Source organism: Salminus brasiliensis, chromosome 22 (genome assembly GCF_030463535.1).
Source record: "Salminus brasiliensis chromosome 22, fSalBra1.hap2, whole genome shotgun sequence".
NCBI classification, from domain to species: domain Eukaryota; kingdom Metazoa; phylum Chordata; class Actinopteri; order Characiformes; family Bryconidae; genus Salminus; species Salminus brasiliensis.
Window position 1 is genome coordinate 1,867,309 of NC_132899.1, and position 57,500 is coordinate 1,924,808.

Here is a 57,500-nt window from a genome sequence, read left to right on the forward strand (position 1 = left end):
CAGTTCACTCAGAGGTGAAGGAAACTGGCTGCAGGGTGAACACACCTAGTGACTTTACCTGCTCAGGTACTGATAGAGATCTGACAGATAGGTATGAGAATGACAGGTCTTTAGTTCTTTAGTTAAGGAATGCTTTGTGAAGCACACCCACAATCTACTTACATGATGTAATTACTTAAAGGGCCCATATCCAACATCATTGTTTTCCACCCAACAGGGCGGTGGTGGCTTGGTGCTTAGAGTGCTATTGATCACAGGACTGTGAGTTCAATACCAAGGGCCACTAAGCTGCCATTGTTTGAGCCCTCTGTACTCCAGGGGGCACTGTAGCATGGCTGACCCTGGATTTCTATGCAGGGATATGCAGAGTTGTGTCGAACCGTAAAATGACAGAATAAAATTCCCATAGAATTAAACAGGCTGATTTTGTTACTGTGCCTTTAAGACTGGTACATGTAAATCAGCTCTGTTCTGATTCAAAAAGCATTCCAGACTGTATCAATATTCAGTTTTCCATGATATTGGTCCTTCAGGGCTTTGAGGCTATTCAGTTCTTCATGATTTTTTTTTTACTTTAAGACTTTAAGACTATTCTGTTTTCCATAATTTCTTAAAATTTTAAAACTATTTTCCATAACTTCTTAAGATTTTAGGACTATTCCGCTTTCCATAACTTTTTAAGACTTAAAGACTATTCAGTTTTTCATGATTTCTTAAGATTTTAAGACAATTCAGTTGTCCATGATATTGGCCCTTTAGATTACTTGATGGTGTATGTATTTGGCTTACCTTACACTCTTTAAAAAGACTGCCAGGCAGGAATTCTTTACTAAATCAGTTTTCTCAAACCCTCCAGGTGTTGTAACGCAGCTGATTCACATGTGGAGACTAGTTTGTTTGACTGTGTGATAAAGTATAAAAAAAAAGTAGCTACACAACAGTAAGGCAAGGTGCAAATTTCAATAGCATAGTGGGCTTATTCAGTATACCCTGAAGACATTACCTCATCCATCCATCCAGCGGTTTATCTGTTTATGTTGGCCTATATACTGTAATGTACTGTAATATCGTATCGTATCTGTAATAATGTATTATTCTTTATATTATCATTATAATGTATTAACTGTAGACTTCTACATGTGCCAGAAATCACAACATGAAGCACTTACTCGTTTATGTTTCACACTACACTAAATAATGCACTGTATTCTTTAATTATGTTGAAAAAGCAAGTATATGACTCTTATATTCTTTCTAATTCAGGACACTAATCCTAAAGCAGACTAATACCTGCAGAAATCTCTACCTGATTCTTCACGTAAGCCTTTGGTTCTTGCCCTGTTTACACATTTAAAAACTTGGTCAGTCTTTGTCTTAAGCTGTATTTTGTGTTGTTTGGAAGAACAACGTTCTTAAGACTTTCCCTTTTAGGGTCTTGGGTTCTGTTTTGTTTGATTTTCCTCAATTATTGCCAAAACTGGGACTGGGGTGAATAATTCTTGTTTTGGAGAGTGAGATGTTTACTTCAACCAAGTGTGTTCTATTACTAGTATGTTGTTTTAATTCTGGAAGGTTTTTTGTTCATCTTTGCACCACTGTATTTTGTTTTTTTTGTATTTTTAATTTTAATATTCATATGAAATATTAGTATAAAATCTGTGCTCTCATGTGCTGATTGATTAAGCTGAGCAGAAAGACACTCACTGTGAAGCGGTAGTGATTTACGGGTAATGGGATAGAGGCGTGTTTCTGAGCGATTTAGAAATTAGTTTTGAGGCCTATACACGGTGCACTGTAATCATATTATGGTTTATGATGGTTAGGGAAGCTTTAAAAGGAACCCGATCACCAACACGAAATACTGCATGTCCAATAATATTAACTTATGTTGTGTAAACAAAGTTAAATTATACTTTTAATGGTCAAAACTAGACATGATTCCTGTCTTAGTTGTCCACCTCTGTTGATGAGGAACCTCATGGTGGCTTTCTGTAGCTCTCTCATGTCATTCAGCCTTTCCAGCTTCAGCTAGAACAGGACATCACCCCTGAGAACCACTTTACTTACAGGCTAATTTCTCTAGGATCAGTGTGACCACAGTACACCATCCCAGGACGACATTCTGCCTATTTGCTCCATCTACATAGGATTTGTACATCATGTGTTAATAGTATTGGACATGTACACTGATTTAAGGCATACAGGTCCTTACAGTCAGGGTTCCTTTTAAATGAATGAAGTACCTTGAAGTACAGATGTGTTTTTCTCTGTGCCATTATAACACTGTAATAAAAAATAATCATAACTGAAAGAGTGGCCTAAACCTGTGTTATTATGTTTTATTCATATTGTGTGTTTTCAGTTGCAGTGCTTTAATATCCATTCAGGTCCTGAATATGCTGCAGATATGTGTAGTAAATAGTAGGGCTGCACCGATACCACTTTTTCTTTTCCGATACCAAGACAGATACAAGATTTTCAAGTATCTGCTGATACTGATACCAACTCAGACTTCAATACTCAATAGATAGATAGATCAGTAGATCTAATAGACCTAAAAGACCTAAAAGAATAGTGTTTACTGATTGAGGAACTGCACATTTAAAAAGTTTCACAGCTAAAATAATAAAAATGTCCAAAATGCAGAAACACGAGCAGGTAGGGGAGCAGAATCTCGCTAAGCTCGACCAATCAGCTTTGAACTGATGTTTAAATTCATATTTAAGAGCTTTTAAAAAACACCATTTTAGAAACAAACAGTGCAGTAATTTCACATTCAGGCAGTCGACTCTATGTAAAAAGATACTGTGGTCTTTAAACAAGCTGCTGAAACTCAACTTTTGGCTTCAGATTAATTTTTTTATTATTTATTTTATTATATAATACATTTATTTATTTTATCTTTTTTTAACCGATATATCAGTGCTCTTTATTGCTGATACCAATACTGTGTGTAAATGCCAGTATCAGTGCTGATACTAGTAAATATTTGCCTTTGTTCTAAGGGCTCGAGTGAATTTGACTTTATTAGGGATAGGCCTAATAAATTCTACAGTGTTGATCAGACACAGGTCTGGAGGTCTGCAATTTAATTAAACTGATCATTTTCCTTTATGATTTCTAAGAAATGTTGGCTTTTGTTGAGGAAGGCATTGTGAAAGAATACTATAAAATATAAAGAAATACTATACTACTACACTAACTTACTGGAGGCTATTAAAAGTCTTGTGTTTATGTAGGTGATCACATATGGAGGTGAACACTAACAAGGTATTTTGGGGGATTTACATTCATGGCACAAAAGAGCTTCACTGTTTACTGAAGAAGAACCTCAGCTAGTTTAAATAGACTAATAATTTAAAGCTCCTCTAATCTTAGACTCGACTAAACACAAGTCAGTATGGAGACCATAATACTCTTCTCTTCACCTGAGCACTCTCAGAAGAGGAGGGTCTTCAGTCTGGGTTTGAGGACAGTGAGTGTTGGACTCTGCTGTTCGGACACCCAGGGGAAGTTCACTCCACCACTTCGGTGCAGGACAGTAAAAAGTCTGGACGCTCGTCTTCCGTGGATCTTAAAGGATGGCGGGTCGAGCCGAGCCGTACTTGAAGCTGGAAGGGCTCTTGGTGCAGATCGGCTTTTGATCATTGCTTTTGACCAAGAATTAAATTAATAATCAATGTTGTTATCGATTAATATTGTCATTTATGTCATAAATACAATATTTTTTCATCATAATTGCTTCTGACAAGATTTTAGTGAATCAAGGCGTAGGCATGATCTCTACTGAATGTATGGAGTAGGGTACAGGTACAGGGTATCACAGGTGAACTGAATGTAGGGATGTGTAGGGCTTAGGGCGTAGGGCTTAGGGTGTAGGGCGTAGGGTGTAGGGCTTAGGGTGTAGGGCTTAGGGTGTAGGGCTTAGGGCGTAGGGTGTAGGGCTTAGGGTGTAGGGCGTAGGGTGTAGGGCGTAGGGCTTAGGGTGTAGGGCTTAGGGCGTAGGGTGTAGGGCTTAGGGTGTAGGGCGTAGGGTGTAGGGCTTAGGGTGTAGGGCCTAGGGTGTAGGGCGTAGGGTGTAGGGCGTAGGGTGTAGGGCTTAGGGCGTAGGGTGTAGGGCTTAGGGTGTAGGGCTTAGGGTGTAGGGCTTAGAGTGTAGGGCCTAGGGTGTAGGGCGTAGGGTGTAGGGCGTAGGGCTTAGGGTGTAGGGCGTAGGGCTTAGGGTGTAGGGCTTAGGGCGTAGGGTGTAGGGCTTAGGGTGTAGGGCGTAGGGTGTAGGGCTTAGGGTGTAGGGCTTAGGGCGTAGGGTGTAGGGCGTAGGGTGTAGGGCTTAGGGTGTAGGGCGTAGGGCCTAGGGTGTAGGGCTTAGGGTGTAGGGTGTAGGGCGTAGGGTGTAGGGCGTAGGGTGTAGGGCTTAGGGTGTAGGGCGTAGGGCTTAGGGTGTAGGGCGTAGGGTGTAGGGCTTAGGGTGTAGGGCTTAGGGCGTAGGGTGTAGGGCTTAGGGTGTAGGGCGTAGGGTGTAGGGTGTAGGGTGTAGGGCGTAGGCACCATCACTACAGAATGAAGTGTAGGGAGTAAGGCATAGGCACCGTAATGACTGAATAAACAGTACCAAGTAGAGTAAAGGTAATGTTGCTCGTATGGAGAATAAAGAGTGTGTAGGGTGTAGGGTGTAGGGCTTAGGGCGTAGGGTGTAGGCACGACCGCGCCTGAATGGAGCGCCCCCACGTCCTGCACAGACGGCCATGCGAAACCGAAAGTCCCAGAAGAGGTGGAAGGAGTTCATCTCACCTACGGCAGAAAGGAGCATTTAGGCGAATTTGTGTAAGTCTATGGCCTCTTCGGTCCTCCTGGGTCGTTACAGAGGTGCTTCAGCAGACAGCGCCGTCATGGCTGAGAGGTTTGAGGCGGCCAGGCTGAGACTCACTGAGGGAGCTGTTTTGGCGGGAAAGCGAGAAACAATGCGGGCGCGCGCTGTTTGAAAAGGCTATGTTAGCTAGCCTGTTTAGCATTGATCATTTATCGAAACGAGCTGAGGGGAATTATTCAATATTATACTAATATTTATAGCCAGACTTTTTTGTATTGTGCTTAATAATCGCTGAGTGGGCTGTTTTAGCCTGGGCGTATTCGCTAGTTTGGGAGGTCGGTTTATTTGTTGTCAGAAGCAAACATCCTGAGGTAAATTAGCTAGCTAGCTAATGCTAACAGGTAATGTAGCTTAGATAAGTCCACAGGTAAAGGTAATGGATACTTATCCGGCTGACATTATCATTTAAAAACATGGAGAATGCATATTTTAGGGTTTTGTTGATGGAGACATGGCGAAAACAACACCCTAATAAATTGCCTAAATACTCTAAAAGGGTTTAAGTGGATTAAAAGCCTAAAATACTTAGTATAAGTTATGATAGGTTGCTCATTTTCTGCTGTATATTACTATATATTATATATTATAGCTACATACATTATATATATATATGTAGCCAAATATATTACCATACATTTAATAAAATTGTATTGGTAGATATTATTGTTTATCATACTGAAAACCATTGCTTCTGAGTAGAATGCAGTGTGCTAGCTACTAATGCAATTTTATTACATTTTATTAAATAAAATTAATTTTATTATTAAACCAAACACATTATCTTCAGGGGCATTATTTCCCGACAGGAACCACTGCTTTAAGTTATATATTTTGTTTTGTGTTTTCCATTAATATACATATGAAACTTTAATGTATGCTAAATATACTAAAAGGTATTGTAAGTCAATACTTTTCAATAAATACTATTCACTTGTTTAACTCTTCTTCTTCTAAAAATGAGTGTAAGTGGAGAAGAGGTAGGATTGCTGTCTCCGGAATAGTATTGGCCGAAGAGCAATACTGATAAATACAGATAAATAAAAAATAAAAATCATTGTACTCAGTACTGGAGAGTATCTGAATAGTATTTTTTTAAGAATCTGTCATTACTGATATTATATTACGCAGCCCTAGTGTGAACCGTGGCATCCAGCAATCCTAGACTACGTCCAAGTGAACCCTAGTTCAGTTTTGCTATGTTCACACATCAGGTAAAAATGGCCCAAATGTCAGATATATGCCACATTAGGCCCAAATGTCAGATATATGCCACATATTATACATCTAATATATTCAACTCCTTGACAGGTGCCATTGCAACCAGATAATCAATGTTGGTGACTTCACCTGGCAGGGTTTTCTTTATGTAAGACTCTACTGGACAAACTTCTCTCCATCATGGATGATGATGGTCACCCACTACACATCATAATTATGGACCAAAGGAGATCCTTTGTTTTGAAAGCCATCAATATACCAGAGGCATACATCTGGATTTTATACAGTAACAGGCCAGTGGAGTTTTAATACATTAGTTTTTGCTACCAGTAATAAAAACAGAGCACTTTTCTGGTGAGGGTTAGCCAGTTTAGATGTGAAAACAGCCTAAACTATCTAAAAACACAAGTTATCACCAGGCTGTTATTCTGTAAAGAGCGAGCTCCTATTTCATTGCATGTAATAACAAACATTTTGCTATTTTCTTTTAGGCAACTCCTGTAGATATGTCTATAAAATGAGTGTCACCAGAGGGTTTGAAGAAAGGCTATAAGAACCTCAAAAATGAGACACAGTGAGAAGAATAAAGTGGGTGCTGCTGCTAACTGCTCGGAGATCCAGAGAGCAACATCTCCAGTTCCTAGCTGTGTGTCTATGAAGAGTGACCACTCCATGTTTGAACCTCCTGCTTTCAGTGATGGATCTAAACACCCGAGGTAAGATGTTACATGATAGTACGTGTTACACGGTTAAGATATTTATGTATATTATAATATTGCATATGTTTACAATCTTTACAGAGATATGAGATAAAGAGATTTCTGTTTACGTTAGGTTGGAGAAGCATAAAGCAGCATCTTTGGTTTCTAGCTGTGTTTCTATGAAAAGTGACCACTCCATGTTTGAACCTCCTGCTTTCAGTGATGGATCTAAACATTTAAAGTAAGATGTTATATGGTTCTAGAGACGTTTATGCTATGGACATAGTAATTAAGAGTATTGTCACTCATGTTGCTTTGTGTATTTGCCAGGTTAAAGGCCCAAAGAACAGCATCTCCGGTTCCTAGCTGTGTTTCTATGAAGAGTGACCACTCCATGTTTGAGCCTCCTGCGTTCAGTGATGGAGTAAAACGCCCTAGGTAAGATATTAGATGATTCAGGAGACCTTTGTTCTATGCACATATAGACATAGATAGACATAGAATTCTCACCTGTTTTTCAGGTTGGAGACTCAAGGATCGCCATCTTCGGTTCCTAGCTGTGTGTCTATGAAGAGTAATCATTCCATGTTTGAGCCTCCTGCTTTCAGGGATGGATCTAAACACCCGAGGTAAGATGTTAAAGAAGGCCAAGAGATTAGTTACATGATGTGTATTACAAGCCAAAAATGTTAATAACATTTACAAAATATAGAGTTTAATGATTAAATAGATTATTTATATTAGCTATCTATATTACTATATCTACATTATATCTAAATTTTTGTTCAAATTTGAGATATTACTTCTTCTTCTTGTGCTTAGAAGCTTGTCTGAGTATCTGATGAGTCAGACGTCTTTAAAACACCCCAGGTAAATGTTAGCTGGTTCAAAAGATCGAACATGAAAACGTTTGCAATGTTGGGTGGGTTTCTTTTGTATGTTTTGGCAGGTTTGACAGCCAGAGAACAGCATCCTCAGAGCTCACCTGTGTATCTATGAAGAGTGACCACTCCATGTTTGAGCCTCCTGCTTTAGGTGGTGGACAAAAACATTCCAGGTGAGACATTAAGTTTTGGGACACACCATTGAATACAGTCCTATTGCCAATGCTGTATAAAATCAAGCCTCTAGCGATGCAGTCTGCTTTTCCACACATTAGTGAAAGAATGGGTGGTTTTAACAGAGCTCACCGAATTCCAGTGTGGTTCTGTAATAAGAGTGTTTGACCCAGCTAGCGGAGAATGTTATAGGAAGGTTCAGCAATGTTTTTAGAGGTTCCAGGAACGTTAGCTTGTAATGTTAAAAAATGTTTCAGGAATGTTCTGAAAATGTGCAAAGTAATAATGGTTTGCATCACAATGTTATCAGAACATTTCTTACACAACTTTCGCAGTTAGACAAAAATACTTGGAAATATCTGAATTGACCTTCCCAAAACTAGAAATACAATATAAATTAATTAATAAATAAAATACAATACAATACAAAACAATTGATGAAACTGATGCATAAGCACATTGAAATCACACGGATACATAATGCTTAATGGATGTGTCATAAAATGGTTTACAGATTTAAGAACTGGAGCATTTATGAAACATACATTTAGAAATTTGTAGAGATTTTATTTTCAAAATTCTGAACCCTAATAATAAAAAGTTTAAATGATGAACTTGCATTACAAAATGTATAAAGTCTGTATTTAACTGTGGGAATAAACAAATACATGTAAAAACAAAAAGAGAAAAAACGTTTTAGGAACTTCCAGAACCCTTAACAGATTGACTGTTCTAAGAAACAGAACCATATTTCTCTGGATGTTCTTATAATGTTCTACTAACCAAACATTTCTAGCTGGGAAGAAGTATGGATTATGAGGTCAGTGAGGATAGACAATGATATTTTTTAAATTAATAATACTGTTACTTGGAATCTTCTAAAGAGTCGCTGCACTTGACACTAAAAAGTCTCAGTCAAACTGTTGTTTGATAACATTCTGAGCACCATGTTAATATCACTGATGTCTCTGTCTTCAGGTGTGGAGTGTGCAGTCAGATTCTAAAAGATCCAGCCGCTAGCAGTTGTGGGTGCTCATTCGGCAGTCAGTCTCGTTCATCTGGAGCATTTGTCTATTCTCAGCACAAAACCAAATCTACACCAGAGTCTACCTCAAAACAACCAAGAAGCACTGAGGAGTGCATGCAGGATAAACAGCCGGTTGAAGACATTCTGCAGAAAGTCTTGATGACTCATAAAGCCAGTATGAAGAGGAAGTATGAGTGCTTATTTGAGGGAATCCAAACACACCAAAACAAAACCCTCCTGAACAGCATTTATACTCAGCTCTACCTCATAGAGGGAGAGAATCAAGGGGTAAATGAAGAACATGAAGTTTTGCAGGTTCAGAAATCATTAACGGGATGCACCCAGGGCATCCCAGTCAACTGCAATGATATCTTCAGACCCTTACCGGAAGAAGAAATGACAGAAGAGCACGAAAGGAGAGGACTAGGAGAGAGAACGTTCAAAACAGTGCTAACTAAAGGAATTGCTGGGATTGGAAAAACAGTCTCAGTGCAGAAGTTTATTCTGGACTGGGCCGAGGGAAAAGCCAATCAAGACGTAGATTTCATGTTTCTGCTTCCATTCAGGGAGCTGAACTTGATTAAAGAAGATCAGTACAGTCTTCATGGTCTTCTGTGTGTCTTCCATCCTGAGCTTAAAGAACTGGATCCGGAGATATATGACAGGTGCAAAGTTATGTTCATCTTTGATGGTCTGGATGAAAGCAGAATTTCACTCAGCATGACATTGTCTTCAAAAAATAAGAACATTTCTGGTGTGACCATGAAATCATCAGTGGGTGCGTTGATGACAAACATCATCAAAGGAGAGCTGCTGTCCTCTGCTCTCATCTGGATAACCTCACGTCCAGCAGCAGCCAGTCAGATCCCCTCTCATTATGTCAGCCGTGTGACAGAAATTCAGGGATTCAGTGACCTCCAGAAGGAGGAGTACTTCAAGAAGAAAATCTGCGATCCATCGCAGGCTAACAGAGTCTTCTCACAGATTACAAAAGCAAAGACCCTCTACATAATGTGCCACATACCGATCTTCTGTTGGATTTCAGCCACCGTGATTCAGCAACTCCTGAATCAAGATTCTTGTGGAGAAATTCCAACAACTCTGACAGAAATGTACATACATTTCATGCTCATACAGTCAAAAACAAAGAACCAAAAGTATCATGTGAACGATGAGGGAGGTCCGGTGAAATGTAACAAGGAGATGATCCTGAAACTTGCTGAGCTGGCCTTCAGACAGTTGATCAAGGGCAATATCCTGTTCTATGAAGAGGACCTGAGAGAATGTGGAATCGATGTCACTGAGGCATCAGTTTATTCTGGGATTTGCACTGAAATCTTTAAAGAGGAATCTGTGCTTTACCAGAAGAAGGTCTACTGCTTTGTGCATTTGAGCTTTCAAGAGTTTTTTGCTGCTATTTTTGCATTTAATGCATGTCTGTGGAAGGAAAATGAGGTACTGAAGATTTTCCAGACTGGAAAGCCAGCAATGGGATTCGTTGATGATTTTCTGACATCTGCAGTGAATAAAGCTTTGAAGAGTAAAACTGGACACCTGGATCTCTTTCTCCGTTTTCTTTATGGCATCTCAGCACAGTCCAATTGGGAACTCCTTCGCCACATACTGATATACAAAAGTTCAGTCTCAGAGCAATTCCGTGTTAACATTCAACGTATCAAACAGAAGCATTCAAAGAACATCAGCCCTGAGAGATGGATGAATTTCTTACACTGCCTAATAGAAATGAAGGATGTAACATTTCAGTTAGAAATCAAGAATTTGATGAACACCAAAAAAAAGCTCACACAATGGGAATGCACAGGAATGGCTTTCATGCTACAGATGACAGAGGAAGTACTGGACGAGTTTGACCCGAAGAAATACAACACATCAGAGGAAGGGCGTAAAAGACTGATCCCACTTGTGAAGAACTGCAGAAAGGCTTTGTGAGTTCTACATCTAGTAAATACATACAAGAAACATTTAGTCAAATGTATAGATGTAATGCTTGTTGCTAACATTAGCCCTGGTTATCTTGCCATTCTATCAATTAGCTTTATCCAGTGATATCACCATCTAGGTGGACTACCTGGCTAAGGACTAGCTGTGAACGGCTCATTTACCAAATTCCAGCAGTGTTTAACTGTCAGATGCATGAGTAAATGGGATGGATGTGTGAGAATAGCTTTAGGGAGAATAATGGGGTAAATTAAGAACATAAAGTTTTGCATCAGAAATAATTAAGGGGTGCATCCAGGGCATCCCAGTCAACTGCAACTGTCTCAGTCTCAGTCTGCAAAAAGTTCATTCTGGACTGGGCAGAGGGAAAATCCCATCAAGATGTAAGTTTTATGTTTCTACTTCTGTTCTTGAACTTGGACTTCAGGACTTTAGCAAAACTGAAGTTTAATAAGACCAAGTAGAAGTTGGTGAACTTGTAGAAATCTGGACATATGATCTATATATTGTTCAGTTCAGTTTTCATTAACAACAGTTGTTAATTACAGTTATTATAATTTAATAATCAGTCACAGCTACCTTAAAATAATAGGTTACCATTTCTTTGTAGTTGATAATGAATACATAATTAAAATACATTGTAATTCTGCATTTGCCATTTCCATTACGTATTTGATATACATACATACATATATCATACATTATGAAATCTAAGGTAATATATGAGTATTGAATAATAATCATTAATTTCACATGTTGCTCATAGATACTAATAATTTGCCTTTCATATATTACACTTACAGGCTGACCAACATCAATCTCACCAGCCAGGACTGTGGAATAGTTTTCTCAGCTCTGCAGTCAGCTGACTCTACCCTGACCAGGCTAGATCTGAGTTACAATAACATCCAGGATTCAGGAGTGATTCAGCTGTGTGCTGGTCTGAAGAATTCACACTGTAAACTGGAGATTCTGAGGTTAGTGTTTCAGAGCTTCTTAAAAATGATGGAAGGAATTGCATGTTTTTATATTCACTAGAATGTATTTCACCACCAATATGATATTGATATTTGTTTTTTTAAGCTATTGTAGACACCTAAACAAAGTCAGCCAATAGTGTGCTGTTATGCCAGTTACTATGAACACATAACTAAGAAAAAAGATCATTGTGTGTAAATTTTAATATTTAGTCTGTCTTTAAATTACAGTGCAGTTTGTGCTATTCTGAAACCTGTGGGCAAAAACTATGGACAATATTTTTAGAACGGCCTAATTTATTAAAGATGTGGGGTCCTAAGTGGAGATGTTTGGACAGGACTTAAGTTTAGTAGCTTTTCATGTTATGTTTTCTCTTAAAAGCGATTCTATAGAGGTTTATATGGTATAAAGAACTGGTTTCTGAACCTGTAACATTTTTCTCCAAACAAGAAATCTCACAGGATTTCTTGTCTGGTAATATAACTACATTGCATTTTTTCCTTTAGGATGGTTATGTGTAATCTCACTGAGAAGACCTGTGAATTTGTAACAGTAGCTCTACAGTCTGCACATTTACCTTTGAAAGAGCTGGATCTAAGTCAGAACGACCTGCAGGACTCAGGGGTGAAACTGCTTTCTGATGGGCTGAGAAGTCCTCACTGTCAACTGGAGATACTAAGGTTAATTTCACAACTTCATGGATGTCTTTATTAGTTTCATTTGATGAAGTGGTGCTGACTTTATTTTATCATTTAATCTGACTACTGTTTTTTAAATCACAAATGTTTTGATCAATGTTTGTTCAATTGGTTTGAGGCAAAAACATGTACATAATACAAGAAGGCAAAAAGCATCTTCTGCATGACATCTCACAGCATTAACAAAGGGAATTGGGAAACAATAAAAGTAGAGGAAGATGAAACCTTTCTTGTTATCCTTTGGAAAACAATAAAAACCTAATTTTGCACTCATTATTTACCATGAAAAACATAATAACAATAATGACATTAACAAAAAATTGTCTTGTTTCCTCAAAATAAAAATATTTGAGCACAAAAAGAGAAATGTATAGCAGCTTGACTGTCCTCTGAAAGATGAGAGAGACATATACTCTGAGATATAAATATTTTATGGTTTATAAATATTTGTGTATATATATATACATATATAATACTAGTTGCTTATTTTACCTTTTAACAATCATACGTTTGTTTTTGCAGGTTGTCTGGTTGTTTGGTCACAGAGGAAGGCTGTGCTTCACTGGCTTCAGCTCTCAGTTCAAATCCATCACACCTCCGAGAGCTGGATCTGAGCTACAACCACCCAGGAGATTCTGGAAGAAAGCAGCTCTGTGCTAACGTGGATAATCCAAACTACAAGTTGGAGAAATTAAAGTATGGAAAATTTGTTCTTCATTTTATTTGTTTAGTAATATTGTAGTAGTTTAACATTTATAGCAGGTGCAAACAATGTCTTAATCAGAGTCTGTCAGTTTGTTATTTAGTAGTGTTTATCATTGTCATAATCTGGAATATACTTCCTGAAGTCTTTTTTGCCCTTTAACTTTTTTACAAGCCCATTAAAGATGTATATCAAAATTCAGTGGTAAAGTTAACACAGGAAAGAAGTTTAACATTTATTAAAATGTGAAAATATTTAGTTTCATAGTACTTTGTAATTTCACCTTGGTTAATGTAATAGTGTGAATGCTATGTTTGGACTTTTATGTTTCTGTGATTTGTGTTTTTTTATCTTTCAAAGTTAGTATGAAAGTATTTTCATCTGTATTTACATTTACATTTAGCCTGAACTCTGGAGGGGTGTCCACAATTAAACCAGGGCTAAGAAAATGTAAGTTTTTACACACACACATGCACCCATACTCTTGCACCATGTTTGTTATTATATTTCTTTTACGTTACACAGTATGTCTGATTTCTCTGCTTGTGTGCAGATGCCTGCTCACTCACTCTGGACATAAACACAGTAAATCGGGAACTGGCCCTGAGTGAAGGGAACAGAAAGGTGACCTATATATTTCAGAAGAAGATGCAGCCGTCATATCCAGGTCATCCAGAGAGGTTTGAAAACACACAGGTGCTGTGCAGAGAGAGCCTTTCTAAACGCTGTTACTGGGAGGCTGAGTGGAGTGGATGGAAAGCTGGCATAGCAGTGGCTTATAAAGGAATCCCCAGGAAAGGGAAATGTATTTTAGATTTTGGAAAAAGTGAAAAGTCCTGGGGTCTCTTCTGCTATGAGCACAAAAACAAGTACTCCGTCCACCACAAGGGCAAGAATACGTTCATACCTGTCCCACGCTCTCGTAGCAACAGAGTAGGTGTGTATCTCGACTGGCCAGGTGGCACATTGTCTTTCTACTGTGTCCTCTCTGACCTACACACACTGATCCATCTACACACTTTCCAGTGCAGGTTCACTGAGCCCCTTTATGCTGGCATTTATGTCTATGACTCTTCAGTGTCTTTGTGTGAAATATAATGACCTGTATCAGACATCAGCACTGGTTTATAGAAATTCTGGCTCCCTGAAAACTTGCCACACCACATTGGTCTTAGCAGATCTTGTCACAACATGAAAATCTGGCAGAACTCTATAGTATAATATAGTCTTTACTTGGTTACAAGTCCATAGTTCCACCTCTTCCTTTCACCATGCTGTCATCTCTTTCAAAATACTGCCTGATTTTAAAGTTAGCTTATTAAAATGAGCAACTCTGGAGATATACTGGTGCTCTCCTCCAGACCTGTTACATTTGCATTACAACACTAAAAGGTGTCAAAACCTATTCTGACTACACATTTCCGATAAAAGAATTAGCAGTGAGACACCGCGTTTTCATAACTCACACTTTTATCCTCTATCCCTAATTTTCTTTCTTTTTTTGTAAAATCTAATTAATGTTGCAATAAACGATGGTCATAATGAAATCGTATAACCTAAATGTATAACCTAAAGCCTTTAAAGGACATGTAATCTGTCCACTAATATCAGGATGATATTATAATGGGTTACATGTCTGTGCAGTGATGTCATGGGATATTTATGACTAATTAAAACTGTTTGGGGCTTTTTTGTTTAATGCTTTATAATCATTATGGAGGGGGTCTCACACCACCCTCCACATCTCACTCTGTTTATCTTTCTCGGTTTTTATTGTCTTTGAAATCAGTCACTTTTTAAATGTTAATTTAAAGTAAAAAAAAAAAAAAAGAAAAACAAAAAACATGTTCCTAATTCCTACTGAAGAATATTTGGATGCTATATGCCCTAATAGCTGGTATATGCCCCTTGTTGTTGCCCTGTTTTTTGTTTGTTTGTTTTGACATCAAGGAGGAATCCTTACATATCCTTCTTAGAAATTCAAATCGTCCTCTCAGTCTCTTTTTTTAATGGTAGATGCTGTACTTTATCACATCAGCTGTGGTGAGAGCTACCTGCTACAATGATTAGATTTTAGGACTGTTGGAGTCTTCTACTATGAGATTTTAGGACTGTTGGAGTCTTCTTACTCATTTCGAGGTTCTGCTGTAGGACGGTCTGATCTGGTCATGTTGGTCAGCTGTTCCTGTTGTAGATGATTTAGTGGACGGTGGAACAGCGGCTGATCTCTAACTGTTCTGAGATCAGTTTAAACCTCTTCCCAGACTCTGCATCTCCACCCTTTTTTCTGAAGGCCTCAGAGAGCTCTCTGGATCTGACCATGATGGTGATTTTCTTTACTCCTCACTTCAACCATCAAGATCAGACCAGACTAAACGTCTGAGGTTTAAATCAGACAGACTCCTCCAGAATAATCCTCTCCAACCATGTTCTGATCATCTGCAGCTGATCTTCTGCTCCTGACTCTGATTCTACACATTTGAGAGAGTAATAAATGTGGTGGTGCTCTGACTGAGGTGCTTAGACTGAACATATAAGTCTTTTTCTCAACACAGATGAAGGGTAACACTGCTTTTGCGGAATCTAATAAAATGTTATGAAAGCTTAATTCTGTTAATTCATGTTTTCTTTCTTGTTCATAACGTGATGAGGTCCTTTACTATGGAGCCACATGCTGATTCTGTTTTTCAGCGCCCTCTGGTGGTGACACCAAGCAAGGTCATCACCAGTTCCTTTTTTTGTGAACTGTTTAACATAATGGGATATAAAGATATTTGTTTGATATTTGTACCTTCAGACGAACAGAAATCACATTTATTTATACTGTTAGTACGAAAAAACTTCATATTTACAACATCCGTCAACTCATAATACTGACCTCTGTAAACCTCACTCTTGTTTACAGTTAAACAAGATAAAATGTTAGAATAAACCCAAATAAACAGACAGTGGGCAGTGAGTGTCTACCTGTAATTAACTCTATATAACATTAGAATAAACCCAAATAAACATAGTCAGTGGTCAGTGAGAGCGTCTACCTGTAATTAACTCTATATAACATTAGAATAAACCCAAATAAACATAAAGTCAGTGGTCAGTGAGAGTGTCTACCTGTAATTAACTCTATATAACATTAGAATAAACCCAAATAAACATAAAGTCAGTGGTCAGTGAGAGCGTCTACCTGTAATTAACTCTATATAACATTAGAATAAACCCAAATAAACATAAAGTCAGTGGTCAGTGAGAGTGTCTACCTGTAATTAACTCTATATAACATTAGAATAAACCCAAATAATCATAAAGTCAGTGGTCAGTGAGAGTGTCTACCTGTAATTAACTCTATATAACATTAGAATAAACCCAAATAAACATAGTCAGTGGTCAGTGAGATTGTCTACCTGTAATTAACTCTATATAACATCAGAATAAACCCAAATAAACAAAAAGTCAGTGGTCAGTGAGAGTGTCTACCTGTAATTAACTCTATATAACATTAGAATAAACCCAAATAAACATAGTCAGTGGTCAGTGAGATTGTCTACCTGTAATTAACTCTATATAACATCAGAATAAACCCAAATAAACAAAAAGTCAGTGGTCAGTCAAGTTATTGAGATGTTTAGTAGAAGCCAGTTAGAAGAGCTCAGGTTTGGGGCTGATCTTCTCTGTGAACTCCAGACACTGTATGAATGGTTCAGTTCCAGCAGCAGCAGCAGCAGCTCACCTGATCTACTTTAATGAAGGACTGATCAGATAAACTATGGGTTGGGTGGCTTGAAGAAACCGTCTGAACTTTTTATAGGGGGTCATTCAAATGGCTTGATTGTCTTTTCCTGGGCATTTGGCTTCTGATTGGCCCCTGGCAGCTGCATGTGTTGGGATATAACCTCGGACAGCGCTGGCCGTCACAGTAATGAGTAAACAGACTCTTTTGTAATGTGACACTAGTTCAACTAGTCAGCAGAGCTGGGAGGGCTTAAGGCAACATCTGGTTTCATGGGAACAGGAGGAGCTATAGGAGACAAAAACCCACCCACAACAACAGCTACACTAGTAGTGAGCTCTGGAGAGTCTGAAGGAACCTGAGAAGGCTTCTGACCAGACTGGAGGATGGTCGTTTGTATGGGCATTACCTGGTTGTTCTCTGACTGTCAGTAAGCGCTGATTGTTTGAAAGTGACTGTGCCTCTGTTTGACCGTCGGGAATGACTGACCAGCGCTGAGCAGAGCTGGACCTGCTGGGGAGTTCATGTGCAATGTCATAAGACAAGAAGAGAAGTAGATTTGATTATTTTTATTTATTTATATGTATATATTTCTGGAAAATGTCGCTTTGGGTGCTTTTACCTGCCAGTCTTCCTCTCTGCACCGTTTCTGGGGTTTGGATTGTGTGAGTATTAAGAATTAATGTCATTTAATTTAATTTTAAAGTGTCAAAAAGTGAAAAACAGCAACAAACTAATGTTATTTCTTCATTTTTGTCTCTTTAAAACTTTAAATGTGAAAACATCAGTTATTCTTTGCATTGTTTTGAAATTCAAAACATGATGAATGGACCAATAGAAATGCTCCAAAATGACATTGACATCCATTGAAAGTTTAAGATGACACATACTTTTCAACACTTTTATCAATGTAATCAATAGTTTATTATTATTGTTTTGTACAATTTAAGAGTGATTTAAAGAAATGGAGCACCATGCAAAAGTTTGGGCATGCTGTCATGTCTTTTACCAAGTCCTCAGATCTTTATTAGCTTGTTTGGACTATGGCATGTTCAGAATCAACATTAGGAAAGGCCAGGTGATGCAGATCCTTGGTTTGGAATGTAAGAGGAACGGTGGAGATCTGAAAGACCATGAAAACATTCCCAGAGAACTGCTTGTAGAATCACTAGAAAGACTAATCAAACCCCTTTCCTGAGCTTCAGGAAGATTGATCAGACTCTGGACTGGTGGAGCACTGTTGTACTGTGCAGCGAGTCCTGCAGTAGTATTACCTTAATTGAAGATCCATTAGAATTCAGCATCAGACGTTTTTAAATGAACATCTAAACAAGTCTGGTGCATTTTGGAATCCTGGAAAAGTCCTGTAGACTGATGCTAAGCTTTTTTGAGAGAAAAAGGTGCAGGATTTCATGAGAAGGATACCTCTCCAACTGTTAAGCACCGGGCTGGATGGTTTGTGTTGCAGCCAGTGGCACATGAATCATTTCACTGTTTGAGGAGGGAATAGATTCAGTTAAATCCCAGAAGCTGAAGGTTCTGTCATGGCTCTTATAGTCGACACCTCTTCAACCTAAACACCATCAAACGTCTGTAGATAGACATCAAAAGAGCAGAGCAGCAAGACCGCAACCATCTGTCAGCACACTCGAGCCAGCCTGTCTTCTTTAGCATCTCTCTGGAAGGAGGCCAGAAGACCTCTCGATCTCTGAGCAGGGATGAAAGTCTGCCCTCAGTCTGTTTTGGATTTCTCTTAATGTTTGACTAGAGGTCTGTGGGGGGGCAACTGTTACAGACGTTGATAAAACCTCTTATTGTTGTTGTCTATCAAATTTCTCCTCTCACTTTTACTTGTCTCTGCATTATAATGTATCACACACACAGTGTAACACCATCCAGCAATAAAGACAACAGACAGATACACTACATGTCCAAATGTTTGTGGACAACCCTTCTAATAAATGCATTCAGCTACTTTAAGCTTCACCCATTGCTGACACAGATGTGCAAATGCACACACACAGCTTGTCTAGTCCCTGTTGAGAAGAAGTCCTGCCAATAGAATAGGACTCTCTGGAGCAGATCAACATCATGACCCTATTGGCTCCATGCTGCCTAATGCCAGGCGTGGACTAGAGGGGTATAAAGCCCCCCAGCATTGAGGAGCTGTGGAGCAGTGGAAGAGCTGTGTTCTCTGGAATGATGGTGGTGGAGGAGCTCCATCCAGTACTTTTGAATGGGATGAGTTAAAGAGTTGGGGATGATGAGGTGGGGTGGTAATCAAGCGTCATCCAACATCTCGACCTCACTAATGCTCTTGTCACTGAATGCAATCAAATCCTCACAGCAATGCTCCTCCTCCAAAATCTAGTAGAAAGTCTTCTTCTCTGGACAGTAGAGACAGTTACTCCAACAGAAGCAGGATCGACTCTTTTAATACCCTTGATGTCAGAAGATACAATGACAATGTGGACAGGTGTCCCAATACTTTTGTCAGTCTTTTTGACAGTCTTTAATGTCTTTAATTTCATTAACTTTGTGTTTTCTTTTTTTCAGATATGCAATGGCAGTCTACAACCACCATGTCTGCCCTGTCAACAACTGGTAAAGCCTCTCACCTCACCTCACCTCACCTCCCACCCTTCTCATACCCACTACACCCGTACAACATAGTAGGAAGCATCCCTAGGAAGGGACAGTGTTGACACCTATAAGTATGTGGGACAAACATACATAGATCAACGTTAGGAGAACGCAAAGAAACGTGAGAAGAATACCCAGCCAGCACACTTATTAGGGGCTCACATGGGTGGAATGTGGACTGGGAGGGTTCCAGGTGGGCATGGGCTCTGAGTGGGCTTGTACAGGTGTTGTTACTGAAGCTCAGTTGAGCTGTGTCTGCTCCAAAGTCTTAAAATGCACTGAAATTATAAATATAATAATAATAATAATAATTAACTGGAAATAAGAATAATATTAATCATGATAAATAAAATAAAACATCTACGGGCAGACTGTGTTGGAAGTTTAGGAATTCGGACGGGGCCAACACTTTTTCACAGCACTGTATATGCTAGAACAGTCGGTTCCCGTAGTTGATGTGCTGGATGTGAGAGAAATGGACATTGTGGAGATCGAGGGCCAAAATCACTCTGGTCAGAGTCAAAGCAGCCAAAACTGCTGCTGTCCAAATACTTCCAGACGTGCATTCTTTCAGCTCATATTCCACGTCGAGACAAAGAGAGACCCTTGGCTGTTGGCTCACCTGGCTGTTATCCTGTTTACTGACCTTCTGATCTTCTTGGTCAATAGGGTCCCCTGTAATCAGAAGGGCCCTTCATTGATTAAGTGAAAGTGACGGTTTGCTCGATGGAGTGTGTCTGGACAAGGCTTTAAAATTTCAACAGCAGTGATAATGTTGTGGCTCATTCTTTTGTAGAGATTAGACTGACCACAGATTGACCAACCACAGCTCATTTGGCCAATACTGGACCAAGATAATGATGAATGAGATCAGCTGCTTTAAGGTCAACCCACTGCTGAAGCAGCTTGTGTAATCTCCATAGAAAAGCACTGACCAACATTAATGACCAAAGGAGGACATGACCCTAAGGTCACCGTGTCAAATGCTAAGTGTGGACTAAAGGGGTATAAACCCCTCTCCCCCAGCAATGAGCTTTGGGGTGATGGAGTGATGGAGCTTCATCCAATACCTTTGGGATGAGCTGGAGTGACCAAACCAATGTCTGTAGGAATCATGGACGTCACAACGTCTCAAAAGTTGAGGAACCACAGGTCTAGCACCTCTGCTGGCTTTCCATCTCCAGTGTCCTCAAATTCCAGTGCTAATATCGGCCCATTTTTTATTTCCCCCCAGAATTCAGTTTTTAACAATTACTCTGTTCTATCATAAGAAGGCGGAGCTACACTTAGGAGTGAAGTGATTGACAGACAGCCTTGGCTGGTGGAGATCGTTCGTCTGCAGCAGGACCTGCATGGCGCCCCCTTACTGAGCTGCACATTGACTGTTGGAGCGTCCACTTACCGGACAGACTGGGAATCTAGGGGGAAGTCCACTCTGCTTCTGCACTGGAAGCTCAGTGAAGGTGGTCTGAGACACTGAGGCGTGGTCTGGGAGAGGCTGGCGGGTCAAACACTAATCATCCAACATCAGGAACTGACCTCACTGATGCTGTCTTTTGAATGGGGCTAAATGCAATCAAAAGCTTCTCATGGCAATGTTCAAACTTTTAGTGTAACACTTTCTTGGAAGATTAGAGGCAGTTACTGTAGTAAAGGGGAACAAACTCCCAGCTAATATCATTGATTTCAGAAAAAATGCTGGAGGAACTTTGGTCCACATACATGTATTTGACCAAACAGTGCTAATAGGAAAGGGTCAATGAATACTCCATCCTAAGCTCCTGAAGATTATCATCTGCAGTTGAGATCTGCAAGTTTAATTTAGATTCCTGCATGAGTGACTCATTGCATGATCTGCAGGACCTTCTAGAAACATCAGGGCCTCATTTCTATTTAAGATTCTTTTCTTTACCAGACACTTTAACTAAAAAGTAAAACATTTGCTCAGATTTAGTTTAATTTCCAACACAGTTGAGAATATCACACCTACAAAATCACTGTTTACTCACTGTCTGATGCACACTCACACTCTCAAGCCAATCTACTGTAGGTATTGACCACAGACAGTTTTTAGGTGCCATTATTAATTGACAAAAGTATTGGGACACCTGCTCATTCAGTTTCTTCTGAAATCAAGGGTATTAAAAAGAGTTGTTCCTGCTTTTGTTGGAGTAACTGTCCAGGGAAGAAGGCGTTCTAGTAGAATTTGGAAGATCACTGCTGTAAGATTGCAATTAGCTACAATAGTAAGGATAGTGAAGTCAAGATGTTGGATGATTAGTAACATACCTCATCCCAAAATTAATTGAAGGAACACCATCCATCCATCATTCCAGAGAACACAGCTCCACTGCTCCACAGCTCATTAGGCATGGTGACAATTAGGTAATGCCCATCTGCTCCAGAGAGTCCTATTCTATTGGCAGTGCTTCTCTACTGGGACTAGACAAGCTGTATGTGTGTGCATTTGCATTAGTGTCAGCAATAAGTGCAAGTTAAAGTAGCTGAATATTCATTAAAAGGGGTGTCCGCAAACATTTGGACATACTATGCATATTCCCTTCACTGATGAACAACAATTTCATACTGGTTCATACAACTATACTGGGTCTGGTGTTTGGTTTGGTAGAGGGTCTGGGGAGAGACCACTCTCTGTGGATTGATTTGCTTATCTGGTTTAGGCTGTTGGACTCCACAAAGGTGGCCTCACCTCCATCCATGTTCATGCTCATGCTGATGTCTGTATGTGTGTGTTTTACTTGTTTCAATAGGGTGTATAACACGTCATGTGAGGAGCCTCTGGTGATGCAGACCGGGCCTTCTCTCTGCTGTACACTGGATAACATCCCTCTCATCAGGTCAGTACCTGCACTCTTGCACATTCCCACTCTTACATAAAAGGGTTCTTCAAGGGTTCTTTAGTAGAGGCTATATAGCTAAAGATGACAAAGAGTCATTCACATTGGTGAAAAACATTTTGTAGATAATTCTACACTACATGTCCAAATGTTTGTGGACACCCCTTATAATGAATGCATTCAGCTACTTTAAGCTGTACCCATTGCTGATACAGATGTGGACGTTCTGGAGCAGATAAACATCGGCTCTATCTGTGTTCTCTGGAATGATGGTGGTGCTCCATCCAATACTTTTGAGATGGTGATCATCCAACATCCTGAACTCACTAACAATCTTGTTGCTTAATGCAATCAGGTCCTCACAGCAATGCTCTTCCTCCACAATGTAGTAGAAAGTCTTCTTCTCTGGACAGTAGAGACAGTTACTCTAACAGAAGCAGGATCAGCTCTTTTAATACCCTTGATTTCAGAAGAAGCAATGAATAAGTGGGTGTCCCAATATTTTTGTCCATATAGTGCATGCAGAACCTTGAAACAATTGCTTTATAATAACCCCAAAAAGGGAACCCTTTTTTGTAACATTACACTCCATTGGCTCCATGTAGAACCTCCTGGCTTTGGACTTGCTTTACGTAAATACCAGAAGTGGTTCTTCTGTGACAAGGGTGCCCAATTCAGGTCTTGGATAGACCTACTTTTCTGAGTTCAGTCCCAGCACCCCTGGCTCTAATGATCAGATGTCCCAAAAGGCCTTGATTGCCTGGGTCAGGCGTGTTAGATTAGGGGTGGAACTAAACATCGCAGAGTGGTAGATCTCCAGAACGAAGACTGAGCACCTCTACTCTATTGTATTGCTCCAAACAATTTTGGGGACCTTACGCGTGTTTGCATCAGTGGCTGTCATGACCTACTGAACTGAAACTTGGCCTATTGATCTAGAAGCAGCTAACAGGTTTTAGAGGATGTTAGAGGATATTTTGAAAGGATATATCATTATAGTTTTATTAAATACACCTTATAGTTAAATGAGCTTGTTACAGGGCGGCAGGTCAGCTATAATAGCCTGAAGCAACAGTTAGAGAGACTGTTAAAATGTGTAATATGTACTCAGGAATACCAGACATAACAAAGGAGCGTGTGCATAAGTCCGTCCCATGGATCTGCAGTGTCTCTGCACAGGAATGGAATGTAAACACACATCATTTTGTCCTTTAAGACTGTCCCCTATAAATGTCATAGTCTGCTGTCTGACTTAACCTGAGAGACTGTGAACATACTGTATACTGCATACTGAGTACTGTATCCCAATCTAACTCAATTAAAGAGCTGAAACTGTACTATAGTGAAAGTATGGTACTGTATCCCAATCTAACTCAATTAAAGAGCTGAAACTGTACTATAGTGAAAGTATGGTACTGTACCCCAATCTAACTCAATTAAAGAGCTGAAACTGTACTATAGTGAGAGTATGGTACTGTATCCCAATCTAACTCAATTAAAGAGCTGAAACTGTACTATAGTGAAAGTATAGTACTGTATCCCAATCTAACTCAATTAAAGAGCTGAAACTGTACTATAGTGAAAGTATAGTACTGTATCCCAATCTAACTCAATTAAAGAGCTGAAACTGTACTATAGTGAAAGTATGGTACTGTATCTCAATCTAACTCAATTAAAGAGCTGAAACTGTACTATAGTGAAAGTATGATACTGTATCTCAATCTAACTCAATTAAAGAGCTGAAACTGTACTATAGTGAGAGTATGGTACTGTATCTCAATCTAACTCAATTAAAGAGCTGAAACTGTACTATAGTGAAAGTATGGTACTGTATCTCAATCTAACTCAATTAAAGAGCTGAAACTGTACTATAGTGAGAGTATGGTACTGTATCTCAATCTAACTCAATTAAAGAGCTGAAACTGTACTATAGTGAAAGTATGGTACTGTATCCCAATCTAACTCAATTAAAGAGCTGAAACTGTACTATAGTGAGAGTATGGTACTGTATCTCAATCTAACTCAATTAAAGAGCTGAAACTGTACTATAGTGAAAGTATAGTACTGTATCCCAATCTAACTCAATTAAAGAGCTGAAACTGTACTATAGTGAAAGTATGGTACTGTATCCCAATCTAACTCAATTAAAGAGCAGAAACTGTACTATAGTGAAAGTATGGTACTGTATCCCAATCTAACTCAATTAAAGAGCAGAAACTGTACTATAGTGAAAGTATGGTACTGTATCCCAATCTAACTCAATTAAAGAGCTGAAACTGTACTATAGTGAAAGTATGGTACTGTATCTCAATCTAACTCAATTAAAGAGCAGAAACTGTACTATAGTGAAAGTATGGTACTGTATCCCAATCTAACTCAATTAAAGAGCTGAAACTGTACTATAGTGAAAGTATGGTACTGTATCTCAATCTAACTCAATTAAAGAGCTGGAACTGTACTATAGTGAAAGTATGGTACTGTACCCCAATCTAACTCAGTTAAAGAGCTGAAACTGTACTATAGTGAAAGTATGGCAATATATCCTACTTTCCACTACTTGTACTAGTCCACTAGTAGAAGTCAGGTATTTCAGGTAACTCAGCCAGATGTATTACTCTTCCGTGCAGTAAGTGTGGTGCCTTGCCTCCAGAGAGTTGCTGGTTCAGTCTCCTCTGCAGTGCTGGTTCCTTTGTGGGTGAGTTATGACAAATTCCATTGTTTTTTCATGATGTTTAATTCTCTGTCAAAGATAAATATGCACAGTGAGAGCTACGTGTTTTTTTCCAGAATAGCCACTATTTTACCATCATCAGCACCTACATATATTTGCAGACTGTGCATTTTACACATTTTACTAATGCTTTAGCAGAGTTCAGTAACACTGACTTATACCTGATCAGCAGGGTGATTTATCAGTCTACTCAGGCTTTAGCAGAGCGCAGTAGGTAGTAGTATATGGTAAGTGTTTATAAAAAAAACTGACCAGAGAGTCAAAGGACAAAGTAGAGGTTTCTAATAAAGTGGCCAGTGAGTGGAAGCACAAGGTCAGTGTTTCTAATAAACTGGCCAGAAAGTGGAAGCACAAGGTAGAGGTTTCTGATAAAGTGGCCAGTGAGTGGAAGCACAAAAAAGAGGTTTCTGATAAAGTGGCCAGTGAGTGGAAGCACAAAAAAGAGGTTTCTGATAAAGTGGCCAGTGAGTGGAAGCACAAGGTAGGTGTTTCTAATAAAGTGGCCAGTGGGTGGTAGCACAAGATAGAGGTTTCTGATAAATTGGCCAGTGACTGGAAGCACAAGGTATGTGTTTCTAATAAAGTGGCCAGTGAGTGAAAGCACAAGGTGGGTGTTTCTAATAAAGTGGCCAGTGAGTGAAAGCACAAGGTGGGTGTTTCTAATAAAATGGCCAGTGAGTGGAAGCACAAGGTATGTGTTTCTCATAAAGTGAAGAAAGGTATATAATGAATATTTATGAGTATATGTATATGAGTATATCTGAGTGGTCCGTTCTGTGTTCCAGTGATGCTGATTGGTCTACTCCGCTATGCTCAAGTGATACATAGACAGCAGAATAGTCTGTTGAATATGCTGGGTCTTTGCACTGGTTGGCTTTGTGCTGCAGGCCTCATCGTAGTGGGAAACTTCCAGGTAAGGAGATCCAGTTTATCAGGGCTACTCTGATGTGAGTGTGAGATTCAGTTGGAGAATTGCTTTTAAATGCTTACACAGAAGATCTTGCTTATTAAAATATGTATAGTACTATAGTCAAATATAGTTGCTCATTATGGTAATATATTTTTATGTAATTGGCACTTCCCTCACATGTGAGAACACACAGACTATGGTAACATGTGAAGAGTTATATATAATATATGTATATTTACACCCCCGACATTTACATAAACCCCGCCCAATAGAGAAAGCTCTAGTTTAAGCTGAAGAAACACTAAAACACGATGCTAGGAGAATATGGTGTTGTTGATTCTGGAGATCAGCCGTCACCAGTGCTGTAAACCAGCCAATCAGAGTACAGTTTATCTTTTTTATCGTTTTCCATGACCCCTCCCCAAAAGTAAAACCTGTGTTTTTTAGTCTGAGGTAAAATAACAGGGTGGTAAATACGCTTGTAAAACCACATCTGAGCATTTTTACCCCAACCGAAGTCACAAACTTACAATTTACACACCAAAGCGACCCTTAAACTCTCAATACATGACTTCTATGGCACTATAAAGAATGACAATAATAAGGCAAAAGTATTGGGACACCTGCTCATTCATTGTTACTTTTAATCTGCTTTTGTTGGAGAAAGTGTCTCTACTGTCAAGGGAAGAAGGCTTTCTGCTAAATTTTGGAGAAGGAGCATTGCTGTGAGGATTTGATTGCATCCAGTGTCAAGAGCGTTAGTGAGTTCAGGATGTTGGATGATGATGATCACCACCTCACCTCACATCATCTTCAACTCCTCAACTCATCCCAGAAGTATTGGCTGGAGCGCTACCATTATTCCAGAGAACACACTTCTTCCACTGCTCCACAGCTCTTCTACTTAACTCAAAGTAGAAGGGGTAAAGGGGTGTCCACAAACATTTGGATGTAGAGTTTATGTTATATTGGTAAATAACTCTAACTTATGACCATTGTATCTCTGGCAGTGAAGACAGTCAGTACTGGTTTTAAACCACTAACAGGTGGCACAAGGACCGCACAAGGACAGAGAACCTGAACTGTAAAGCCCTCCACCTGCAGAACCTGAAGAACCAAGGAACTTTCTCATGCATTTCTCCAAAACAAATATCACATGGGCATTCCACAAACACGCAATGTTTGCCTTCGCTGTGTAAGTCTTCATTACCTGCTCATACAATTTACTGCAGGTTTGATTGAACCCGTACGCCCAGGCTCCGAGGCTGGGCTGTTATTGTGTTTACTGCTGTTGCATAATATTCACTTTGATCACTTCCAGCAATACAGCTCCTTACACACCAGGGCTCCCGTGGCTATCTGCCTCCAGTCTGCTCACACTGCATCCGCTGATTGTGCACTAAATCAAAGACTTGCTGTTCTTTTTGATCCTTCTTACTGTCCATAGCCACCCTGGAGTCCTGCAGGTGTGGCCCAGTGACGGCAATTCAAGTTCTGGTTCTTTCTTAAATTCTTCATGTTTTTAGACGCTCCCTCCCTCCCAGGGCTGGACAACACTTAAATAATGGCTCTTAATCGCTATACTCAGAGTATGTACTGTTATCTGGAGTATTCAAATGTAAAGGGTGGGTAAATCAATCATACCCATGCTTTGTTCACACAGACAGGTCAAGTGAAACCAGACTTTGTCCAACAGGATTCAAGACACGAGGAAGCCATCCTGAACTGATCTTCTGTACTTCTGGACATGTTCAAATGGATAAGCTGCACCCACTGCATAGAAAAGCTCTGCCCAATAGAATAGGACTGATGGTTCTGGAGCAGCCATGAGCACATGACCCTAAGGTCACCATACCTGATGCCAAGTGTGGGCAAGGGAGGTATAAAGACCTCCAGTTTTGGGATGTGGGTTTTTTTTCTGGAGTGATGATGGGGCTCCATCATCTAACAACTAAGAACAAATCGGTGGTTGGTGGTTGGTGTGGCGCAACAGATAGCACCACTACCTGCCAGTGAACTACCACACCATGTGGGAGACTGGGGTTCGATTGGGTGACTATCCCACACTACACTGATAAGAGTCCTTTGGCAAGACACTACATTGGCCTGACTCTGTAATATGAGTAACCTTGTAAGTCGCTCTGGATAAAAGCGTCAGCTAAATGCCTTAAATGTAAATGTAAACTAATCATCCAACATTAGCACCTGACCTCACTGATGCTCTCGTGTGGTTGAATTCAATCAAATATTCCTCACAGCAATGTTCCAACATATAGTGTAAAGCCTTCCAAAGAAGACTAGAGGTTGTTACTGGAGGACAAACACCCAGCTTATAGCCTTGACTCCAGAAGAAGCCCTGGAGGAGCAGATGTCTACAGAGGTCTGAATGTCTAGTGTAGCAGGTCAGAGTCCACATTGGTAAGCAAAGTAATGAGTTAGGAATGCAGAAAGATGCTAATTGGTGGGTCATAAGCTTCCATTATTTGTTAGCTACAGTAGCAAAACACATGTTCTTCATGAAATTTCAACAGCTTGCCGCTATCATTGTTTGCATCACCATTTGTGCCTATGACCCCAAACCAAACTAAGGTGGAAAAACAGCTTTAGGTAGGGTCCTGGGTGGGAAGACGGAGTCAGCATGGTCTGTACAGACTGCAGAGGGAGCTGGATCTTATGTACAAGGCAGATGTTGGCTTCTGCTACAAATTTCCATTCCACCTTAAAAGATGCTGCAGTATCGGACATATACTACTGCCAGAATGTAGCTGCTGCATCATTTAAGGTGGAACGTAGAATTAAAGTAAGCAAATGTCCAAAACTGCTCGTTTTCTTTGGCGTTTGATGGGACCCGTTCAGATTAAATCTCTGAGCAGTATACACTTCTAGATTATGCTCAAAATCGGGTCGAAGAATCCGCAGACTAGAGGCAACCAGCAAAGACCAGCACTGTAATCCTGGCTTGAGGGTGCACAGACTGACTTTTGGCCTCCCAATCCCATTTCAGACCAGTCAGAACCATGTCAAACATGCCTGGAAGAAACATAATAATCTGAATGGTAATCTGACTCTATCTGAATGGGTCCTGTCAATTGCAAATGAAAATTGAGCATGAAAAGTATACACAGGAATTAAATAATAAACAACAGCCATGTGTTCTGGTCTGAAAAGCAATTGAAAGGCCAAAAATCTGAGATTGTTGGGGATTACACTTTAACCAGGATTACACTATACAATTGTTTTTGAGTCTGTATATATTTCTATTTATTAACATATATTTATATATTTCTACACTTTGCATTACAATTAAAGGTCCTAGGTCCAGTGGTTCACAGACACTAAGATGTTGGAGCTGTCGTCTCGCTGCTAGCACGCGATCACTCAGGTTTGTGAACGGTGAAGCAGATGGACGTTAGCGTTTCAGGGAGCTCCCGTGTCTGTGTTACCTTCTGGCTCTGTCCTTTTAATTAGGCTGTTATAGTCTTTTCTTTATCTTGTCTTTTACTAATTACTGATTGTGTAAAGCTGCTTTGTGACAACAACAGTTGTAAAAAGCTATACAAATAAATTTGACTTGACTTGACAATTGTATATAACAACACTGTACTTCTACTGCTGCTGACTTTATAACTACTTCGAGCCAATGGAACAAAATTTCGTATGTACACTGGTTGGTGTAAGTCTAAGTGCTGGTTGGCTCTAGTCTGCAGGTTTTTCGTCAGTCAGAGTTGACCGTTGGAGAGAGAACCGAGTGGCGTATGAGGGGCGCAGACTATGTCACATGTTTGATTTTTTCCGATCCGACTCTAAGTGTAGTCCAGTAGTGCTCACTCATCAGTGGCTCAGTCTGAATGGGTCCTGTCAATAGCCAATAAAAACTTGGGCAGTTCTTGGGCAGTTATAGTTATTACAATCAGAGTTTCTTACTTTCATTTTGCAATCCACCTTAATTGATGCAGAAGCCACATTCTGGGGCTAGCACATCCAGCAGCACCATTTAAGGTGGAACGGAAATTCGTTGCCTCGTATGGAGGGTAGCCTCCAATATGTGCTGTGTTTCCCCACCTCCAGCTTCCTCTGCAGTCTATACGGACCACCCATGACCCCACCTACAGCCGCTTTTCACCTTTCTTCTGTTTCGGGTTAGTGGCGCGAATGGTGCCGCAAACCTGTGCCTCCTTGGTAAAGCAAGGCGCGAGTGTTTTGGAAAGTGTTGGGTTAGGTTCAGCAGCAGGTCGGAGTGGTGCAGTGGATGATCCCTCCCTAGTCGTTTAGTAAAAGTAAGCAGCAGAAGTCAAGGGGAAGTGTGAGATACCCAGACTGTTTATAATCTGCTACCACTTTAACTGTCGTGTACCCAACTGTAGAATCGGGCTAAAATCTGGGTCAGTCCTGAGTGTTCCCCCTCCGTTAGCTGATGTAAAAGCTCCAGCTGACTATTTAATGGGACGCTTATACAACCACGTGAGATAGGAGGTGTCTCTCTCCCTCACTGTTTGTTATCATAACATGGCTGTCGTTGGCTCGGGGTTTAAAAGCGTCCAGCAGATTTTACACGTTCTCTCACTGAGAGTCAAAACAGAACCGTCCTAATCCCCAGCCTCCAGAGTCCAGCCGGATTAACAGCCACTCCGAGCGCTCTGTAAAAGCAGGGTCCTCACAAACCTCAAAGCACTGGGTTTGGTCTCAGAACTCTCCAGGTGTTGTGTTTCTGCTGGTTCTGAGTGCTGTGCAGCTGCTCCAGGCCCATTCTTCCTCCTTCTCCTCCTCCTCCTCCTTGATCCAAGCCCACCACTGTCAGCAAGACCGCTAGACTGGAATGTTTATTATAAACAGTTGCTGAAGAAAAGCCAAAGCCCATTTCTTTCTTTCTCACCATCCATCCGTGGAGGTCACCCGGTTCACACACTCTGCTACTGTGGAGCAGTGGTACGTCTTCTGCCAATGCCCAGCCCTAAACTCCTAGCAAAAAAGGTTCTGTATTTGTTCACATTATATGTCCAAATGTTTGTGGACACTCCTTCTAATGAATGCATTCAGCTACTTTAAGTTGCAGCCATTGCTGCTGTCACAGATGTACAAATGCACACACACAGCTTGTCTAGTCCTCGTAGACAAGCACTGCCAACAAGCACCATGCTGCCCAATAATGCCAGGCATGGGCTAGAGGGGTATAAAGCACAGAGGAGCTGTGGAGCAGTGGAAGAACTGTGTTCTCTGGAATGATGGTGGTGGAGCTCCATCTAGTACTTGGGATAAGTTGGGGAGTTGGAGATGACCCAACATCCTGACCTCATTAACATGGTTGTCGTTGAATTCAATCAAATCCTTACAGCAATGCTCCTTTAAATTCTAGTAGAAAGCCTTCCTGCTTTTCCTGGACAGTAGAGACAGTTACTCCAACAAAAGCAGGATTTCAGAAGAAGCAATGCATCAGCCGGTGTCCCAATACTTTTGTCCGTAATGTACTTCAAATAAATGGTTCTTTGAGTGATGTCATAGAAGAACCACTTTTGGGTCCATAAAGAACTATTTGTAATAGAGATGCATGAGTGTGAAGAACCTCCGTCATTCCCACTCCGGGCCGGAGCGCTGCTGCTGCTACTGCACTATGGAGGTTTGGTGGTGGAGCTGCAGGAGGAGAACCTCTCTCCAGAACTGCTGTGTAACACTGCAGAACCCATAGAGTCATATTAGTGTAAAATCCTGTAGTATTACTCTACCACCTCCACCCACATGCTGCTCCACCTTCAGATCAAGCTTCTGCAGCTCTCACACTGTCCAGAAATGCATGTGTAAAGAGTCCAGGAGCAAGAAATACCAATTCTTACATAATGCTGCTTTAAAGGTTCTTCAAACTCACACATCTCTTTTGTGTGTTTGCATGTGTGTGTGTTTGTGTGTGTGTGTGTGTGTGTGTGTGTGTGTGTGTGTGTGTGTTACAGGTTGACTTTGCGAAGGTGCTGCACTATGTGGGAGCAGGGTTGGCCTTCCCCACCAGTCTGCTGTTTGTGTGTGTGCAGACAGTCCTGACGTACCGGCTCGCCAAAACGCACGCTGACTTCATTGCTGCACACCTCCGACTGACCCTCAGCCTGCTCGCTTTAGTCACACTCATCCTCAGTATCCTTTACTGTGTGTGTGTGTGTGTGTGTGTGTGTGTGTGTGTGTGTGTGTGTGTGCTGCAGTGTGGAGATGCTTCTTTTCAGAAACAGTTTTCAACACAAATTCAATGGAAACATCAAAATATCAGAAAGATCAGATACTGAGATTAAGTTTAACATTGTTTAGGACTAGCAAAGTTACGGTAAGGGTTAGGTTAGGTTTAAGATTAGGGTTAGTATGGTTAGGGTTGGGTCAGGGTTAATGTTAGGATTGGGGTTAGGTTTGGGTATTACTATGATTAGGATTCAGTTTAGGATTAGGGTTAAAGTTGGAATTAGGTTTAGGGTTAACATGGTTAGGGTTAGGATTTTGGGTTAGGTTTAGGGTTACTATGATTAGGTTTAGGATTGGGGTTATTTTTAGAATTACAATGGTTAGGGCTAGGGTTAAGGCTGGGATCAGGTTTAGGGTTACTATGTTAGGATTGGATTTAGGATTAGGATTAAGGTTAAAGTTGGGTTTAGGGTTACTATGGTTTGGGCTAGGATTAAGATTGGGATTAGGTTTAGTGTTACTATGGTTAGGGTTGGGTTTGGGATTAGGGCTAAGGTTTGGTTTAGAGTTAGTAAGGTTAGGTTTAGGGTAAGGACTGGTTTTAAGTTTAAGGATAAGGATAATTAGCTATAGGGTTAGAATGATTAGGGTTGGGTTAAGGGTTATGGTTAAGGTTGGGGTTAGGTTTAACATTACTACAGTTAGAGGTAGGTTTAGGTTTGGGGTTGGGTTTATGGTTAGTATGGTTAAAGTTGGGTTTAGAGTTAAGATTGGGGTTAGGTTTAAGACTGGAGTTGGGTTAGGGTCATGGTTTAGGGTAGGGTTAGGATTGGGGTTAGTAGAGTTGAGTTAGGGTTAAGTGTAATGTAGTGTGTGTGTGAGCACATTCTGTTGTATTAGTTTGTGGTTAATAGCTCCCTCAGGTGGATTAAAAAAAAGATTCCACAGATGATTTTAGCTGTAGAAGTACACACTTTTGGTTCCCTACAGAACCATGTTTAGAGAAGATATTTGTGGGTGTGTGGAACCTTTTTAAAGTTTAAAGGAACCACATTAGGTGAATGTTCTTTACATATTAGAAAGCTCCCTCACTCTCCCACATCTCATTTAGTAAAATTTAGAGATTTATGAAGTGAGGGTTCTAGACCACTTTAAGACTTCCGCCTAGAACCTTAATATTTCAGCATTCATCTAATGTTCTTATCCAGAGTTCTTACATATGGACCATGTTCCCCAGTTAGCAGAATGCAGAGTCAGGAGTCCAAGCACTGCCTCTGTTGTGGAGTGGTGTTCATAAACGTCTAGTCCTTCATGGTCCTTAACGTCTGGTGTTCTAGGTGGGGTGTTTTTCATGCAGGAGAGTTACGCTCTGCAGCACGCTGCCGCTGTGTGCGAGTGGCTTTTCGTCATCGTGATCCTGCTCTTTTACGGATCTTTCTGCTTTGAGTTCCGCTTCATATCTGCAGACACGCTGGTGGTTCTGATGCAAAAAGGAGAACCTCATCCCTGTCAGAATGACTGCAAGCTTGTCTCTCCTACAGGACCATCACTGGACTGAAGTGCCTCTGAATCAAAGAGATTGACCTGTTGGGGCAGCTTCAACGAGCTTCAGAACCGGTTCTCCAGCTTCTAGAACTGCACTGGAACTGCACGATGAGTTGGTGTTCTGATGATGCAGGTGGAGACGCTGTCCGTCCTGTCTCTCCACAATTTGCCTGAGCCCTGGCGACTGTGAAGGCCATAGCGACCACCTAGCGGCCATCAAAGACGGCATAGCAATTAGTTATCAGCATCCTACCAACCATTTAACCGCCATCAAGTATTCACCTGGGATAACATAGCAACCATATAGTAACACCTCAGCAACCACCTATCACAAAAAATCTCCAGCTGGCAAAACCTCAGCAACCACTATTATAGATCTCATAACCATCATCTAGCAGCTACATGGGATACCAAAATCATGCACCAAGCAAGCACTTGGGGCAACATAGCAACCATATAGTAACACCTCAGTAACTACCTGTAGCAAAATAGCTTCCAGTTGGGAAAACCATCAGCCACCATGTAAGATATTGAAACACCTAGCAACATCCTAGCAACCATTAATGATACCATAACAACCACATAGCAACACCTTTGAATAGTACATCAGCCACCTAGCAGCACCCTAGCAGCCATTAACATGACATTACAATTGGTTAGCAGCACCCTACCAAACTAAATCTTAGTTTAGTTAGATCTTAGAATCTTAGAATCATCCTAGCAACCACCAGGGAAAACATAGCAACCATATAGAATCAGCAATCACCTAGCAACCACATGAGCTACCAAAACAATGGCCAGGGATTCCATAACAACCACATTGCAACAACATTGAATAGTATAGAACTCCCTAGCAACATCCTAGCAGCCATCAGACCTGGTAGTTAGCAGCACCTTCTACCATCTATCAACCCTGACAAAATAGCAATCATATAGTAACACCTGAGCAACCACCTGTAGCAAAATAGCCACTATGGAGCAAAAACTTAGCAACCACTTGGAATAGCACAACAACCATTGAGCACCCTCATAGCAACCACTGGAACAGCATACACTGGAACAGCAATTGCCAAGCATATCATAGGAATCACTTAGCAACACCCTAGCAACCACTTAGAAGTTACTTAGGAAGTTCTTAAGCGGACCAGTAGGCACCTTTGGGGGCTGACGGTGGATGATGAACCAATCAAATTGCATTATGGGCCAAAGACTACTGTCCTTAGTGCAGTGAATGTACACTATATGGACAAAAGTATTGGGACACCTGCTCGTTCAGTGTTTCTTTTGAAATCAAGGGTATTAAAAGAGTGTCTCCTGCTTCTGTCAGAGTAACTGTCTCTACTGTCCAGAGATGAAGACTTTCTACTAGATTTTGGAGAAGCAGCATTGCTGTGAGGATTTGATTGCAATCAATGACAAGAGCATTAGTGAGGTCAGGATGCTGGATGATTGATCATCACCCCAACTTCTCAGCTTATTACTTCTCTACAGGCACTAGACAAGGTGTGTGTGCATTTGCACATCTGTGTCAGCAATGGGTTCAACTTAAACACGTCATGTTGTAATCAGTAGCTGAGGCTGCTGCCCTTTCCTAAATCCACCCATAATTCACCCAAACACACTGACCAGAGTTCCCACTCCACCCAGTTTAACCACGTTCAAGTCCAGCTGAAAAACTCTGCCCATTATGTCCCATTTTTAACGAGGCGAGCCCATAAAATCAGAGCTAATCTGAAGCAGAGTGAACGCAGGGCTGAGCGGTGGGATAGATTTACCCATGTTTGTGTAGAAATGCTAATTAATTCATACAGCATCAGACTGTTTTAGCCAGGTTTGTTTAAAACCCTTGAGAAACAGAGCCCTCAGTGCTGGGTCAGACCCCCCAATGTCAGGTCAGACCCCCCCAGTGCCAGGTCAGACCCCCCAATGCCAGGTCAGACCCCTCAGTGCTGGGTCAGACCCCTCAGCGCCGGGTCAGACCCCTTAGCGCCAGGTCAGACTCCCCAATGCCAAATCATGATCCTTAGCACTGGGTTAGACCCTTCAGCGCCGGGTCAGAGCCCTCAGTGCCAGGTCAGACTCCCCAATGCCAAATCAGACGCCTCAGCACTGGGTCAGACCCCTTAGCGTCGGGTCAGAGCCCTCAGCGCCGGGTCTTGGTGATTAGCTTAATGTAGAAATAGGATGCTGTGTCTCTTTGCTAGCTGTGGAGTTCAGGGCTCTCGCTCATGTTGCTAATGTTGCTAATGTCTACATGGGCTGACTGGGAGGAGTTACACCTGTCTGATCTTTCCTCCTCCAGAATGAAGCTCAGTATTGCTGGACTTTAGTGGGTCCAGTCAGAGATGTGATGAAGTGTTAGCATGAAGAAACGCTCGACTCCTTCTCTGCTCTGCTAAACTCATCACAGGAGGATTTCTAGCGGACTGGACTCCGATGCGCTCCGCCGTCTGAACGCCGCTGCTTTCCACACTGAACACACTGGGCTCTGTGCAGCGGTAAACAGCACGCTCACTAATGTCTACAACTTTGCACAACTCAACTCAACTTTGCTAAGACAAACTAGCCTTCGGTCCATGTTGTAGGGACTTCCAGACATGCTAACTGTCCTCCTGTTGGCTGTGTCCTTCTGTGAAGCCCAGTGAAGATTTCTGAGGGAGAAACTCATACATAATGACGTAGCGGCTGTGATAAAGCTCTGTTAAGGGCGTATTCTGTGTTCAGTGAGGCCCAGATGTCTGTTCATTTATAAATATTTGAATCTGTATGTATTAAGCGTCATTCATTATCACCTGCAGTCGTGCAAAATTATAGGCCAGGTATTATGGTCTATATATATAAGTGTATATAAGTGCTGAAACCAAAGTTATGCTACATTATGTGGCTTCTGTGAGTGTTGCCGGTGCCACGTTAGAGCTCTCCTTTTTTTGAGCTGTCCATAAAAGCTAAAGCAGTGTGATTCATTCTGAGGTAAAATAACAGGGTGGTAAATAGACTTGCTAAACCACAGCTAACCATTTTTCACCCCAAAGTCACACACTTAATATTTATACCCTAAACACTCTGCGAATTCACCTTTTAAAGAGCAGGCTGTGATTGTTAGCTATATTCCGCACAATGTTCTCATTTTATTAATAAGAATTTTTCAGGCTTTTTGTTGAAAGAGATTTAAAAAATGTTGCCGCATGTTTTATTTAATCCTGATCATTTATTCAAAATTTATTTTGCTAAAAAGAAGTCTTCTCCACCCCACAATACACCCACCCTTCCCTAAAATATATAAAATAAATAAAAAATCATTGACTGTTGTGTCAGTGTGTATACAAATCCTTCACCATCTGAGGAACGGATCTGTAAATCTGTTTATCTGGACAGTAATGGACAGTATTTGGGTTTATTCTAATGTTATATAGAGTTAATTACAGGTAGACGCTCTCACTGACCACTGACTTTATGTTTATTTGGGTTTATTCTAATGTTATATAGAGTTAATTACAGGTAGACACTCTCACTGACCACTGACTTTATGTTTATTTGGGTTTATTCTAATGTTATATAGAGGTAATTACAGGTAGACGCTCTCACTGACCGCTGACTTTATGTTTATTTGGGTTTATTCTAATGTTATATAGTTAATTACAGGTAGACACTCTCACTGACCACTGACTTTATGTTTATTTGGGTTTATTCTAATGTTATATAGAGTTAATTACAGGTAGACACTCTCACTGACCACTGACTTTATGTTTATTTGGGTTTATTCTAATGTTATATAGAGTTAATTACAGGTAGACGCTCTCACTGACCACTGACTTTATGTTTATTTGAGTTTATTCTGATGTTATATAGAGTTAATTACAGGTAGACGCTCTCACTGACCACTGACTTTATGTTTATTTGGGTTTATTCTAATGTTATATAGAGTTAATTACAGGTAGACGCTCTCACTGACCACTGACTTTATGTTTGATTGGTGGTATGTGATTGGTGACAGAACAGCAACTTCACCAAGAGCACCCAAAACTGAGGAGCTTAAGAGGAGTCCTTATCAGTCCAATCATGAACAGCACCTGTGTCCTTGGTGTCCACAGGTAGAGCTTTAGCAATATAGGAGCATGTGCGGAGACCAGCAGGGGGAGCCATTGTTACAGGGTGATGGCCAGGTTAGTTCGAGGTGGTTGCAGAGAGGTCTGCTTTCATTGTTTGGCTGTGTGGTTTTACTGGGTAATCTTTAAGTGTGTATAATGGCGTCTGGGCTGTATAGGCTGGGGGGGATCTCTATTCCAGTTTATTATGATTCAGAGAGCTGTGATGCGATGATAAAATGATTATCGGTGCAGCTTTTTGTCTATACAGGATTTCTTTTGCCTCAGTGTGGGACTCCCACAGTGTGGGAGCTAGTAGCAGCTTTTCACAATGCTGTCAGGTGCATGCAGAAATGTCCAGCATGCCTATAGTTTATGGTTTCTTGATCTTTCAGGCGTCTGGGAGAGCAGTCCACCCAGTTACACTGCCTGTCTAAAAAGCTAGAACAGCTAGAATGTTAAATTTATACGTCTTAACACGACAGAAACTGGCCTGGTCACACGTATAGTTTACATTTTAAGGCAACAGAAATGAATGTGTTTGGGCAACTTTAGGCGTTTGGAGCTCTATGGGTGCTGATGTTATTATATGTTGACATAGGGACTACATGTGAGTGCTATGTTGTACTTATGTGGGGTCTTGCTAGCACTTCGTACCAATCAGGTATCTTATACGTAACTGTGATGCTGGATTTGGGACAGTCCAGTGAAGCTGGTTGGATTAATGTCTGCACCAAGAGCCCTTCCAGCTTCAAGTACGGCTCGGCTTGACCCGCCATCCTTTAAGATCCAGGAAGACGAGCGTCCAGACTTTTTACTGTCCTGCACCGAAGTGGTGGAACGAACTTCCCCTGGGTGTCCGAACAGCAGAGTCCAACACTCACTGTCCTCAAACCCAGACTGAAGACCCTCCTCTTCTGAGAGGACTTGGGTGAAGAGAAGAGTATTATGGTCTCCTTATTAACTTGTGTTTAGTAGAGTCTAAGATTAGAGTAGCTCTGAATTTTAGTCTATTTAAACTAGCTGAGGTTCTTCTTCAGTAAACAGTGAATCACTTCTGCAAGTCGCTCTGGAGAAGAGTGTCTGCTAAACGCCGTAAATGTAAATCTAAAAATGTGTGAGCTGTTTTGAGCTTTGAGGTGCAAGATATAATAGAACAGCGAAAGGCGAGTGAGCGGTTCTCCGGTTCTCCCGCTGGTTAAACGGTCAGAGCGTTTCAGTGAGAGTTTTATAAAGGGTCAGATATTATGGTCTGTTTTCAGGTTTGACTGTAAAATAGCTCCACACTGCAGAACCTCAACTTTACCTTCTGAGAACGTCCACACTGCTATTAGGAATGCATCATCATAGGAATTGTGGGCAGATGCCGTTATCTGTAATTCCTCATGTGTTGTCAGCAATCCCTCTTCTGGCCACCAGAGGACTGAGTTCTAACTCCTCATCCCTACTGTAATCAGCCCTCTCACACTTTCTGAAGTATTGCCAGTACCCTAGTGTCTGTCACTCCACCGCTTTAGCAAGCCCTCCCAGACCACCACTGAAACAGCAATCTGCCAAAGTCAGACCGCACCTGGCTCTTAAAGGGAATGGGGAGAGACACGCTGATTGGTTTATTGTTGCCCAAAACACACCAATGATTAATTACACAAGAGGACAAAATTGTTGGCACCCCCCGGTTAATGAAAGAAAAACCCACAATGGTCACAAGAATAACTTGAATCTGACAAAATTAATAATAAATAAAAATGCTATGAAATTTAACCAATGAAAGTCAGACATTGCCTTTCAACCATGCTTCAACAGAATTATTTTAAAAAGTAACTCATGAAAGAGGCCTGGACAGAAATGATGGTACCCTTAACTTAATATTTTGTTGCACAACTTTTTAACATTTATGGCATTTAGCTTATGCTCTTATCCAGAGCGACTTACAAGGTTACTCGTATTACAGAGGAGGGCCAATGTAGTGTTAGGAGTCTTGCCCAATGACTCTTATTGGTGTAGCGCAGCATAGTCACCCAGACTGGGAATCTAACCCCAGTCTCCCACATGGTGTAGTAGCTCACTGGCAACTAGTGGTGTTATCTGTTGCGCCACACCAACCACTAAGGCAATCACTGCAATAAAACCATTCCTGTACCTGTCAATGAGACCTCTGCACCTCTCAGCAGGTATGAGGCCCACTCCTCATTAGCAAACTGCTCCAGTTGACTCAGGTTTAAAGGGTGTCTTTTCCAGACGGCATGTTTCAGCTCCTTCCACAGATGCTCAATAGGATTTAGGTCGGGGCTCATAGAAGGCCACTTCAGAATAGTCCAATGTTTTTAGCTGTGTGTTTTGAGTCATTATCCTGTTGCAAGACCCATGACCTGCGACTGAGACCAAGCTTTCTGACACTGGGCAGCCCATTTCTCTATAGAATGCTTTGATAGTCTTGAGATGTTATTGTACCACAGATTCAAGACACCCTGTGCCAGATGCAGCAAAGGAGCCCCAGTACATAACAGAGCCTCCTCCATGTTTCACAGTAGGGACAGTGTTCTTTTCTTGATATGCTTCATTTTCTCGTCTGTGAACATAGAGCTGATGTGCCTTGGCAAAAAGTTCTCCCAGTTCTCCTCAAAGGACATTCTCCCAGAAGCTTTGGGGCTTGTCAACATGTAGTTTGGCAAATTCCAGTCTGGCTTTTTTATGATTTGCTTTCAACAGTGGTGTCCTCCTTGGTCGTCTCCCATGAAGTCCACTTTGGCTCAAACAACGACGGATGGTGTGATCTGACACTGATGTTCCTTGAGCTTGAAGTTCATCTTTAATCTCTTTAGAAGTCTTTCTGGGCTCTTTTATTACTATTCGTATTATCTGTCTCTTTGATTTGGTATACATTTTTCTCCTGCAGCCACATCCAGGGAGGTTGGCTACAGTCCCATGGATCTTAAATGTCTGAATAATATGTGCAGCTGCAGTCACAGGAACATCAAGCTGCTTGGAGATGGTCTTATAACCTTTACCTTTAACATGCTTGTCTATAATTTTCTTTCTAATCTCCTGAGACAACTCTTTCCTTCGCTTCCTCTGGTCCATGTTGAGCATGGTACACACCATGTCACCAAACAGCACAGTGACTACCTGTAGCCCTATATATACACCCACTGACTGATTACTGACTGACTGAAGATTGTAGACACCTGTGATGCTAATTAGTGGACACACCTTGATTTAACATGACCCTTTGGTCACATTATTTTCAGGGGTACCATCATTTCTGTCCAGACCTGTTTCATGAGTTTATTTTTTAAAATAATTCTGTTAAAGCAATGGTCCAAAATGTCGGATTTTCATTGGTTCATTTTCATATAATTTTTATTTATTATTACTTTTGTCAAATTCAAGTTATTTCTGTAACCATTGTGGGTTTTTCTTTCAATAACCGAGGGGTACCAACAATTGTGTCCATGTGTGTAAGAGAATTAGTACGTGACTTTCGCGCAAGGCGAACTTTTCATGTCGTTACCATAGCAAAGACACACCGACACACCCCCTAAATCAAGCTGCACGGTGCACGGTTGGCGACTCGCCTAAAGATCGCTAAAACAGAGCCCATAATGTGCAGAAATCAGGACTACACCAGATTGGATCAGCATTACATTTATATAGCAGTTAATTAGTAGAGGCTCCAGATACAGTAAAATGAATGAAATACAGGTGTGTTGGTGCAGCAGACCAGTGTCCCACAGCACTACTGTACTTTATTTCACAGCATATCATATTGGGACTAGGCTAGCTGTAGCTAGAGGTTCGACTAACTGCTTTTGCTTGAAATATTGTACTTTTATCATGTTGGCGTCTCAAAAAAAAAAACGGAAAATCAACACATTAACTTACCATAAAACACAATTTTGGCTTTCCTGAGGTTTGTAAAGATTGAAATATCAACATTTTGAAAGCCGTTATCTTACAGTCTGTCCTGATACTGTGTGGATGGTCTTTTTTTTAATGGTCCATGCAGGAGGTCAGTGTTCCACAGTGAGTACTGTACATAACACATCCTGACAATGAAAGCCTATAATCATCATCATATCGCCCGCCCATATGTGTTTGTTTTATGGTGGAGAACAAGGTGGAGAGGGGCTTTTCAGTGGCATCTCTTGTCCCGGCTCCACCAGAAGTACCACATTCTCCTTTTTGGGCACCCAGCATGCGGGGTACAGCGGCTCCTTCAGCGTGGCCCGGTACCTATGCAGGAGGGTCATCCCTCCGTCCACCGCGTAGAAGGCCAGAGAGCCTTGAGCGAAATCCAGATAGACGCCCAGCCTGGTGGACTTGGGGGCACTGATGGGTGTTTCCTGTCCATCGTTCCAGGCGGAGAAGCCTCGGCCGTTACACTGCAGACACCAGGAGGTCACGTGTCCCGTCAGGCAGCCGTCATTTTCGGCACTCTGACGGGCAATGTTGCTGGAGGTCACTCCGACGTGAACGCCTTCACCGCTGATGTCCACCTCAAAATAATGCCGGCCCTGGTAGAAGCTGTTGGAGGCCAGCACCTGCTTCCAGTGGAGAAACCGCTCCGGACGCTCTGGGTAGCCGTGCTGCCACGGCGTGGTGTTGGTCACCTTCCTCCCATCCTCTGTGAGACGCAGGAACTGGTGCGCCGTGCCAGAGTCAAAACTCAGCGGGGTGGCATCTGGAGAGGGGAGATTTAGGTTAGGGATCATCTTCCAGCCCAGGCTGCTTTTAACAAGGTAGAATACAGGGCAACCGGCATCATTTACATATACACTATAAGACAAAAGTATTAGGACACCTGCTCATTCATTGTTTCTTCTGAAATCAAGGCTATTAAAAAGAGCTGATCCTGCTTTTGTTGGATAAACTGTCTCTACTGTCCAGAGAAGAAGACTTTCACTAGATTTTGGAGGAGGAGCATTGCTGTGAGGATTTGATTGCATTCAGCAGCAAGAGCTTTAGTGAGGTCAGGATGTTGAATGATGATCACCACCCTACCTCATCATCCTTCATCCCCCAACTCATCCCAAAAGTACTGGATGGAGCTCCTCCACCATCATTCCAGAGAACACAGTTCTTCCACTGCTCCACAGCTCCTCAATGCCGGGGGGCTTTATACCCCTCTAGTCCACGCCTGGCATTAGCCAATAGGGTCATGATGATGATCTGCTCCAGAGAGTCCTATTCTATTGCCTGGTACAGCACCCCCTTGTGGCTGTGACATTCATTTGAATTTCCTCACTGTCTGACTCAGTCCCTAACATTCAAACTAACAGTTTTACATGCACCCCCCCCCCTCCCCCCACACTCACACACACACACACACACACTCACACACACACACACTCACACACACACTCACACACAGGGAAGAGATGAAGCACACACATGCACAGACATGTTCAGTACTGTGTTTTCTCACATTTGAGGAAGTCCTCTCTGGTCTTCGGCTCGGGTAGAGTTATGCTCTGTTTTACAGCACTGATGTCCTGACCTGTGGGCTGGACCGGTGCGTCACCTGTAGAATCCAAGCAGAAACATCACTTACACTTTACACAGACTCACAAACTGGCCACTTTATTAGAAACCCCTACCTTGTGCTTTTACTCGCTAGCCACTTTATTAGAAACCCCTACCCTGTGCTTCCACTCACTGGCCACTTTATTAGAAACCCCTACCCTGTGCTTCCACTCACTGGCCACTTTATTAGAAACACCTACCTTGTGCTTCCACTCACTGGCCACTTTATTAGAAACACCTACCCTGTGCTTCCACTCACTGGCCACTTTATTAGAAACCCCTACCCTGTGCTTCCACTCACTGGCCACTTTATTAGAAACCCCTACCCTGTGCTTCCACTACTGGCCACTTTATTAGAAACCCCTACCTTGTGCTTTCACTCACTGGCCACTTTATTAGAAACCCCTACCCTGTGCTTCCACTACTGGCCACTTTATTAGAAACACCTACCCTGTGCTTCTGATAAACACATAATCATACATAGGTCTTACATATGGTTTTGTGTGTGTGTGTGTGTGTGTGTGTTTTGGTCAGTGGACTGACCGGTTGTGCAGGCCTGTTTGAGTGTGTTGCGGTACGAGGTGAGCACACTGTCACACAGCTCCTGGGTGGTGTGTGTGATGATGCTGTTGAAGGACTGCAGGTGGTCCGTCAGACTGGTACACACAGCAGGAACACACACATCACGACTGCTCTTCCTCCACTGAGAGTATTCCTGCACACACACACACACACACACACACACACCACATCAGACTGTGATACATGCACATCATCCTAAATACAGAAACTGCTGTAATACAATGATCAGCTCAAACACCGGTTGTTTGCAAACATCTGTGCAATAAATGTGAATAAGCAACATTGAACCATAAACCCCCTCCCACTATAACCCAAACCCCTCCCATTACAACCAACAACCCTCCCACTGCAACCAAAACCCATCCCACTACAACCAAAACCCATCCCACTTCAACCAAACCCCCTCCCACTGCAACCCAACCATCCCCACTACAACCAAACTTCCTCTCACTACAACCAAAACTTCTAGTACAACCAAACCCCTCCCATTACAACCAAAACTCCCAGTACAACCAAACCCCTCCCACTACAACCAAAACTCCCAGTACAACCAAACCCCCTCCCACTACAACCAAAACTCCCACTACAACCAAACCCCTCCCACTACAACCAAAACTCCCAGTACAACCAAACCCCCTCCCACTACAACCAAAACTCCCAGTACAACCAAACCCCCTCCCACTACAACCAAAACCCCCTCCCACTACAACCAAAACCCCTCATACTACAACCAAACCCCCTCCCACTACAACCAAAACCCCTCATACTACAACCAAACCCCCTCCCACTACAACCAAAACTCCTCCCTCTACAACCAAAACTCCCAGTACAACCAAACCCCCTCCCACTACAACCAAAACTCCTCCCTCTACAACCAAAACTCCCAGTACAACCAAACCTCTTCCCACTACAACCAAAACCCCTCATACTACAACCAAACCCCCTCCCACTACAACCAAAACTTCTCCCTCTACAACCAAAATTCCCAGTACAACCAAACCCCCTCCCACTACAACCAAAACCCCTCATACTACAACCAAACCCCCTCCCACTACAACCAAACCCCTCCCACTACAACCAAACCCCCTCCCACAATGTTATGTTTTATGGTTTGTTGATCTCTTGAACGCTACACAAATAAATCTGATCACACTACAGCGCTCCACCTCCCCCTGTAGACCTCATCCCACCCGGTCCTGGTTCAGCTGACTGTCCTCCTCCACACTGAAGTCGTTTTCTGGAAGGAAATGAACAGGCCTGTGTGTTGGGGGTTCTGGTACCTGCAGGAAGTCGACGTCGTTCTTGTTCTTGACGAGTTTCTCCAGGTGTGTGTGTGTTTTCTTCAGCTCGGAGCAGCACTGCTCCAGGTGCTGCCGGACGCTCTGGGCCTGAGCGAGCGCATTCTGCTGCTTGCCCTCCAGCGCCTCCGACAGCTCAGCACGGACCTGCTCCACAGCCGCCTGCAGCACGGAGAACTGCTGCTGCAGCACAGCTCGAATGTCCTGAACACACATGTAGAGGCTTGTAAGAGAAAGGCTAGAATTTAGGGCAGGTCAGTCAGACTCGTAGCTCTAGTTTATGCTAGATCACAAACAGAACCCTGGTCTAATGTTCTGCAGACATATCTGTCTTATCCAAACTCTAAAACCCGATCCACTAATCTTAAACATCCTTCATTGTCTCCTTTCTTCTCTCTCCCACATGTCCTGAGCTGCTGTCTGCTCACTCCTGTGTGAGTCTATTCATGGCTGGGTGCTGCTGCCTGCCTACCCTTTGGTCCAGGTTCTCTTGTTGTGTAATCTCACAGTTTTTTCCTTCCTTTCTGTTTCCTTTCTATCTCTTCCACTGTTCTGCCCCGGGGTTATCCCACCTGGCTGACCATGGCAATGCTGTCCTGCTCAGGACCTTCACATTGTTTGATTGATGCCTCACTGCATTGCTGTGACTGTTTAACCTGCATAGACTTTGCACTAAGTATATTTTGGGTACATTAATTATTAATGAATAAATAAACAGAAAGTCAAGTGGCATTAAAATCAAGGTGGTACAAAGGGGACTACAGTTGTGCCACAGAACTGACATTCACTAATGCCCTCATGGCCATATGCCATCAAATCCTCACAGCAATGTTCCACAATCTAGTGTACTAGGTCTTTACAGAAGAGAAGTAGAGGCTGTAACTGCAGCAAAGGGAACAACAGACTCACTGTTAATACCCTTGATTTCAAAAGCAACTCTGGAGAAGCAGGTGTCTACAAACTTTTGGACATGTAGTGTATCTCTTTAACTCGTAGAGGATCTGTACACCGTGTTCAGCTCTGACAGCCGGTCAGGTCATAGAAACCTGCCTGGGCGTTGAGGTGGAGCCTGATTCCTGACCTCTGAACGAATGAATGAACGCATGTCCACCTCAGAATGACAGGGTGTCTGTCACTGCTACACACCTGTGATGAAGGTATGTGTGTGAATCAGAAGCTTCCTACTATAATTAGCTCTGGAGAGCATGGAAACCCGCAGAGCGCGGTGACCTCACTGCAGAAACCCTTCGGATAAGTGCCAACCCAGTCCTGCTGACGTGACTCATGAAAACGAGGCAGTTCAGTGACCTGAAAGCCTTCAGACACAGTGAACGTAGGGTGACTGTACCTCTACAGCAGAAATGCTGCTCTGGAGTTTGTTGATGGAGTTTTCTGCTGCTGTTACTGTCTGAGCCACCTCAGTGTGCTTGTTCTGGAGCTCTTTCTGTGGAAACACAAACACACACCTATTTAGTGCACAAACTCAAACACTGAGGCAAGGGAAGGAAAGATCTGCTTAATCAGATCCAGTCTAGCTAGTTTTCCAGAAGATGCTCAGCCAGCATGCTCAGGTGGAGCTCCCATGGGTGGAACGTGAGCTAGGTGGGTTCCAGATGGATATGGGAACTAAGAGTGTTTGTCCATGATCGAGCTTCCCAAATGGGCCCGGTTCTTGAAGCCCATCCTAATCTCACATGGGTCCCATCTAAGTCCCCATGTGCAATGTCCAACCTAGATGGGGCCCATGTTTAACTCCTTCTGGTCCCATCACTGACCCGGGTGGGCATCCATATGTGAGGCCAACATGGACAAAACCTTCTGCTTCCCAGTTGGGCTCCCCATACAGACCCCACATGGGCATAAGTAGGCATTGACACCACTTAGTCTCCAGTGGTCTTCACTGTCCACATGTGTTATGGTTCCTACCGCTCTCCTATAGCGTCACAGGTGATACTCTTCAGTGTCTGTGTTGTAATCTCGGAGGAATGTAGTAATGCTGTATGGGAGGGCCTGCATTCCTCTGACAGGTCCATACAGAGCTGGGGATCGTGGGGGAACTAGGTTAAGAGCATTTTTTACACAACGTTCGAATTAGATAACATCTCTAGACAATCTGGAGTCTCTGAACATGCTTACAGTATTTCTCACTTTCCAGCTGCATCTGCAGGTCAAATCTGTACAACTATTAGTCATATTTAATATAATAGCTTACCATAGAGAGATATGAATACTGCAGCATTATTATAGAATACAGCACTGCATGACTCCAACACCCTTACCCTCAAAACCCAGGGTGATGCTTTGGGTTCTTTACCCTACCCTAGACCCTAGACCCCAAAGCATCACCCTGATCTCCATCCCAAACCCTTCCACTTCAAATTCAAACACAGGCTACCCCAAACCCCAACACATCTCCACCCTAAACCTCAGCACATTATTACACTAATCTCAAAAGTATTCCATTACTCTGATCTCCATCCCAAACCCCACCATTTCAAAACCTCAACACACCAACACCTTGATCTCCACCCAAACCTCAGCACATTGTTACGCTAATCTCTAATATCTTTATTACTATTTTATTACCAACACATATCATCACCCTGATCTTCACCCTAAACCCAACACATTTTCACCCTGATCTCCACCCTAAACCCAACACATCTTCACCCTGATCTCCACCCTAAACCCAACACATCATCACCCTGATCTTCACCCTAAACCCAACACATTTTCACCCTGATCTCCACCCTAAACCCAACACATCTTCACCCTGATCTCCACCCTAAACCCAACACATCATCACCCTGATCTTCACCCTAAACCCAACACATTTTCACCCTGATCTCCACCCTAAACCCAACACATATCATCACCCTGATCTTCACCCTAAACCCAACACATTTTCACCCTGATCTCCACCCTAAACCCAACACATTTTCACCCTGATCTCCACCCTAAACCCAACACATCATCACCCTGATTTCCACCCTAAACCCAACACATATCATCACCCTGATCTCCACCCTAAACCCAACACATTTTCACCCTGATCTCCACCCTAAACCCAACACATCATCACCCTGATCTCCACCCTAAACCCAACACATCATTACCCTGATCTCCACCCTAAACCCAACACACATCATCACCCTGATCTCCACCCTAAACCCAAAACATATCATCACCCTGATCTCCACCCTAAACCCAACATATATCATCACCCTGATCTCCACCTTAAACCAACACATGTTCACCCTGATCTCCACCTTAAACCCAACACATTTTCATCCTAATATCCACCCTTTTTTACTGTTATCTACCCCAAACCCCAACACGAAACCACACTGATATCTTCTGATATCTTTCACCCTGATGTCCACCCTGATATCCACCCCAAACACATGGGCATGAGTAGGCATTAACACCACTGAGACATTAACACCTCCAGAGGTCTTTACTGTCCATCTGTGTTACCCCAAACAACAACATAAAAGCACCCTGGTATCCACCCCAAACTCCATGTTCTCACCCTGATATCCATCCTTTTTTACTGTTATCTACCCCAAACCCCAAAACACAACCACCCTGATATCTACCTCAAACCCCAACACGAAACCCCCCTGATATCCACCCCAAACAACAACACATGACCACCCTGATATCCACCCATTTTCACTGTTATCTACCCCAAACCCCAACACAAAACCACGCTGGTATCCACCCATTTTCACCCTGATAGCTACCCCAACCCCCAACACACGACCACCCTGATTTCCACCTCAAACCCCAATTGGAAACCACCCTGACATCCACCCCAAACAACAATACACAACCACCTTGATATCCACCCTTTTTCACTGTTATCTACCTCAAACCCCAAAACGAAACCACTCTCATATCCACCCATTTTCTCCCTGATTTCCACCCTGGTATCCACCCCAAACCCCAACACGAAACCACGCTGGTATCCACCCATTTTCACCCTGATAGCTACCCAAAACCCCAACACATGACCACCCTGATATCCACCCCAAACCCCAACACGAAACCACTCTCATATCCACCCATTTTCTCCCTGATTTCCACCCTGATGGCTCCTGTGTGGCTCTTCATCTAGAGGGATTGGTTCATTGTCTCATGAGATCAAATCATGCTGATCCCTTCATGAGCGAGATTAGAGGCACAGCTAAGACTGGCTGATTAAGTGGGCCTAACCCAGCTGTAGCAGTAATGCTGTCAGTGATTAGAGCTCAAACCATCAGCAGTGTGAAGCTGTGGTTGAATAACACTGATCAAACAGATGATCAGCAGCTGATGCACAGACACTGATAATGGAGAAGCTGAGCAGTAGAAGCAGCAGTGCGCTGGTTTATAGCATTTTACAGTGAACTGGGTGAACTGGACCCTGTGTTCTGCAGTACCTCAACATTTTGCCTCGCTTGTGTAATGGGCAGCAGGTCATGTCCTTGATGTCCTCCTGATGCACACTCCTGACACACGCAGCAGGCGTCAACGCAGCAGTACAGCTCGAGGGGCGAGTCGTGGGTTTCGCACATCCGTCTCTCTACATCTTTCAGAGGCTCCACCAGCCGGTGGGTCTGGAACTTCGGGTTCTCCAGGTGGGGTCTCAAGTGAGCCTCGCAGTACGACACCAGACAGGTCAGGCATGACTTCTTTGCTCGCCGTGGGCTCTCAATGCACGAGTCACACACTACGTCATCCTCACCTGGAGGCAGGGCTGGAGAACATGGCCAGAACTGCTTATTACAAGATGCCTTCAACCTCAGTAATTATCATATCATCGCTGTCCATCAGAAAAATGGGCTTTTCTAAGGTTTTTTTTATCAAAGGCAAAGGTGAAATACAGCAAAAATGAATGATATGCATTTCCTAACACTCAATGTTAAGACCTGCGCTATAGACAAAAGTATTGGGACGCCTGTTAATTCACTGTTTCTTCTGAAATCAAGGGTATTAAAAGACTCTATACTGTCCAGAGAAGAAGACTTTCTACTAGATTTTGGATAAGGAGCATTGTTGTGAGAATTTGATTGCATTCAGCCACAAGAGTGTCAGTGAGATCAGGATGTTGGATGATCACCACCCCACCTCATCATCCCAACTCCTCCCAAAAGTACTGGATGGAGCTCCACCACCATCATTCCAGAGAACACAGTCCTTCCACTGCTCCACAGCTCAATGCTGGGGGGCTTTATACCCCTCTAGCCCACACCTGGTAAAAGGTCAATATTGCAGCTGTGCTGTTGCTAGTGAATGGCTAGACTTCTTCTAAGAAGTCTACATAGGGCACAGACTTGTAAGAATATCTTCCTGTGCTAAACTTGGACGTTAATAACTTTGCGATGCCTTTGCTGCTAATACTGGGTCGAGACACGGAACAGCTTGGCCATGTAATCCAAAATGCATCAATCACACGTTATTAAACATTTCAATAATCATATCATTTTAACCCCCAAGCCTACCTGGAAGCTGTTCCTCTTTTTCTCCGGCCTCACCCGTCTTCTGTGGCTCCTCCTGGATGACTTTCTGGATCTCGGGCTCCTCTTTCACACTCCTCATCTCTGCGGGCGGCTCTTCTGCTCTTGTTTGGTTCTCCTGAGACCTCATGGTGGCTTTGAGCTCCAGCAGGCGAGGCCTTGGTTCTGCTTCTGCCCTTCCTGCAGTCTGCTAGTGAGCGTCTGTGTGTGGAAGCAAAACTTTTAAAGTATGTCTGTCTAAATATGTGTGTGTGTGTGTGAACATGCCACTCCCTCACCTGTAAACACTCCCCTCCAGGTGGGTGGGCCTGGGCTGGGAGGTGGCAGGACTGGATCAGTGAGGAAGTTGGGTGTCGGATTAGCAAAGAGAGCAGAACAGAGGCTGGAATCAGAATTCAACACAGGAGACCTTTCTTCTCTGAAATCCAGACCAACCACATGACTCATGATTTGAATATGCAAATTTATCCAAATGAAAGAAAAACATTTTTATTGTCATATTATGTTCACATTATGTTCTGAAGACCGTTAAAATATACAGGGTGTCTTTCTCAGGATCAGGTGCTGCTGAAATGGCTAAAAATGCCTTTCAATGCCAGCAAACACTGTTGTACAAAACTATGCCAGATATTTAATGTGATTTAGTGTAATGTAATTTGTTAACTAAGACTTTAGGAAGTAAGAAGGGGTTCAAAACACTGAGCTCGACATGTTTGATGTCCGAACATCAAAATGTTTTGATAACTAGAGAAAAGGGAAGGTAATCTTACCTGTAGTTGAACTGTGAAATCAAAGAGACTTGATGATATCACTGGTTTGATCTTTCTGAGTCAGATGTCAGAAAGATCAAAGTATTCTTTTTACAGGGAAGAAATAACACACAGGGTTGAATGAGGAACAGAGGGACAACAGTAAATGCTACAATATGTAAATTAATTACACATAACTTTCGAAAAAAACAACATATTTCGTGATATAATGTAATTATAATGGTTATAATCTAAAATGCTATTTTTGTACTTTAAATAATCAAATCGATACTCATATTTAATGGGGACAAGCAAAAAAAAAACACTGAGCTTAAAATGTTTTATGTTTAATGTTTGTATTATATACTATCAGTTGTCAGAGTGATTTTCCTCATTTATAATATTCACTTTTATATTATTATTGGATTGTTTTATATAATTATAGTATTATATATGTCTGAGAGACATATAGAGAACGGCACCAAAGGTTTGAGGTAAAGTGGGTCAGCATCTTCCCCACGTTCCTTGGTGTACACGTCACTGAGGGCCTCACACTAGGTCAACTAGGTATAATATATCCAGATCTCGAACCATATCATAGAGTTCCACAGTTTATACAAAACTCCATATCTGGAAACTAAGCCGTGAAACAATTCTGACACTATATTACCAAAAGTATTTACTCACCCGTCCAAATCATTGCATTGAGGTGTTCCAATCAATTCCATGGCCACTGGTGTATAAAACCGAGCACCTAGGCTTGCAGACGGCTTCTACACACATTAGTGAAAGAATGGCTCGCTCTCAGGAGCTCAGTGAACTCCAGCGTAGGACTGCGGATGAACAAGTCCAGTCGTGAAATTTCCTCCCTACTAAATATCCCACAGTCAGCTGTCAGTGGATCGACTGGGAACGAGATCAACTCAGCAATGAAGTGGTCAGCCTTAGCCCATTCCCATTGATTCCCATTGTGGTCAGAGGTCGCCGACTTTCTGCAGAGTCAATCGCTACAGACAGGTTTGGTGTAGAAGAACTGGACTGGCCTGCACAGAGTCTGGACCTCAACCTGATAGAACATCTTTGGGATGAATTAGAGTGGAGACTGCGAGCCAGGCCTTCTCATCCAACATCAGTTTCTGACCTTACAAATGTGCTTCTGGAGGAACGGTCAGAAATTCCCATAAACACTAAACTCCTAAACCTTGTGGAAAGCCGTCCCAGAAGAGCTGGAGCTGTTCTGGCTGTTCTAGCTGAAGCTGTTCTTGCTGTAATCTAGCTGACATCATATTAAACCCTATGGATTAAGAATGATATGTCACTCAAGTTCATAAGCGAAGGCAGGAGAGCGAATACTTTTGGCTATATAGTGAAGATCTGCCTTTTCAGCCCACAGCAGGCCGGCCCACTCCCACTGAGTTGAAATGAGAGCTGTTCTATAGGTACAGAGGATCTGGTGTGATATTAGGTGTGTCTAGGACCCGCAGGACAAAGTTTGTCTGAGGCCTTTTGATTTGGCCCACCAGAGAGTAACCTGAACCCCACCCCCTCACCACCAACAGAACAAGCATCTCTGTTCTCCTTAGAACCGATTCCACTCTTAATTTCCTCTTAACTCTGCACTGTACACTCTAATCCAAACCATAGTACTGAAAAAGGGTTCTATGTAGTCCTGAAAGGGTTCTCTGTAGTACTGAAAGGGTTCTATGTAGTACTGAAAAGTACTGTGTAGAACTAAAAAGGGTTCTATGTAGTCCTTCAAAAGAGTTCTATGTAGTACTGAAAGGGATTCGATATAGTACTGAAAGGGTTCTATGTACTACTGAAAAAAGTTCTATGTAGTACGTAGTTCATCAAAAGGGTTTTCTGTAGTACTGAAAGGGTTTTATGTACTACTGAAAAGTACTATGTGGAACTAAAAAGAGATCTACGTGGTCCATCAAAAGGGTCTCTATGTAGTCCTATAAAATGGTTCTATGTAGTTCAGAAAAGTACTATGTACAACTAAAAAGAGCTATATGTAGTCCATCAAAAGGGTTCTATGTAGTACTGAAAGGGTTCTATGTAGTACTGAAAAATACTATGTAGAACTAAAAATAGATCTATGTAGTACATTAAAAGGGTTCTATGTACTCTTTCAAAAGGGTTCTTGGTAGTACTGGAAAGGGTGTATGTAGTACTGAAAAGGTGTTCTATGAAGAACCAAAATGGGGCTCTATGTAGTCCTATCAATTGTTTTTGAAAATGTAGTTCAGAAAAGTACCGTGTAGAATTAAAAAGAGTTCTATGTCGTCCATCAAAAGGGTTCTATGTAGTACTGAAAAGTACTATGCAGAACTACAAAGGGTTCTATGTAGTACAGAAAGGGTTTTGTGTAGTACTGAAAAGTACTATGCAGAACTAAAAAGGGACTCTATGTAGTCCCTTTTATGTAGGGTATGTAATGTGTAGTACTTGAAAAGGGTTTAATCTAGTCCTGAAAAAGGTTCTATGTAGTACAATAAATAGTAAATAGGGTTCTTTAACTCTCACATTTTTAATACTACATTGAACCATTATTTATGTAACAGGGTTCCAGTTTGAGTTGTTATGGCTGTAAATAGACTTCATCTGTAGAACACATTTACTAAAGAACCCTCGATTAGCCCTTTATTAACAGGTTTACAGGTTTTTAAAGAAGGCATATTTGAAATGTTATCAGCACAGCACTCAATTAAAAACTCATATATATATATATATATATATATATATATATATATATATATATATATATATATATATATATATATCATTATCATATATCTCCATAATGTGAATCTGGCAGTGATGTTTTTAGGATGTCCCGGCTGGTGGGGATGGTTACTAGGTGGGTTATGTGACCTGTATCACTCTGTAACTGTCAGCCTCTCTGTCTCTAACACACCACCGCCCTGAGTCAGCGCTAACATGGTAACCCAATCCAGCAGAGACAGAAGAGGAAGCTATAAGATAAAGCGTGGGCGAGGTCCTCCTTACTGCACTTCGCCTCATAGCAACACCTGAAAACACAGCAGTTTCACTGTAGCTCACACACCTAACACGAGACTCATTAGCATAATTACACAGGCGACCCAGTTACGTAACCCTGAGGGACTACTAGAACATTCCTCCAAGCTCTGATGAAATCAGCAGAAAAAGACAGGGGGTGGAGCTTGTTGGGTAAATGCATTTTGTTTGACAGATGTTTATAAAGCAAAAATAAATAAATTAATTAATTAATATACTTTTTTTTTAACTTTTGATAATTTTAATATTCAAATAAACTTATCAGGAGACAATTCAGACTCTCTCTCTCTCTCTCTCTCTCTCTTTCTATATATATATTGACAAGAAGAACCAAACTGTTATTCTAGATAATGACTAGGTCAGAACATCTCCAGAACATCAGCAGACAGCTGGGGTCATCTGTTTTGGGAGCACAAGGGGGACCTACTTAGTATTACGTAGATAGTCCTAATGTTATGGCTGATAGGTGTATACTGTATAGATCTAGTCTAGTGAACGTTCTGTAATATAATTCATTTCAATTCATACTGAATAATTCTTTGTAGATATTAAATAATGTATACTAGTTTCTGAATAACTCCAGTACATCCTGAATAATTCATATTAGATATTGAATTATTCATTATTTGTGCTGCATAATTCATATGATATAGTTAATTATTCATACTATTTGTACTGAACAAGTCAAACTGGTGACTAAATAATTCATATACTGGATAACATGTGTGCAGTTAAGGGGTTAAAGAGTAAAGGTATGATTGTAGCTGCCACCTGCTGCCATCTGCTGCCACCTGCTGCCACCTGCTGCCACCTGCTGCCACCTGCAACACCAAAAACAAATCTCCTAAAGATCTGAAACCGTCTCTTTTCTCAGCAGTATTTCTCTATAGGCACACCAGGCTAGCCGACACAAATTAGTAAACAGCCTCTGATTAAGCTAAATCACCTGTGTGGCCTGTGCAAAAGTTTGAGCACCCTACAGAGTCAGGAGGAGAAGCAGCAGCCACTTTAACACAGCATACTCTCCACTGGAAACCACCGTCCAACTGGAGTCCTGCATCAGGCACTAGAGGGGTTCACCCAGGACACAGTGCCTATCCATATCTGGGCAAAGAGATAGACCCAGACAAACCCAAACAGACACGGGAAGAACATGGAAACTCTTCCCAGATAGGGACTTGAATCCAGACCCGACAAGCCAACATGCCAGCTAGAAGGCATCTGCTTCTGAGATATTCTTGGGTCGTCTTGCTGTGCAGCTTGTTTGCATTTTGTGCAACACAATCTTCCCTCGACATGTGCAGTACTAACAATGCCACTGGCTGCAACACACCCCTACAGCATGATAGAACCAGCCCCATGCTTCACAGTTGGCAACACTCCGCACAGTGGAATAGTGCACCACCCTCTGGACTGAGCTTGACTTTAATGCAGGTTCCTGGCTGTTATGTGTGAGTTTGGGTTTTGCCTGTCTTACCAGCATATCAGCAGTTCTTTCTGAGAGCTTTCCTGCTCTTCTGGATCTCGTCATGACCTCCACAGTTCCCCTGAACTGCCATTCATTCACAACAGTCCACACTGTAGACACTGCAAGGCTCTTTCTTATTGTAATCCCTGCTCTGTGAGCATTGATTACTATTGTTCTCTGACCTTTAGACAGCTGCTTAAAGGAGGAGCTCATGTCTGATGGGTGTTAGTAGAAGGTTTGAAGAGTCTGGGAATGTATAAAGCTTGGAAATGTGCTTCAGCTGACAGTTCCTAAAAACACTTGGTGGATTTGCTAATCAAAATAAATCACATCCTTTGCCACACGTTCGGTATCCAAACTTTTGCACAGGTCACAGTGATAATTTAAATTTCCTGTGATGTTTTGTGTGATGAAAGGGAGCTCTTAAAGCTCTTAAAGGGAGCGGTGGTGAGAGACACTCTGATTGGTTTATTGTCACACGTTACGCCCAAAAAAAACACCCATGATTCATTAAGAGACTCAGTACATGACTTTTGTGCGTTTCTGAAAGGGTACGTGACTTTTCCCGTCGTTACCATAGCAAAGACACACCGACACGCCCCCTTAAATCAAGCTGCACACCTAAAGATCGCTAAAATAGTGTCATGCCTGCCCCTGTTGTCATGTCTGCCCTTGTTTGGTTTTGCCATGTGCTCCCAAGCAATGACTCTGTTTGTGTCTTGTCTGCCTTAGCCACGCCTGTCCATTAGTGTTTCCTCCAGTGTCTCCTTTGTAGCCACGCCCCCTTGTTAGTCCCAGGTGTTCCTCGTGAGTCTCTTGTTAGTGTCTGTATAACTACCCTTTTGTTTCAGTTGTCCCTGGTCTGGCCTTGTGCATGTTGTGCATGAGGTAATGTTTCTGTTCCTGCGTTTGTGTTCATGCCAGTTCATGGTTTGTAGATTTGGCCTGTTTATGTGGGTCTGGTGTTCTTTATTTTGCTAAACTTTGTGCTTGTTTGGTTTCTGTGTCCTTGTCTTGTATTAAAACATTTTCCAGTGAGTACGTCCGCCTCTGTCTCGTGACAAACCGTGACGAATAGGGCCACTAGGATTTGCTGGAAATATCGTGTGTCTGTTAGATGGTCTAAAGAGACTGTGTGTGCTCTACTGCTCAGTAAAAAAAAAAAAAAAAAGTGACCAAGGGTGTCCAAACTTTTGCATAAGACTGTAAGTGTCTCTCCTGCCTGACCTGAAGAACGTCCAAACACGACACTCAAACTGATTCCAGTGTTTTATTGGTAAATCATTGTTAATTTGCGGAGACGCTGTTTGCTTTGAAGCCCTTATAGAACAGCAGAGAGCACCTGATGTACATGGACCTATATTCAGTAACAGCTGCCACACACACACACACACACACACACACAATATCCTTCCAGACGTTCCCCCCTTTGCTTCTTCGCTTTCATCTAACACTTATGGTGGAGTGAGT

General features: G+C 41.9%; 4 protein-coding genes across 9 annotated transcripts in view; 2 read left to right on the forward strand and 2 right to left on the reverse strand.

Annotated features, from left to right (window-relative positions):
- Positions 1-4,753: 4,753 nt before the first annotated feature.
- On the forward strand, positions 4,754-15,810 carry LOC140544327 (NACHT, LRR and PYD domains-containing protein 3-like). 3 transcript variants are annotated; one of them, XM_072667826.1, is made up of 12 exons: positions 4,754-4,824; positions 6,580-6,804; positions 6,923-7,030; positions 7,120-7,227; positions 7,311-7,418; positions 7,739-7,846; positions 8,826-10,820; positions 11,637-11,810; positions 12,318-12,491; positions 13,032-13,205; positions 13,616-13,662; positions 13,766-15,810. In XM_072667826.1, the coding sequence occupies exons 2-12, from the start codon at positions 6,653-6,655 to the stop codon at positions 14,308-14,310; spliced, it is 3,693 nt and encodes a 1,230-aa protein (XP_072523927.1). In that variant the 5' UTR covers positions 4,754-4,824; positions 6,580-6,652; the 3' UTR covers positions 14,311-15,810. The 3 variants fall into 3 exon arrangements, with proteins under 3 accessions (XP_072523927.1, XP_072523929.1, XP_072523928.1); XM_072667827.1 differs by lacking the exon at positions 4,754-4,824 and adding an exon at positions 6,314-6,381; XM_072667828.1 differs by lacking the exon at positions 6,923-7,030.
- A 1,449-nt stretch (positions 15,811-17,259) lies between these two features.
- On the forward strand, positions 17,260-36,547 carry LOC140544277 (transmembrane protein 150A-like). Of its 4 annotated transcripts, none has more exons than XM_072667730.1 (7): positions 17,260-17,604; positions 19,496-19,543; positions 22,354-22,440; positions 25,068-25,135; positions 25,957-26,084; positions 32,024-32,201; positions 33,575-36,547. In XM_072667730.1, exons 1-7 carry the CDS (start codon positions 17,540-17,542, stop codon positions 33,793-33,795), a joined length of 795 nt encoding a protein of 264 aa, XP_072523831.1. In that variant the 5' UTR covers positions 17,260-17,539; the 3' UTR covers positions 33,796-36,547. The 4 variants fall into 4 exon arrangements, 3 of the variants coding, with proteins under 3 accessions (XP_072523831.1, XP_072523832.1, XP_072523830.1); XM_072667731.1 differs by having other exon boundaries at positions 17,555-17,604; positions 19,496-19,703; XR_011978233.1 differs by lacking the exons at positions 17,260-17,604; positions 19,496-19,543 and having other exon boundaries at positions 21,849-22,440; positions 33,575-33,915; positions 36,085-36,547.
- Positions 36,548-41,613: 5,066 nt separating this feature from the next.
- Positions 41,614-50,935, reverse strand: trim16 (tripartite motif containing 16). Its single transcript, XM_072667529.1, has 7 exons — positions 50,757-50,935; positions 49,695-50,011; positions 46,619-46,714; positions 45,253-45,474; positions 43,934-44,105; positions 43,293-43,388; positions 41,614-42,548 (listed from the first exon to the last, which is right to left on the reverse strand). The coding sequence occupies exons 1-7, from the start codon at positions 50,899-50,901 to the stop codon at positions 41,968-41,970; spliced, it is 1,629 nt and encodes a 542-aa protein (XP_072523630.1). The 5' UTR covers positions 50,902-50,935; the 3' UTR covers positions 41,614-41,967.
- Positions 50,936-57,286: 6,351 nt separating this feature from the next.
- The window catches only part of fads6 (fatty acid desaturase 6), a 12,186-nt gene continuing 11,972 nt past the window's right edge, over positions 57,287-57,500 (reverse strand). Inside the window, 1 exon segment of the mRNA XM_072667904.1 lies at positions 57,287-57,500. This exon segment is cut by the window's right edge and continues 2,112 nt beyond it. The gene's annotated coding sequence lies outside the window, so the exon portion shown is untranslated.

Bases quoted from the DNA above. Each gene is read 5' to 3' on its own strand.
- LOC140544327 (XM_072667826.1), top strand. From the start codon at position 6,653: ATGAGACACAGTGAGAAGAATAAAGTGGGTGCTGCTGCTAACTGCTCG. The intron at 7,228-7,310 runs GTAAGATATTAG...CCTGTTTTTCAG, and splicing joins GATGGAGTAAAACGCCCTAG to GTTGGAGACTCAAGGATCGC. The intron at 13,663-13,765 runs GTAAGTTTTTAC...GCTTGTGTGCAG, and splicing joins TAAACCAGGGCTAAGAAAAT to ATGCCTGCTCACTCACTCTG.
- trim16 (XM_072667529.1), bottom strand. From the start codon at position 50,901: ATGAGGTCTCAGGAGAACCAAACAAGAGCAGAAGAGCCGCCCGCAGAG. The intron at 46,715-49,694 runs GTACTGCAGAAC...GTGTTTCCACAG, and splicing joins AAGCGAGGCAAAATGTTGAG to AAAGAGCTCCAGAACAAGCA. The intron at 42,549-43,292 runs GTGAGAAAACAC...TCCCCTCTCCAG, and splicing joins CAGAGAGGACTTCCTCAAAT to ATGCCACCCCGCTGAGTTTT.
- LOC140544277 (XM_072667729.1), top strand. From the start codon at position 22,151: ATGAACAACAATTTCATACTGGTTCATACAACTATACTGGGTCTGGTG. The intron at 22,441-25,067 runs GTCAGTACCTGC...TCTTCCGTGCAG, and splicing joins GATAACATCCCTCTCATCAG to TAAGTGTGGTGCCTTGCCTC. The intron at 25,136-25,956 runs GTGAGTTATGAC...TCTGTGTTCCAG, and splicing joins CAGTGCTGGTTCCTTTGTGG to TGATGCTGATTGGTCTACTC.